A 62167-nucleotide genomic window follows, 5' to 3' on the forward strand; every position below is an offset into this window, starting at 1 on the left:
TGTGTGGGTCCTAACACCCCAGCATATTGATGGGGACTCTGTACTGCTCAGTGAGCACCGTCTTTTGGATAAGACGTTAAACCGAGATCCTGACTCTCTGTGGTCATTAAAAAATCCCAGAATGCCCTTCGAAAAAGAGTAGGGGTTTAACCCTGGCATCCTGGCCAAATTTTTCTACTGGCCTCTGTCCATCATGGCCTCCTAACGATCCCCATATCAAAATTGGCTTCATCACTCCTTTCCACCAATCAGCTGGTGAGTGGTGTGCGGTCTGGCACAATATGGCTTTACTCCCCAATATTGATTTTAAACCCGGAAGATTGAATTAGCTGACAAAAGCTTAAAATTATCCAGTTTTATCTACAATTAAAGCTGACAGGTGCTAACATCGTCTTAAATTGATGGTCAACACACACAAATCTCAAAAATGTACTCCAGGGTTTCTTGAACCTTTAAAGGTGAATATCAATCAGATAGGGGGAGAAAGGAGTCTTTGATGCTGGTCTGCTTTGTAATTTATTACTCTTTTCCTCTTTTTGTTTGTTTGTTGTTATTCTGAATTACCCAGTGGGTTGATTCATTTTTGCTTTATTTTCTATTGATTTAATACTTTGCAACCCTGAATAGAAATCTGCAACTTACCAAGCTATTTCTGGTTGCTGGTCAGAGAAGCAGTTTCTAGGAAAGTTTATCATGTGACTTCCATCCCTACATTCACCTAGGAAACCTGTTGTTAGCACACTAGGTAAGGAGTGGATGCTATTTTTGGACATTTTGTTTAACAGGGAATATACATCATGGCGAGTTGCGCTCCCTCATGTTTAGTAGAGTGGATTAAATAAATGAACAAGCTTATAGATATATTCAGACACGAAAGTCAAACCAAAAACCAAGAACAGAAGTGTGTCAACTTCAACCGCACACCATGATTATGCCAAGTATGACGTGATCCTGGATTATCTATGTTGATCCTGGAACATCTTTTTTTTCTTTCAAAAATGTATTCCATACCTATTCCCTACCCCTAACCCATCCATAACTGTAAATTTTTCCTAAAATCAGAGGGGAATAATTGTTGAATGACAATCATGTAGAAGTGCATAAACCTAACCGTAAACCTAAACTTAACATACAGGTAAACAGTAATTGTGTCCCTAAATTCTGATTGGCTGATTGGAATGTTGGTCCTATTAGTCAGTTGGAACAACAATTGGAAAGTAAGCTGGAAATTACTTTCCAATTGGAAAATAAGTCACTTTCCAAAAACCTTTTCATTCAGTGCTGGTGGAATGATCTTCCCATTGCGACTCGGACTGTGGATACACTGGTATCCTTCAAACGACAAATAAAGACCCATCTCTTCTGAGAACACCTGAATCCTGGTGAATAATACCAAAACAATGCACTTTTTCTCTTTCTCCTTCTCTCTCTCTCTCTCTCTCTCTCTCTCTCTCTCTCTCTCTCACACACACACACACAAAACCTGGTGTTGTTGGTGGTTTTTAAAGATTATTCAGAATGAGTTAGTAAATGATTAATAAACTATTTAAATCAATGTTTATAATTCTTATTATTCAGGCATGAATTAATAGTTAAATTGTATTGTAATAAATGCTTTATTAACTCATCTTCATGCAGATTTGTGACCTAATCTAAAGTGAGGACTATTTATGCTTTATAAATTCCTTATAAATGACAATTAAAGGATCAGTTATGTTCTAAACAGGAAAAAAGAACGTAAACAACTTTATTAATTTCTATTCATTTGAAGATACACAAATGAAACTGTATCAAATGACATGTATACAAAAAGATATACAAAATATTTGCAACCATATCAAAAATTAAATTACTGTACACTTACAGTTACTGTACAATTACAGTTTAAACATCACTCAATAACATTGAAATGTTGCATCATATTATATTGTTTATTATATTGTTGTTTTCAATCCAATTTTTACAGTAATTTAATTTTTTTAGATAAAATTGCAAAGATTATTGTTCATTTAATACTAAGCCTTTAATTATCTTAATAAGGGATTTACCAATCATAAATAATCCTCACTTTAGATTAGGTAACAAGACTGCAAGAAGTTGTGTTAATGAAGCATTAATTAACATATATAGTAACCATTACTATATGCCTGAATAATAAGATATATAAACATTGATTTCAATAGTTTATTAATCATTTACTAACTCACTATGAATGATCTTAAAAACCATCGACTACTCTTAAATACAAATGGTTTGTGATACTTAATTTAGTCATGAAAATCAATCACACACAAATGATAAAAGTACAATTATGAGGCACATTATAAATTTCCTTATAAGTCATATTCATATAATATTCATATTCATATTCATAGTCATATTCATTCATAGTCATATAAGTCAATACAGCATTTGTAACTGCAGTAACAGCTTATTAACGTAGAGGTAATGATTAACAAATATTAATTCACTATATGCTAAAGATTAATAAATGATTCATAGTGTGCAGCTATTATAAAGTGTTAACGATGATTCTTCTTGCGTGTGTTTGTAAATTATATGTCTTGATAGACCCTTTTCACATTTCCGGGTTTCTCAGAAGTGGAAGGCATCATGGTTGGGTAAATTTAGAGTGCAGTGAATGGGAGAGTACAACAAAAAAAATCTTTTTACAATGTTATTTGCTGTAATAATAAAGGAAAAACTTCCCAATGGTATGATCAAGCCTTTCAGAAAAAGAAAAAAAAAAATCTGTGAGACGGAATCCTGAGAAGAGAATAACGTCAAATGTACTGTCCTACTCTATAGATGCTGCATTAGAAACACCTTGCATAAGCGGTAATTCATTTTTGTAATTTGGCGCAAAGATGATATTATACATTTATAAATATGTTTATATAAATGTTCATAAGTTTTTTTAGGATTTAAGATTATGCTAACCGCTAAACGCATCATAACAGTTTTATGACAAGGGTCCATTGTCATTCAATCTGACATTATGATAATTTGCATCTTACAGTGTGACATGTGAATCATGTTCATACAAGCTACAATCATAGGATAATTCAAATTGCACAGTGTGAGGCAGGCTTTATTCCTACGCTAACAGAACAATCTGAATCAAAAAAACTTGCCAGGTACGAACATCGTTTTAAATCAGTTTCAGTTATCAGGTACAGTATCAGTTATTGAATAAGTCAATTGGTTTAATAATCAATATTATGCTGTAATCTATCAGTGATCAATATAGTTGTTTAATGTAGCATGGGGATCAAAAAGTGCTTTTCAAGATGACAATGCAATTATATAAGAGATGCAAAACACCAGTAGTTGAAGGAAGGATAATGAGAGGGTTAAGACGAGTAAACACCTGCATCTGACATAAAGGATCAAAGCATATGAGTTAGCTGTACTCCACCATTATAATAAGAGATTGGGATGACTCAATAGATAATGGATGCAGGTGTTTGGGAACGGTCCAAGAAAAAAGGCCAAGTAAGGCCCCGGTTTGATCTAGTGAATTCTGTCGTATGGTGCTGTAAAATGGGGTGGGATTAAACAAGATGATTAGACATTAAAATATAGACATATTTTAACTTTCTCTACACAGAGGTCATGTTTTCATCCTTTATTGGTCTCATGCAATCACATGATGCAATTTCGCAGAAAATTTCGCCGATTTTATTGGTCAGAGTTCACCAGCTTGAACTTTGCAATGCAGCGATATGTGAAACATTTCGCACGAGCTTGCTTTTCCGGTCTGCAGCATTTGCATGCGTATGAATGAAAGTCTATGGGGCGAAAAGTGCAGTGTGACCGTGGCTTTAGAAATTCGGAATACAAAAATGCTGGGTTCCACACAATCGATTTGAGTTAGGACAGCATGAACGAATTAAGTTATCTTTCTAGTTTTTACAAATTTAAGTGAATTGAACATAAAACAATTACGCTTTCCCAAAAAAGTCAAGAACTGTGTTGTTTCAGCTCAATTTAAATAAGTAATTTGAACAAACAGCAAATGTCATTTTGTGAGAGAACCACTGGTTTGGTCACACGAAATCTCATAAGAAAAAGGGTATAAAAGATGATCTGCAAACAGACCAGATCAGAGGTGATGGTAAAAATTCTTGCAGACCATAGACTGATTTCTTGCGGCCACCATTTCAAAGCCGAAAGCAAGGCTGCAGTGAGAAGAAACCTGGAAGTATCGCCTGGAGACACACAGGAGCAGTGTCAGCGTCTGTGTACCTGGCTGTATCTTATCAGCGAAGAGAAAGTGACATAAATTTATCATTTCACCACCTTCTGAGTGACCCAAAAGTCTATTCTGAATGGATAGTGAAAACAAAAGGCATATCGGACCTCATTTTCAGTTAAGGGAAATGGCACTCGTTACCTAACGTTATTTTTCCCAGACACGCATTTTAGATGTCCTTTATCAAACTGAAGTCATATAGAGTGAAAGAATCAGTTCATTAATTCGTCACAATACTGAATTTCGGTACTGAAATTTTAAAAAACATAAATTTTCCACTAACATTAAAGCACTGTTGAGCGCTTCTTAAACACCGCTGATTTTGCTGATTTGCCATAGTTATCACCATTGCTCAACTGAAATGACTGTGATTGGACGTGAAGGCCCCCTGCTTCACTGCACTTCACCAATGTTTACCGAGTGCATAAATCAATCCACTGATCAATCGACTGATCTTCACGGCTTTTAAACATTCCAGTTTCCACGTATCTGTGTTTGCACTTTATGAAGTGAAGTGAATTGATGACTTTCACGGCCAGTCACAGTCATTTCTGTTGAGTACTGGTGAATACTGTTGAGTACTGGTGTTAACAGTACTTAAATGTTAGTAGGAAATGGACATTTTTTTAATTATAGTACTGGCACAACACTATTACAGACAACACGAGGGTGTGCTACAGGGGACTGCATTGTTTTATCACTCAGCGGGTTACATAGGCTGAAGCAGGGAAGCATCCCAACTGTGTTTACCTGGTGCCATGAACTGAAGCCTAGGAGGACACTAAAGTGTATCATTCTTAAAGAGATTTAATTTGATGCCTAATATGCTTTTAATTGTTTAAATTAAACGTAACTGAATAATATTAAAGTTATGTTTACACCATTTATGTTTTTTGAAATAATGGCAACAGCTGGAGGCTTGTAGTCCACAGCATGTTGTTGCAATGTTTACAGTGCTGATCCTATACTTCTGGGTTTCTTCCCACCGCAGCCTCACTTTCGTTTTTAAAAAGGTGGCAGCATGAAATAAGTGTACTGTCTCTCGCTCTATTGACTCAAAGCTGTTATGATACCTGTACTCTTTGAGAAGATCATTATACAGTAGATCCCACAACAACACAACCTATCAAATATAACTACTTTTCTCAAGAAATTCTTTACGGTAAATGCATCTATCAAAAAAGAGTATGGTTTAAAATGAGACCTTGCTTCCAGCATAAACATAATTCTGACAGCAACCGACCAATCAAAATCAAGTATTTCAAAGAAATACCAGCGAATGCTCACTTCCACAGCTCATTGTGACATTGATTTACTTGATTTCTCTCTCTTTCTCTCTCTATAGTTGTGGTGGTATTAGTGTTTGCCATCTGCTGGGCTCCGTTCCACATCGACCGGCTCTTATGGAGCTTCATCACCAGTTGGACAGACCACATGCATAACATCTTTGAATATGTGCACATAATCTCCGGCGTGCTCTTCTACCTCAGTTCGGCTGTAAACCCCATAATCTACAACCTGCTTTCCAGCCGCTTCCGGGAACGATTTCAAGCGCTGGTGTGCAGTCGCCTGTCAACTAGATCCTCGCGTAATGACTCCATGCCATTTTACATCATACCCAAAGACCCCCCGACTGATTTCAAACGGACTGGATAAGAGCAGGAACACACATGGCCTTTTCCTTTTGTCATTATCAGCAGTGGGAGAGAGGGAATGAATGAATGATATGCTTTGAAGTGAGACAACACACTCGGCGCACTCACACGGCATTGTACTATTCACTCCAAGAATAGAAACAGAAGGTGTAAAGCATGCCTGTAAACACTGAGGTATTGACTGAAACTACATGTTAATGGATAGGTAAATGGGTTTGGATTGATTTGGACTTGGCCTTTGGAAGATGATGATTAAACAGCACGGTCGTGTCATCAAAATATGAAGTATGAATGAAAATGAAATACCATTCTGTAGGAGTGCCTATTAAGCCCATTCATGGTCAATATTGCAGTTCCATTAGTGGAAAAAACAAGCAACAAGGTCATTGAATCATAAATGACAAAATGCTGCTATGCATCCAATTAAAGATGAAACTGGACAATTGTATAAAACACATGCTATGAGGTCTGTATCAAATCTTTTCTATAATTCTGATTGTGTCAAAGGCAAGTCAAGTTCAGCTCCACTATATTCTAATTCTAACACAGGCTCATTCTGAAAGTGTAGCTCTATATATGATTCTGGAGATTGCAAATTATGTAGCCAGAGCTACATATGGCTGCATTTAGTCTTTAAAATGAATGCCACGGGGCGGTATAATGCCAATCCTATTTGGGCTTATCAGCTGACCGCTTAAATGCATGTGGAGGGCTTTTCTGCTGTTACCAGTTTGTCAGGTAGCTCATTACATACATCGGCGGATTTGAGACGCAGAGCAGAGTTGACCATGACGACGGGGTTAGAGTCTGGTAAAGAACGGTTCCAGAATGCAGGTAAGACATAAACAAAAGATAAAAAATAAAATACACACGTAAATAACAGGGTGAGAATGTGGTAAAATCTAAAAACCGGGTAAAATCAGGGGGCTTTTCTTTTATGGATTGCTTTTGAAAACACTGCGGTTGGGTTTAGAGAAGGGTGTGGGTGCTGGTCAATCTATGCTTTTTAAAATACTATTGGGCCCCGTTGACACTGCCAGTTAAATGTGACCCAATTTAGATTTTTTGCACAATTTGCTCCCACCAGATCATTTTAAAGTTGGGTGAACTTTGCATATATCGCAGAGCTAAAAACAAGACGCATGCGCGACATCGTAAATTGTATATCAAGTTTAAACACATTAATTGGATATGGGTCACAATTAAAAAAACATGTAAATGGACCGGCAAAAAAATCAGATATAGGCATCAAATCGGAATTGGCCATCAAGACCTGACTGTCTTGGTTGAGTTTAGGGAAGGGGGAGGGGATCGTTCAGTTGGTCAGTCAGTCAGTCAGTCAGTCAGTCAACAGTGGCCTCTAGTGGATTTATGTGAGAACAACAGGCATGAATGGCACTCGCGAGAGAATTTTGAGGTCTGAAAAAGCATACACAGCCTCTGGCGGATTAACGAAAAAACTAAAACTGCAAAAAAAAATAAATAAATAAAATTAGGTCTTGGGTTATATTTGGCTCTCTCCAGTAATATATATAGGGGTACGTAATCAGAATGAGCCTGGGTTGTCTAATTAGGTTTTATTCATTTAGATGTTGCATTAATGTAGATTACTACGCGGTTACTACAATGTATAATTACACAGTACTTAACTGTAATATGAACTGTACAGTTATGCAGTATGTTACTGTATTTTAAAGCATCATTGTGAAAATTAATGTAGATTCTACAGTAAAAATATGCATACAGTTCTGTAAATACATATATAGTAAGATAAATGATGCTGTAAATGTAAATACAGTAAATAATCTATCTATCTATCTATCTATCTATCTATCTATCTATCTATCTATCTATCTATCTATCTATCTATCTATATATCTATCTATCTATCTATCTATCTATCTATCTATCTATCTATCTATCTATCTATCTATCTATCTATCTACTGTATAATATAATAAGAGGTCGGGATGAGTCAATAGATAATGGATGCAGGTGTTTGGGAAAGGTTCAAGAAAAATGCCATTTCCCAGGATATTTGGGAGAGGTCCAAGTAAGGCCACAGTCACACCAATTCTGACCTACGGTGCTGTAAAATGGGGTGGGATTAAGCAAGATGATGAGACATTAAAAAAGCAAGCGATTGCTCCATATGTAACATTTTTGTACAGAGAAGTCATGTTTTGATCTTTGATTGGATTTCGCAGGTCCGAGTTCACCAAGCTTGAACTTGCAAGGTAGCGATATACGAAATGTTTCGCACAAGTTTATGTTTCTGGTCTGCAGCATTTGTATGCATATGAATGAAAGTCTATGGAGCGAAAAGTGCAGTGTGACATGGGCTTTAGATAGTTGGGGTACAAAAATACATGGTTCCACACAATCGATTTGAGTTAGGACAACAGTTATGCAGTACGTTACTGTATTTTAAAGTTGCATTGTGATAATGCAATTCAGTAAATACATATACAGCAGAATAAATGGCGCTGTAAATGTAAACAGTATTTTTTTACTGTAATTTATTTACAGTAAGTTACTGGCGAACTCCTGCCTGTAAGTTACTGTAGATTTTACAGGACATGGTTTACAGTGTATGTAATCTATCTATCTATCTATCTATCTATCTATCTATCTATCTATCTATCTATCTATCTATCTATCTATCTATCTATCTATCTATCTATCTATCTATCTATAGAAAAAAAAAGAATCTGTGTTATTTAAAATGTCATATGTTATGTATTATATGCCATGTGACAATATCGAAACAAGCGCTGTCAGTCTTGATGGGAACGAGCTGCTCTTTTTATCATTTGAGTCATGAACAAACGGAAAACACACATCATTCCCTTGATTTATTTTTCTCCAGCACTAGAGAGGAAGCAGCACACTTCACACCAGAAGGGAGTCATCAGAAAAACACACAGTACAATAAGTGCAGCACGACTCGTTAATCTCACAGACTATTATGAGAAAAGTGTGTATTTTTATGCCTCAATTAACTGTAGGGGCTTGTAAGGTACGAGAATGTAATGTGCCAGGACAATTCTGGCTTAATTGTTGCAATTACGGACTTTCATTGTTGGTTTAGAAATGTACATGTGCCAAAAGTGCTTTAATAGAATTCTGTATTATGAGAATTAGAATATTTCTAGTAACTGTGGATCGTGACTCTTCTGGCTTTACTTTCAGATGAAGTGAACATTGCTCGTTATTGGTTTCTTTTCCATTCTAGTGACCTTGCCATGTTGACAGTTTAATCTAGCAGCTTCGTCATACTGTGACATAAATATGAGGTGAACGGCTAGCTGTCTTGAGGGAAGATTTTGATAAGTGTAATTTATAGTACATGAGAGAGCGGGGGAGAGAGGGGGACATTAATAAGCTTAGCACCAATCTCATAAATGAAACAAAAATACTTTGCAATTATAACGCATATATGTTGCACTATATATTAAAAAGGTGTCAGTTTCAGAGTGTGTCTTCAAAAATAATCTGTTTTCCTCCTTATAACACAATTAGGAGTTTATTTATACATAAAGTGTTGTGTGTTTGCCTGAATATTGCTGCTGTATTTTTGTTGTAAATAAATGTATTTATTCTGCTGTGCAAACTAAGCCTAAGCAAATAAGGGTGAAACAAATAAACTAATTTGCCTTCTCACATATTTTATTATTTCTTTCTAGGTGTTATTTTTTCACAAATACATTTATAAAGAGGTTAAATATGCTTCACAAAACGAGGGGTATAACTCAAGAATTCTGAAGAAGCAAGATCACATTATGGAATTTTCAACATAGGCTCATTCTGAAAATGTTACCCATATTTTCATTACTGGAGATCACGAATACTGTAGCCAGAAGTATGTATGGGTGCATTTTGTCTTTAAAATGAATGCTACGAGGCGGTATGATGTCATTTTTTTTGCGTTAGCAGCTAACCGCTTACTTCCGTACGCGCCGCTTTCACGCTTTCCACTGGCTCGCTGCATACGTCGGCGGACTTAAGCAGAGCGGAGTTGACTGAGATAACGGGGTTTGAGTCCGAAGAAGAACGGTTCCAGAAAGCAGTTAAGATGTAAAACGAAAGCCAAAAAATAAAATAAATAAGTAAATAACAGGGTGAGAATGTGGTAAAATCTGAAAACATGGCAGCCGCGAGGGCTTTTCTTTTCTGGATTGCTTTTTAAAACATTATTGGTTTGGTTTAGGGAAGTGGGTGGGCATTGGTCATCCATTGCTTTCTAAAACACTGTCGGTTCAGTTTAAGAAAGTGGGTGGGCGTTGGTCAATCATTGCTTTTTAAAACACTGTCGGTTCAGTTGAAGGAAGTGGGTGGGCGTTGGTCAATCATTGCTTTTTGAAACACTGTCGGTTCAGTTTAGGGAAGTGGGTGGGCATTGGTCAATCATTGCTTTTTAAAACACTGTGGGTTCAGTTTAAGGAAGTGGGTGGGCGTTGGTCAATCATTGCTTTTTAAAACACTGTCGGTTCAGTTTAGGGAAGTGGGTGGGCATTGGTCAATCATTGCTTTTTAAAACACTGTCGGTTCAGTTTAGGGAAGTGGGTGGGCATTGGTCAATCATTGCTTTTTAAAACACTGTCGGTTCAGTTTAGGGAAGTGGGTGGGCATTGGTCAATTATTGCTTTTTAAAACACTGTCGGTTCAGTTTAGGGAAGTGGGTGGGCATTGGTCAATCATTGCTTTTTAAAACACTGTCGGTTCAGTTTAGGGAAGTGGGTGGGCATTGGTCAATCATTGCTTTTTAAAACACTGTCGGTTCAGATTAAGGAAGTGGGTGGTTGTTGGTCAATCATTGCTTTTTAAAACACTGTGGGTTCAGTTTAAGGAAGTGGGTGGGCGTTGGTCAATCATTGCTTTTTAAAACACTGTCGGTTCAGTTTAGGGAAGTGGGTGGGCATTGGTCAATTATTGCTTTTTAAAACACTGTCGGTTCAGTTTAGGGAAGTGGGTGGGCATTGGTCAATTATTGCTTTTTAAAACACTGTCGGTTCAGTTTAGGGAAGTGGGTGGGCATTGGTCAATCATTGCTTTTTAAAACACTGTCGGTTCAGTTTAGGGAAGTGGGTGGGCATTGGTCAATCATTGCTTTTTAAAACACTGTCGGTTCAGTTTAGGGAAGTGGGTGGGCATTGGTCAATCATTGCTTTTTAAAACACTGTCGGTTCAGTTTAGGGAAGTGGGTGGGCATTGGTCAATTATTGCTTTTTAAAACACTGTCGGTTCAGTTTAGGGAAGTGGGTGGAGGCTGGTCAATCATTGCTTTTTAAAACACTGTCGGTTCAGTTTAGGGAAGTGGGTGGAGGCTGGTCAATCATTGCTTTTTAAAACACTGTCGGTTCAGTTTAGGGAAGTGGGTGGACGCTGGTCAATCATTTCCTTTTAAAACATTATCGGTCGGTTTTAGGGAAGGAGGCAAGTGGGGGAATCAGTCAGTCGATTAGTCAGTCAGTCGACATCGGCCTCTGGTGGATTTACGTAAGAAGAGCAGGTGCAAATGGCACTTGCAAGAAAAATTTAAGATCTCAAAAAGTGTACACAGCAGCCTCTGGTGGATTCATGAAAACAAAAACTGCAAAAAATGTAGCACCTGGGACGTATTTGGCACTCTCCAGAAATCTTAAACAGATAAACTACACCTGCTTCACATGCAGGAACAATCCTCATTGGTTCTTACAGAAGCTCAGATATACCATGCGACATGCAAGAATGAACCTCATTGGTTCTCACTCATCAAGCAAGCATGCTTGAGCATCCATCAACACATCTTACATGCTGTAAACACTGTTTACTGATCATTTATATGTGTACTGTATATTTTCAGAGGTGGAACAGAAATCTCTTAGATTTGATTAAAAATGTTTCATTTATTTTCAGAAGATTGGAACGACATGAGGGTGAATAAATTAGCACAATAATGTTATTATAATATTAATCAGAAGCGATCAGTGTGGTCACACTAAACTTCCACTCATGCTTCCAAAACACTGGAGACCGAAAACCCAAGAACAAAGTCTAAAAGTCTGAAATTAAAATGCTTAGACACGAGTTGCATAATTTACAATCAATATGACTGTCATACTTGGTCTTTTTGAGGAGTTTCGTTGACCTTTTGATGATTAATATTTCAAGATGTTCATGCTCCCACATAGAACAAGGCGTTATTTACATAAAAGTCTATTTGGTCATAAGAAACTGCATATTCAGTTGCAATGGCACAGAAAATGTAAAAATGACACCATGATTAATGAAAAGATAATATTTTACAGTAATGTTGCATTAGTTAATGATAATATTTACTAACATGAACAATTAATAAACAATACATTTATCTTAGTTAATGAAAAGGCAGTTGTTCATTAACGATGTTAAAGCTACAACTTTGAATTTTAATATTGCATAAGTAAATTTTAAACTACAATTATTGTTATATATTAGTTCATTGTTGTAAATACATTAACTATTGTAAAGTATGTCCAATAAACTTAACCGGGCCTCCATAAAGAGCCTGTTATTTTCATTATGACATATTGCTTCAAAAATTCATTCATTGTGTTAGATCTATACAAATACCACATTCAATATGTTTTTTATACATGTATGTATATAAAAGGAAGAACATTTAAATCTTTATATCAGGGGTGCCCAAACTCGGTCCTGGGTGGCCAGTGTCCTGCAAAGTTTAGTTCCAACCCCAATCAGGCACACCTGGGACAACTAATCAAGTTTTTAGGCTTTCTGGAAACATCCGCGCAGGTGTGTTGAGGCAAGTTAGAGGTAAAATCTGCAGGACACTGGCCCTCCAGGACCGAGTTTGGGCACCCCTGCTTTATATGGACATGAACGTGCAAAAATAGGTTATTCCGAAATGTTCTCACAGGGTAAGCAAGCTATTTTAGGAAAAACAATGTGGTAACCATCATCTGTTATCACTTTCTCGAATATTTCCTACATAAAGTTTGCTCATAAACAAAACTGTATCATCCTCAGTTAGAGAACGTGGGTTTGCGGGATATTCTAACCACATTGTATGTGTTGAGCCCTGGAGCGTCAAATCCTGGAGATACGCCTTTCTTATCAAAGACGTAAAAGTTAAAAAGCTGCCCGTCTTGGGCTTCGAGGGATACAGATGCTGTGTTGACACGTAAAACGCAGGGATACTCCTTTTCAAAAACGACTCTAAATACCCGCTCCACTAGGTAATTCAATTTTATGGTCCGGTAACGCTCCGGGATGAGATCCTCAATTTGAGGTCCAAACTGCTGCATGATCAAGACACCATCTGGTCCTGCTTTAATCTCATAAAACGTGATGTTGCCGTAAGTGTAAAATCCCACATAGGGTGCAGGATCTGGAGGAGGAGTAAGATACCGCTTGGCCTCCCTAAACGCCTTCTCCATTGCAGGAATGATGTAAGAATAAGCCTTCGAAATGATATCCTGGTTCTGTGGCCGAGTTCCCGCCATTAGCACCACCAATCCAAGCTTAAGCCGCGGCACCAGAGAGAACGTAGCGGAGTAGCCGTCCAGATCGCCATCTTTACGTAGCACCTCATATCCCTTCTGTTCGTTGACCTCCCATGGCGTTCCCGTGCGATTGGCAAAGTAGTCTTTGTCACAGCGAAACAGAGGGGTTAGCATGATTTTTAAGGTGTCGGGCTCCAATATTTTGCGATGATACGCTCCCAATAACATCATTGATAATTTTGCCAAGTCAGCGGCAGTCGAATACATCTGTCCTGATGGACGATACCAGCCCAAATCATAAAGGGGTGCTGGTTGGCCACTGGCATACACACCTACAGCCATTTGACTTTGGATGCCAGAGTTAATGTCAAACCCAGTGTCCTCCATTCCCAACCTGCTGAGAATGTTATCCGTAATCCATCTCTGGTAATTGACACCTGCAACCCTCTCAGAAAGGATATGGGCGAGCAAAGAGAAGGCCAGATTGCTGTAGTGGCACCTAATAGAGAAATCGAAGAGAACAGTGTGTTAGGCCTTCTTTCAGGGATCACTTTATTTTGATGGTCCATTTTGCACATTTTGTTGACTGTAAGTTACAATGTAACTACATGGGGACTATTTATTTCTCATTAGAATATTAGCAGACTGTTGGCTTGACATTTGCTGACACTGCTCCACCAACAGACTTTCTCCGTCCTACAAGAAACTTTGCAAGAAACTTTTTGTTAACTTATACTAACCCTAACTCTAATCCCAACCCTCCTAACCTTACAGTCTAATTATGGTCTAAATTAGAATTAGAGTGCTTTCACACTAGCACTTTTGGTTTACACCCGGGTTTGTTTCACGTCAGAGTTTAAAACATTTAGCTAGTGTGAATGATGTCTTCTGAGCTTGGGTGCGCACCCGTCAACTGTACCTGATGAGCTTGTAAGAGTTCTGAGGTATGGTTCGCCTGAACTCTGGTCTGGTTCACATTTGATATAAATCCAGTAGTACCAAATAATGGAAGTAAACCGCCAACTGTACAACAAACTTTAGTTTTCATAACATTCATTCGTGTATGTGTGTGTGTATGTCTGTGTATCACCCAATAGTACCTAGGTGACAAGCAGGACTGACCCAGTGCAAACACATTGATAATGTCTGCTTGTGTCCTCCAAAAATAACTTTTGCAGACATTGTGTTATGTTCTGAAGGTTTTTAATATTTTTGCGGCAGATAGACGCAAGAAGCTCTCTGTTTGTTATTAAAACCAAAAGATTCAGTAAAAGCAGAACGAACGTTATATGCGTACATCTTTTCATTTTGGCGCCTTGGCTTTCGTGGCTGTCACCTAGCAACAGCTGTACACACAACATCAGCTCGATGACGCAAGGGTACCGGGGTTCACAAGGAAAAAAGATGGTGTGAACGCAAACCAGTTGAGAAGGTGGCAAGGGGGAACAATCAAACTTGGGTTTGGACCAGGCAATTGAACCAAGTTTGAAAGCACCCCTACACTAACCCTAATCCCAAACCTTCTAACCTTACAGCCTACTTACATTCTAAAATAGGATGCTTTTACACTAGCACATTTGATTCGCAACCAGGGTAATTTGATGTCAGAGTTTGGTATGTTTAGCTAGTGTGAACGCTATCTTCTGACCTCGGGTGCACACCTGCGAACTGTACCTTAGCCCACCTGAAAGAGGTGGTTTGGGGTAGAGTCCGCACAAACTCTGGTACCGTTTACTTCTGATATGAATGCAATCGTATCAAATAATGGAAGTGAACCACCAACTGTACAATAAACTTTAGTTTTCATAACGTTCATTTGTGTGTTTGCCTGTGTATCATTTACCTTGGCGACGAGCGGGACTGACCCTGTGCAAAATGTCTGCTTTTCTTCTCCAAAAAGGACTTTTGTGGACATTGCGTTATATTCTGAAGGTTTGTAATATTTTTTGCAGCAGACAAGTAGCTCTCTGTATTTTGGGTTTGGTAATAAAACCAAAAGATTCAGTAAAAGCAGAATGACCGTTATGTGCATACTTTTTCCATTTTGGTGCCTTGGCTTTCGTGGCCATCCCCTGGCAATATCGGTACACAGAACAGCAGGTTGATGAGGCAACCGTACCAGGGTACAGAAGGAAAAAAGACAGTGCCAACACAAACCAGTCAAAAAGTTGGCAAGAGGGGACAATTAAACTTGGGTTCGGACCAGGCAATTGAACAAAGTGTGAAAGCACCCTTAGATGGCATATTGTTGCAACTTTTAATCAACAAAACGTGTTAAGAGCCCCATGGGGCATTTAGTTTCCGAATCATGCTGCACAGAGTTGACCATTCACAACAGATCTTATCAGACCAATCATTTGGATTTTGAAATGGATCGCTGAACAAATCATATGGGAGTTGTTGAGATAATTAGGTAAAAATAAATGCATATTAAGACAATTAAAAGTGTTTTTGTCCTTGTATGCATATCAGGCCATTGTTTGGGACCACCAAAATCCAACTATGACCTTCTATAATACATATTAGGGGCACTTTAAAGGGATCATCAAAATAAAATTATAGCCTTCTTTAAGAGTATTAAGTATTAAGAATATTAAGAGACAACAAAAAAGTTAATATCATCATTGTCATGGTCTATAAGCTTTTCATTGGTACATGCATAAAATGAAGTTCATTTAAAGTAGTTGACAAGAACAAATAACCAGCTAAAATTAATTTGGCAGAAACGTACTTGGTCCCCGGATCTGCTACAAGCACATCATCTTGTAGGAGGTTGATTGCAGTCTTGGTCTTGCCTTTCCACAGTAAGTTAGTCCCACGGAGTCTTCGGGGTAGACCTGTGGGAAATCCAGTAGGAGAGTAATGAATAATTGTCTTGTTTTTATGCCCAAAGGAATGTAATTACTCATAAAAAAACTATTTGTTTTAGTCATACAGTATGAACATTTACGGCTTAGGGAAATTCATCTTCTTTTAAACAGGTCAAAACATGCAAACTATGAAAAAAAATTCAGAAAACAAAACTTTCTACATGGAAGTTGCTTGAAAACAGTTTGTCAGGAAATAATGATCTTGATTCTATGATTTATTGATTCCTTGGGTCATTGTGAATGTCCGCATAAACTGTAAAATCTTTTAAGTGGTTTAACATTAACGGCATAAACCTTTATAGAAGGTTGTCATTATTTTGAAAAAAAAAAAACAGTACAAAAGCTAAAACAACTTCTGAAATCTCCTAGAAATGTGTTTCTCTTTGTAATTTAGCTGATATTGAGGATTTTAAACTTGTTATTATGTTTGGCAGACAATTAAAGTGATGGAAAATGGGAAGTAGTTTTTTCTCCTTCAGTCCACCTACAAATCCTTTCAGAGGAGACTGAGTTGCACAGAAATAACTGGACAGATATTTGATATTCATTACTGTTAATGAGAACAAAACAATCATATACGAAATTGCTCTGTTATTGTCTTTTATGTACATTAGATTAGCATCCTAATCAGAGACAAATTTTTGCAACGCTTTCATTATTCAGTTATACAAACTACATGCCAGCTATTTTTTGTGCAGGTGTATTTCTTCTTACAAAGCTCCAAGAACACTTTTATGTCCAAAAAAACTGTATATATCTTCTCCCTGCATCAGGTCCACAAGCATAGAATTTCTTGTAGTAAATCTGATGTGGAAAAACATTGGTACAGTAAACATTGTGGTTTTTACAGTTTTTTTTTCACAAAAAGGTGTTATTGGAGCTCCGTACTACTGAAATGACAAGGTTTTGAAACTGTTATCGGTTCATTTTCTAAACTTTGAACATCTCTGGACTGTTGCTGTCTATGGAGCATAGGAGAGCTCTGAAATTTTATCAAAAAAATATTAATTTGTGTTAAGAAGATGAACGAATGTCTCAGAAGAACTTTTCGTTTAAGGAACAAAAATGGTTTGCCTACGGATAAAAATATTGAATTGTCAGTTATTTAGCTTAAAACTTGTTCTGTTCAGTCAAGATGAGTCAATACGGATGAAGTAAAATAAATGCATACAGGCTCTTCAGGCTGTTATTGAAGGATTGAAGGCGTTTACAGCAAATATTAGCCTCAAAAAGTAGCAGCGCTTGAGTAAGGGCAAAAAGTGCACATTTACTCTTGAGTCCTTAAGGCATAGCATCAAAAATGGCTTGTTTAATTCTGAAACCTACAGTTCTAAAACATATTCTTTAATGCAAATCATAAAGCTGTCCTGGAGGCCCCCAAACACTAGATCATGTATGCCTCGCTTACACTCAGCTTGAATTTCTCACCAATTAGTTTGTCCAAAGCCACACTACTGCCTCAGCCTCCTGTCAGAGGAAATTTAACAACATCAACTGACTTATAACTGATATGATCTTCTTAAAGGGATAGTTCACCCAAAAATCTAAATCACCCACTATTTACTTACCCTTGTGTAGTTTCAAACCTTTATACGTTTCTTTTTTCTGTTGAAAACACAACTGAAGATATTTTGAAGTAAGCTAAAAACCTGTAACTATTGAATTAAACCATAGCAGGCCTTGACATTAACTTTTTTGATCACCAGCCACTGTGGCTAGTAGTTTTCCAATGTTACTAGCCACTCGCCATTTTCACTAGCCACAATTTTGTTGTTGGGAAAATATATTTTATAAATATATAAATTACTTGATTTAAATTATGTTGTGTCCACATGCCTCCTTAACTTTTTTAATTTTATTTCACATGACTTAACTTAACACTAAGGATTTAACCTTTTTTCTCTAGCCACACCAAACAAAAAAATTGTCACATTCACAAACAAGCTAAATATAGCTGTATACATACACTTTTTATTCAACAAAAATATTCTTAAAAAAACAATTGACTTTTAAAAAAATCATTCTCATTATCTAAAACTATACACAGTAGTTTGTCCAGGCTAAAGGTCCTAGATCATTAGGTAACTTTGGAGAAATAGAGGGTTAATCTCCTTTTAAAGCAATGTTATTGTAAAGAATGAAAACTAAACCATACTGACAAAAATAACTGCAAGCAAAAGAAAGTCGGTAAAAAACATTCTTTAAAACATTAGGCCCAGTAATAATCTGTTCAAAGAATGGTAAAAGCGAAAGCGGCAACTGCTGTTGCTTACAAAAAATCTGGAGCTCTTGAAAGCAGCAGGACTGTGGGTGCATAAGCACCACTTTTTTCGAATCTTTTTCAAAGAGAAATGATCGCAGCAGTTGCGTTTCCAGGCACAGTTGTTTTGCGCAAGCAAAAAGGAGCTTTTAAGCTCTCACGCACTTTACATCAGCTCACAACGTCAGTGAGCGAGTATCGCTTGTGTCTCACTGTGCGCCTTATCATCCACTCATTCAGTATTCACTTGTTTTCTTTTGCTCATGTGAAAAGTTGTCTCAGCTCTGGCAGTTTAAAAATTATTTTTAACCAGTCAAAGTGGCTAGTGGGGGTGTCTGTCTAACCCGCCACAGCTGAAATCTATCCGCATTTGGTGGGCTGGCGGGTGTTAATGTGAAGCCCTGTACAGTAGGAAAAACAAATCGTCACCTTGGAATTATAAGGTTCTATCTGCGTTCTGAATGATTTTGAGCTTCAAAGTTTTTGCATTCCATATAGCAAACAGTATGTGTTTAACATTTGTTTCTTAAATAAAAAGTCTTAAAATATAAACAACTTATAAAAATAAATCCCATAATGTAAATAAGTTGTCATTTAATAAGAATATTTCAATAACTAAATTTTGACAAAAATGTCCGATAGAACCTTATAATTCTAAGGTGACGAAATACTATGGAAGTCAGTGGTTGCAGGTTTTCAGCTTTCTTCAAAATAAATTTTTTTGTGTTTAACAGAAGAAAAACTCAAATAGGTTTTAAACAAGTGAAGAAAGAGTAAATGATGACCTACTTTTAATTTCAGTGTGAACTATCCCTGTAAATGTCTTTGTTTTAAGATCAAGTTTCTGTTGTGTGTTCTTGTGTAAAATGTCTCCACTAAAGACAATATAATTCCTGCATCCTGCAAGATTTTAATTGATATTAGCTATCAAATTGTCACCAGCTGGCATTCTCTCAGACAGAATAGCAATCACACACATTTGGTGAAGCTGTATTCTGCTAGTCTCTACAGGAACATTACTTTCATTACTGTGAAATTGCAATAGATGGATTCTGTTTGTAATTCTGAGCTCTTGAGTTGGTTCCACTATATTTCCAAGTTCAACACCAGCAATTGAGGGCAAACAGCAAGCCGTCTTCTGTTCAAAGAAACATTCATTTGACCTGCTGCTATATGGGCGTGCACATGCTGTGAACAAACACTGTTGTTATTCCTTTTTCAGTGATTGTGCAAACATCACATCGCAAGGCTGGAAGCTGCAAACTCACCAGAAAGCTGGCTGGCCATTCTCCTTAATGTCACCGAGGAGGATCGGATTTGAACCTCACCACTGTCAAGGAAGATCAGCCCATCTGTGACGTATTTGAGCTCAGAGTCTCTGCTTTTACCCAGGGGGTTTTTAATGGTGAAGTTATCCACATATTTCTCCAGCGGGTCATCCAGTGAGCCCACCTTGCCATCTTCCCATAATCGATACAGCATCAGGGTGGGAAATATCTTGGATACACTGGCAATCCTATGGAATAGGTGAACACACAAAGGGTTCATTCATTTCCAGTATTCAAAAGCTGCACCAAATATGAGTTTTATTATTTATGACTATAATCAAGCTATGGGAAAAATAACAACAGCTTCCGCAGCAATGAAATTCGGCATTAAAGTTAAATTATTCATTGCAGAAATACATTCGAGAATAAACCTGTTCTGACTTAATGTACGTTTTATTTTTCGTGTGTTTAAATAAAAATGTCAGCATTCGAAATGCTCTTTTATTATATTATGCTCTGTGACTTTGCTTGTTCTGGAAAAGGCTTTTAACAATTCCTGACCTGTTTAGTGGTTTTGCTTTACGTGACACTGATTGTATTGTCAACCCAATGTGCGTCAGAACTTGACACCAAATGTGGCCTTGAGTTGTTTACGAGCTCAATCTCAGCCTTTTGAACTATGAAATGACATATTTAAGAGTGTGCTCTCTTAAATCATATATACTTCTTATCCAGGGGAGTATAAAACACCTCACAGCTCAAAGATGGATTTACAGAATGTTTGAGGTCAATGTCATGAAATGATTCGACAAGCAATTGCAATGGTTTCAAACAGTACCACAGTAACCTAAGATTACTTCACAGGAAGAAGTGGATGGGCTGATGTTTTGAGGATCTGATAAAAGCAACAGCTTCACTCGTCATCTGTATTCATGACCTGACAATGCAACTGCCAACCCTCAGGACCTTTAGAAATAATGTTGGCCCAAACTCACCTCAGCACGACAGACCATGAAGAGATGAATAAAGGGTATGTATAAAAACATATGAAGGAAATTGCTTTTGGTACTGCATGAGGGGAAAAAATGTAGAAGAAATGCAGTTCTTTACTGTTTTATTATTAAACACTGGTTTACTGAACAAATCATGGGACTATTTTTAAATAAATTCATTTAAAATCACAATTGAAGGATACAAATATGCATCTCAGGTAATGCTATAAATTATATAAAAGGAAACCTTATTATTTGCACATTACCATTTTACTAAATTCAATTTAATTCCAATTTATTTTGGTAAGATCTAAAAATTTAGATACAATAATCAATATCCAAATTAAAATGAGCTATGCAAACATGTACACTTACATTAAAACGATCCCAGTTTATTCTTGAAATATTCCCAGCTCTGATTTCTGCGATAAATCTGACATAAGGCTATATCTTAGCTTAAAAAAAGCATGCAGATTCAAATTAAGCCATGAATTATTTATAGACAAAAAAATCCTTAACTGTGCCCAAAGAATTCAATGGATTTTCTGATTTATATGCCCTTTCTAGGCACTTAACGGATACTTTATTCCTCTGGTTGACTTTCACATGCACAAAAAGAACCTGAATTTTATATTTCTTGCTCAAAAGAAAATTAATGTCTGCTATTTTTTGATCTGTTTAACAAGTAGACATGCGTCAGAAAATTAGTTTTGAAATCCATCAGTAAAAATGGTACATCCAGATATGGTAATTGAAACAATAAAAAAGAAGCATGTCCATCACAAACAACATATTTATGTTAATTTGTTTGTATGACTTAAAGGTTTGAGACACCCTCCAGTACTTTTTTGAAATTGTAACAGATTTGTGCGTTGATTGTTAGCATCTGTCAGCTTTAATCGGGGGGAAAACCAGATTATTTTGAACTTTTGTCAGCTAATTTCATCTTCAATCATCAAAATAATTTTTGGGGCTGGATCAAAATCGGTGACGTAGTGTGCATCTGCTAGTGGAGTGATAATGCATCGGTTTCTCATTAGTTTTCCAATCCCATGAGAAGACCCTGCTTCTTAATTAGTCATGAGAGCATGTGCTTTACGAAGGCAAGGCAGACCTGCCAAGCTGTGAGACCCAATGATTGGGTGAGACCGTGTCCGCGCATGGCAAGCAGTATTTAGCTGAAGGGTCGTAACATTATGTGTTTGTTTCCATGATTCACAGGGTTTGTTGCATGTTTTTCCTCGCGATGCTGTCAGGGCTGATACAGCAAAGCTGTTGGTTTGCAGCAAGCATTTATGTTAGGAGAGCTGTACGAGAATTGGAGAATGGCGGACTTTGTCTTTTATCAGTTGAGTTCATTACCATTCAGACACATCACCTGATGTTTAAAATCATACAGATCACCGGCAGGACTAATGCTTGGAATAGATAGGAAAAGATACCTGCTGCACTGCTATCCACTATGTCTGGATTCAGACCTGGGGATTCAGGAGGAGATAAGTCCTCCTCATTTATAATGTTTACATGGTTATCTTTATAATGACATAACAAATTGTGGTTATGTGTATATGAAATTACAAATAACAAATGTGGCAGGGCATTAAATTACTGTTTATCTCTTTGCATTTTTAACTTCATACTATAAAAATAAAATCATGGGTCCCCTTATGTTTTGTGTCTCATTTTGTGAGCCAACTGACAACAGTTGTTTGCTCCCCTCTTTCTCCCCCTGCTCTGCCAGCCACACCCACTCCTCCCTCCCACATGCCCATTATGAAGCATTTTTTAATTATGAAGCATTCTTTAATTTATTAACATGCAATCATAATTCATTTCAATATAACCAGCATATAACCCTGCATGTCCAGTAGTGCAGTGGTTCCCAAACTTTTCAGCCTGTGACCCATAAAATAACAATGCCAGTGCCTTGTGACCCCCAAATTCCTCTTAGGTGGTTAAAAATATGCAAATGTTGCTAATACAACAATAGGCCTATATAAACATGAGCATATTGACAACACAAAAAAGTGCAACAGTCTAACAACCATATCATTTTTATAGTCATTTATTAATTCTTTTAATTGAATATTAACTTCAACTAAAGAGACTGGTGGAAACAATGTTTTCAGCACAAGTCTATTCTTGGTTTAATTTTGGAGACTGCCAATCAGAGATCATTCTCAATGTTCAATTATGGCCTGTATTTATACTTAATGTATTTGATCGCCATAAAAAAGTTTAACCTGGTGCTATAAAAACAATCTGCTGCAGCTGATGTCATTGATGTGTTGTTAATCTAACGTGAACACACCAACCCTATAAAAATAATAATATAAAGGCTTTTCATTTGTATTTTGCTGTTTTTTCTATAAAAACTACTATTTTTATCTTTTTATGGTTAAAATATTATAATTCTAATAGTTTAATAGAATTTATTTGACTTTATTTGTTTGTCTTTGTCCCGTAACCCCCACTTTGGGAACCACTGCAGTAGTGCCATGAATTGCAATAATTATGTTATGCAAATGTATGCTTTTATAGTGTATTAATATTAAGTAATGATATCTATATGATGATTAACGACTAAAAACTATATATATCTGTGATATTTTTATTAAACAAAACATTGATTGAGTTTAATGCTTTCAATTGAATGAGGAAAAAAAGCTTGCTATTGTTGGGAATTGCAACAATATTAAGCTGTGGTGCTTGAAATGACAGATCCGCTCTATAATATAAAATGAGCAAATTAGAAGTGGATATGGGCTGATTAAATCAGGCTAGGGGTATAATTGGCCTCTAAATGTGGAGATGTGTACTTCTTCAATGAGAAAGAGCAAAATAGCTCTTATGTGATGACGCTTGAATGATTGCAACTATATGGGTCCAAATCAAGGACCCTCGAAAGAAGGAGAAAAAGCCACACAGACACTTAATTGACAATTATGATAATGTACACTCACCATGACATATGAGGCTGATTTGTGTACTTTATATAGGAGAGTTTATTCTGTCACTCAGTATAAGTATTATATGTAGGCCCACACGGAACCTGCGCACGCAGAATTCTGCAGATTTTCTGCAGATTTCTTCAGATTTTTAGCCCATCATTAATTCTGTTTAATTACTTAAGTAAATGTGTGTAAATCTATATTTATTCAGGTTTTTTTAACTGAATTACAGTAATATTATTGACTAATATGAAAATGGTCATCTGATTTATGTACAATGCAGTAATATTTTCTGTCTTTTAGTAAATATATTATATGAGAGACTTGCTTTGTTTACAATTGATTCAATAAAGTGAATCTAATTGGATTTGCATTTTAAACATTAAATAAAAGTTTAAAAGATATATTTTTTTTTCACATATTAAAGTTTTACTTATGATACTCCCAAAATATTTCGGCAGAAATCTGCAGATTTTTACCAAAATTCTCTGCAGAAATAGCAAAAAATGTCCGCAGATTCCGTCTGGCCCTAAAGATAACATATATTTGGCTTACCTGTAAATGGTGTATTCATTCGGTGGTGCAGAAGTAGGATCGCTGCCATTTCTCCTCCCAAAGTTCCCTGTCCACAGCACTGTGTCATTGTAAGTAACAATAGCAGACAACGAGGGCAGACTGACAAGGTTGATGTTATTGCGCAGTAGTGCGTCAACCTAAATGAAAGACAAAGAATTATAACAGCAATTAAGTACTTCAAATGCATTTAAAGTCCAAGTGTGATTTATGTAATTTGTTCATTATTAAGAGATTCTAACAGACCCTTTGCTCACCAAGGCTGTACTTAGTCCTTCAAAAAAAAAAAAACTGTAATCTTGTAAAAGGTATATTTTTGGCGATTCTCAAAGTATATCGTATTGGTCAAAATTATTGACTTTTATTTTATGCCAGAAATCATAAAAATGTAAGGTAAAGATCACATCCCGTGAACACATTTAGTCAGTTTCCTTCCAAAAATATTTTTTCTTTCCTTCCTAAAATATATATAAAAACATTTTTGATTAGTACTTTGCATTACTTAATTTTACAACTTTAAATGCAAATTTTTGAGTATTGAGATATTTTGGAGCCCTCAGATTCCAGATTTTCACATAGTCTTACCTTGGCCAAATATTGTATAATAAAAAACTGTACACCAATGGAAAACTAATTTATTCAGCTTTCGTGTGATTTCAAAAATGAACACTTATGACTGGTTTTGTGGTCCAGGGTCACATTTATTTCTCTAAATCTGAGTTTTCTCTCACTGCAGTCTTCAGTCTTACACGATCCTTCTGAAAATCATACTGGTTTGGTAATGAAGTAAATTTTATTTTAATGATAGCTGTGCTGCTTCATATTTTTGTAGAAAATGCAGTGCATTATTATTTCCAGATCATTTCATGAATTTAAAGTTCTGAAGAATTTTATTTATTTAATTTTATTTATTTAAAATAATACTCTAACCTTTGACCAATTTCAATAATTTATGCTGGATATTTTTTGTTTAAACTATATAGTATACTCAGTAAAAACAAGAATAAGGCAGTTTCTATATTGGCTACATCTGAAATCATTAGTCCACTAATATAGTCCACTCAAAGGAGTAAACAAAAACGAGTGCGAGCACTAAGTGAACCTGAAAGGTTTTTTTGTGTGCTTTGCTGGTTGATAAATCCCTCACAGGAATAAAATGTTTAAACTTCCTGATTAGATGCTGTGACAGTTATTTAACCCTAAGCAGTTAACTGTTTATAAGCAATGAAACAAAGTATTTTGATTTCTGTCATGTATGCAAACTGAATTTAACTTGAAATAATTCATTTATGTAGAAAGTTACAGTGATAGTATTCTGCTCTGGGTGTCATTTTGTGGTCGGATGCAGCCATTAGCTGCGTCCGAAATTGCATACTTCCAAACTGTATAGAAAAACAGTATGCAAGCCGAGTAGTATGTCTTAATTCATAGAATTCGAAAAAACAGTAACTACCCGAATCACCTACTATTTCCGGAGAGATTCTGAAGTGTGCATACGATGGATGCTACAGTATGCTATCCCATGATGCACCCCAAGAGAATTAATGAATGGGAGTGAAGAGACCTAACTGATGCAGGAAGGTCACGTGATCATGACAAAAAGGTGGATGTAGTACGTCCGAGTTCCATTCATACTACTCACATTCATACTGTATGTACTTTTTTTACAGTCGAGTAGTAAATTCAAATTCAAATGCAATACCTACTGACTGAGTAGTAGGTGATTTCAGACGCAGCTATTGTTTTCACAGCAGAATTGGCTCAACCTATGGTACTGGTAAGTGGTGGGACCAATAGCAGATAAGAGTTGTGTTGAAGAAACGGTCACATTTTTATGACTCTGTTTGGTGATGCCACTGCCAAACCTCAACTACTAAATACTGAAAGAATTATATATTTATTTAAGGTTATTTTTCTGTTAATAAACTTGCTAAATAACATCATGTCGATCTCAATCGAGGTGGGTAATGTTGATCCTGATGGACTGGTGTTCCTGCAGAGTTTAGCTCCAACCCTGATCAAACACATCTGAAGACTGGAGATAAACTCTGCAGGAAAAGTTGCCCTCAAGGATCAACATTCCATCAATATTATGGTCTAAATATTGTATGACATTCTCCAGTTTTATTGTGTGTATTTCTCTCTCTCTCTGTAGTAAAACCATTGATTACCACATCTCCCATTTTAATTCCATATTCTGCAACAGACGTTTAAGGTGCCACTCTGTCTAATGCTTCCAGGTACAGTAAATAGAATTTTTTACCACCACCTTCATGAGTAGTTAAGGTTTTCACGCTTATAATAGCCACAGGTACAGTTTGTGAAACTGCTTTTTTAACCTGGTACACTCCAGTGAATGGCTTTAAAGTCCAAAGAAACTATTTAAAATGATGACCTGGATAAATAGATTTGAGTAAAAAAACAAATGTAATCCCACAGGGAAATAATTATATAAACAGGACCAACATACATTATTATTATTATTATTTGTAGTGTAATAGTTCATTGTGGTTCAGGGTTCATCTTCACAAATGTACCTTTTCAAGTGCTCCCTTTAAAGTGGGGATGGGATGCTCCAGAGGTGTCGGTTCCGGGAAGCGAGGGCACATTCTCACAGCTTTGGATCTTTCATCTGCATTATCATCTAAAGAATGGGCACAGTGTCATGCACACACACACACACACACACACACACACACACACACACACACATATATATATATATATATATATATATATATATATATATATATATATATATATATATATATATATATATATATATATATATATATATATATATATGTGTGTGTGTGTGTGTGTGTGTTTGTGTGTGTGTGTGTGTGTGTGTGTGTGTGTGTGTGTGTGTGTGTGTGTGTGTGTGTGTGTGTGTGTGTATGTATATATATATAGTGTGGACATTAGGGTGAACAAAGGCAAAGCACATTAAATTCCAAATTGAATAAACACTAAACAGAGAATTCAAATTTCCCATTATGAGCTTTTAAAGGTTTCTACTGTATATTTGGTGTTGGAGGTTTCCTACAAGGTTTTATATACTGTAGCATCAGCTCTTATTTTACAGGGTTTGAAATGATTGTTTCAAGCTCAAAACCCTGCCTTTCTGAGATCTTAGTCTGTTCTGATTGGTCAGATTATATACTGATTACAGCACATCAAGTCATGTCACTGTTATTTCTGTTGTGCTTCAATTCAATTTGTGCCAAAGAGCAAACACAAGCAATCATGTTGTTCTAGTCAGTTCACTGTTGATTCAGTTCAGTTCATTGTTTAGGGATGGGATTCACTATAGTCAACCTTATTATGTAAACTTGCTACAAAACTAGTATGTATGTATGTGTTTGTGCAGGAGGACTGAAATTATTGAAACTTTGCACACTTTTCCCAGGGACAAATCGATTTGTTACACATGAATGTTACTATTCAAAAACAGCACAATAGGGGCACTTTAAATCCTTGGCAGATTAATTTTGAATGTATATACAAATATAAGCACCATTTTAATTTCCATAACTGAATGAACATTAATAGTGCAGGACGCTTTAATTGATACATTTCACCAATGTGCTAAAATCGTGCATGATGTAAATAATCTGGGATGAGCATTTGAAACAAAAAAGTCATCATGCAGGTTGACGAAATGTTGCAAATGTAAAGGAAGCCTTTTTATGGGTGAATTCAGAATTAGTTTTAGTACTGAATCACTAAAGGAATTATTCCAAGAAGGTTATGACCACTTAATTAGTGCTTAATGCAAATAGCTTGCCGTAATTATCCATTTTGCAGGCCAGTTCAGAAGTTGAGGTTGTGCAGAACGAAGCACAATGGAATAATTAATGAGAATAGGCTCATTATAGATTCTGAATAGGGGCTATTATAAACTAAATTGGGAATCTGGGATGCAAGACATGATGGAAAATACAGAATAGGTTATAAATTGATATTAGTTCATTTTTAATGAACCCAAATTAGGATTAATTGTATATTTCTGAATTTCTCAGTTATCTAATCAAATCGAATCACTTTTATTGTCACATCATCAGCAGCACGTGTACTATGATGTGTGAAAAGATTAGGTGCTGGCTCCAGACAGTGCAAAATACAACAACATACTCCCAAAAAACACAACAATATACAATTAGCAATGTTGACAGTAATACATGGAAGACAATGAATAGGTGTACACATAGTCTGACTGTTGGTGGAAAATTATTGTAGGCAAGTACAGATTGGTTAAAGTGCAGTGCATCTTGATGGTATGCAGTGAGGGGTATTGAAAGAGTTTATGTGAGGTGTGTTAAGTGTGTCAATGCTCACTTTAAAATACTTACTTAATGAATAATAATAATCTAATAAATAATACATTTAAAATAAAAATTAAATATATAGATAAATAAATAAATAAACAAATAAGACTTTTAAGCAAAAATCACAAAAAGAATATCCATTTATGATACTGTACTTCACAATGTTGTGATGCTTAATTTAAATCGCTGCATTTGATTGATTGATTGATTGATTGAACAAATATTTTAACAATATGTAAATATGTTATCATTCCTTGACTAAAAGTAGTCATGTCTGCAATGAAAACAATGCCTTATATTAATACCACTGTATTTCTACACTATTATACTTTTTAATCAATAATTTGAATCAGCCTTTATATTAATATTTTATATTTTCCTTTAAAAATAAAAATGATAAGCTAATTTTAAGTTTATCTTTTTAAGTTTAGCTCGGTTGTTTAGGAATGCAAATGGAATTTCAAAATAAAAGATTTTCACCAAATACATTTTTTCAGCTTTAATTAGCAAAAATGTATTAATAATTATTGTTTTTAAATAATTGTTTTGCGTTTTTTACCTTTATTTGATAGAAAACAATGAAGTGGAGACAGAAATGCATGCATGGGGAGAAGAGAGTAGGGAAAAATCCACAAAGGACCTTGAGTCAGGAATCAAACTCATTTTGCCGTGAACACCTTAGTGCTATGTGTCGATGCACTATTGGCAGACATATTTAATAACTCTATTGTTAACAATGATCCTCTTTTTTACACACCGGTGCACATAACATCTGGTTAGACGAATCTGTTGTATAGTAAATTTGGCTCATGATGTAATAGTCTGTTTTATAGATTAAGAAGCTCAAAACTATACATACGGTGTAGCTCCACTGCATCTTCACCTGAAAAAACTCCTCCATCTTTAGCATTTTAAGTCAATCCTCACTCAGAAAAACAGTGGATAAAAGGATCTACTAATCACACCTCATGTAACCTCTAAGACATGCACCTACAGTAAGCACCAATCCAGACATATTTTTGCCATAGCTACAGTATATTGTAGAGGAATCTGTGTGAGAGTGTTTTCTATAGGTACATCATAGCAAATATCTTATTTAAAAGTTTAAATGTGTGACTTAAAGCTTTCACAGCAAGGAGTCTTGCCTGAGCTGCATGGTAATCTGGAAAATCACTCACCTTGCAGTAACTTGGGAAGCTGGTACTGCCAAATGAAGCAAGCGGTCATGATGATGGACAGCAGCAAGAAAAACACCAGGCCCAGTTGGGTCCATTTCACCTTCATCTTGCTGGTCTTGGTTAACCCGTCTAAGGCAAGTGCTGGTGCAGGCTTTATTAAGACAACAGAGTAAAAAATAAATAAATAATACATTACTATCTAATGTATAAACTATCAACTGAAGGATTTTGCCCTTTAGGCTGCCTTTATTTGATTTAAAAGTGTATTTAATTACTGAAGTATTATTTTAACGTGACATATATGTTGTTGTATTTAGATTTACTTTACAATTGAATTTTTTCCTGTGATGTCAATGCTACATTTTTCTTTACATTTCTATTAATCTTTGTAAATCACATGACATGATACATAACATTAAAATGCAAACATTTATTATTATCAAGATATTTTGTGAAAACTGTGATATTTCTACAGGTTTCCTTGTGGAATACAAATGTAATAAGTGTAATTCTGATTTAAAAATTAAAACAATTTCACTTAAAGCATAAATGACAATTAATAAATAACAAAAAGTGCAGTGCTTTCAGCAATGACTATATTCATTTGTAGAAAACACAATATAAATGTTTTAACTAGAGTTATATTATAAATATGAAATTATTATTTTGAGGATTGACACTCATCTCAGCAAAATACATTTCTTGTCATTTTATAAAACCAAAAACATCCCCAAAAACAAAGGTTTTATTTGATGTTATATTAGCAGATATTTCAGACTAAAACAAATATTAATCTTTTACTCAACCATGTTAAAAAGCCAGAGAAACTGGGCATTTTCAGCTGATCTCAAACATTTTCCTTAGCTGTATAATGTGTGTATAAATATGCATTTTAGTAGGTAATCAATACATATAAATTAGCAAATGAAACACTCTGCATGTCTCTGGCCTGAATCCATTTTTCAATGTGTTAGTCATTCAAAATATTAATATGAATGAGTCCAAGAGTAAAAAAAATCCAAGCAATCCAGATTGAACTGACAAAGTTATTCAAGCAGAAGAAATTATGATGGAAATCCTGCAAACAGGAATAAATAACGAATGAACTCACTGTGCATAAATCTCCATTTGTACCTTTTATACAAATCTATTTCAACTTGCTGCGCCAGTCCAAAAGTGTGTCGACTCCATACGGAATTCCTCTTCCTTTAAAACGGGAAACCCCATTACACTGTAATTACAATCAAGGTGCCAGCGGGTAAACACAGAGCTGACTCCTGCCATGGTCACACTGACTGTGGCATAATCCTGGCCTCCAGACTCCCTTTGACAATTCAATTTCCTCTCTCACCACAGCGCAGCGCTCGACCTGACATCATAATCCCAAGATTTACCCCTCTAAACCCCATCAGACCAGGGCGGGTCTTAATCTTAATCCCTGCAAATCAATTCACTTGGCTGCTGTTTCCCGCTTTCAGCACTTGTGTGGCATTCCCTGCTCCAGGCTTCCCACATAGGAAGAATCTAACTTGATTTTTTTAGTTGTGTCTTAAAGTGTACAGATGACAGGACATGTCGGAGTTCATCTTGCAAGTGCATTAAAGTCTATGACATAAACATCAGACGTTACGTCAGAGTTACCCAAAGCACTCTTTTTAAAGAAACACTCCAGTTTTGTTTTTGTTTTTATGGAAAGCGTTTCATTTTACAAGTCACCTCAAAGTGACAGTTGAGTTTTACCAATTTTTTTGCAGTTTTACCATTCATTCAGCCAACCTTCAGGTCTGGCAGAAGCACTTTTAGCTTAGCTTAGCATCAATAATTGAATTAGATTAGACCATTAGCAATTCTTTGATTATTATGAATGACAGTATAGTTCCTAGACATATCAACAAAATAGCTTGAAATAAAAAACGTAAGGGTGAAGCGGTGGCACAGCGGGTCGCCTCACAACAAGAAGGTCGCTGGTTCGAACCTTGGCTGGGTCAGTTGGCATTTCAGTGTGGAGTTTGCATGTTCTCCCCATGTTCGCGTGGGTTTCCTCCGGGTGCTCCAGGTTTCCCACAAGTCCAAAGACATAAGTGTAAGTGTGTGAATGAAGGTTGCGGCTGGAAGTGCATCTGCTGTGTAAAAACATATGCTGGATAAGTTGGCGGTTCATTCCGCTGTGGCGATTCCTGATTAATAAAGAGACTAAGCTGAAAAGAAAAGGAACGAATGAATGAAAAACATAAAAAACTTTTAATTTTCTACACAAAGTAAATACAGTAAAGACAAAGTAAATTTAAATTTCCTACACTTTCTTCTAGTACACAGTAAATACAGAAGTGTCAAGCTTTAAATAAGAAAATTATCATTAATTATTTGGTAAAACTTAACTTGTGACCTGTAAAATAACTTCACAAAATTTCCTGAAAAAGTTGAACATTCCTTTAAAGGGGACATTTTGTTTTATGCCCCTTTTCAGACAACACACAATATATCTCTAGTGTCCGAAAAAAGGACCTAAAAAGTTTCAGCTCAAAATACCAGACAGATTCTGATTTACAGCTTGTCAAATTTGCCCCTATTTTGGTGTAAGCAAAAACATGATATTTTAGTGCATGTCCCTTTAAATGCAAATGAACTGCAGTTTATTTATAGAAGAGGGCTATTCACTGCAAAAATGACCACAGTAAATTTAAAAATTATGTCCAAACTAGAATCAGAAAACGAAGCAGAGAAAAAAGTTTACAACTTCTAGATTAAATCAGTATGATTCTGAATGGTTAGTGTAATTGTTGCAATAATGTAATTGTTGTGGAGTAAAGTTGATTAAACTCATCGACTAGCATGTTAATGCTCTGTTCTGATGTGCAAATAAACGTTAGTACAATTCTCTTATTCTGGTATGCATGTGAGTAAATTACATGCAAAGTAAATTTCAAATGTACAAATAGAAGCAACATGGTGCGAATGGTGAAAATGTGTGACATGTTTGCCATTAATGTGAAGAATTCACCTCAATCGCATTTATAGCTCAAACAACTATGCTTAAACTAAAAATTTGTGTTGTGAGAGGAGAAAAACATCCTGTGAGTAAACTAGAGATATGATCTGGTGTGAATCCAGCATTATATTTACAGAGAAAGTTATTTGACTATACAGTGGATAATAAATTCATTCATTCATTTTCCATTAGCTTAGTCTTTAAATTATCAGGGGTCACCACAGTGCAAAGAACTATTCCGGCATATGTTTTACACAGCAGATACCCTTCCATCCACAACCAAGCCAGCCCCAGGGCTTCCGGTGAATTGTCATTCCATACAAAAAATTTAATGTTTAGAGATCTGATTGTATTAAAAACCAGTGATCTTCACTGCCTAGCTGAGATACGATATAAAGTGAGTATCAGACCAAACAAGAAGCACCATATTAAATCATAATTTTCTGTGCCATGTCATGGCCAAAATGTGAAAGTTTATTTTACCCCAATATTTTCAATGGAGTTTGCATTTAAACGATTTTTCATCTCTTTTTGCGTTTTAACAACCAAATGGAAGCTTAAGTCTATTTAATTGATTATATTTGAATTACATTACAACATTGATGCTGTAAAAGGAACCTTATAAAATTGAAAAGAGTCACATTAACCGTTCACCGGAAGTTCATCATTGGCTGAAAAACACTAGCGGTGTATAAAGCCCATTCACCTATACCGGATGTTTTGGGCTGTAGGGGATACTGGAGCACCCGGAGGAAACCCATGTGAACACTGGGAGAACATGCAAACTCCGCACAGCATAAAATATTGGCATAGGTCTGGTCTCTGAATACAGCCAGAGACAATGCTAAAGGTTTTAGCCACACAGCATGTCAACAAGCACATTCAGAAAGAAAATGTGGAAACATGCATGCCACTTTGATGTCAGCAGTCTATGGACAATCCAACAATAGAACATTTGTAAAGCTGTAATTGTTTTCTGGCGCGACATTGTAAATCTCAAGCTGCTACAGCAAGTAAACAAAACTGGCTGCAGTTCACTCATGGAAAGAGAGATCTATGCTAAATACCGTAGTGTTTTGTAATCGTCTGTGCAGCCAGTGACAGAACAGCATGTTTTGCTCAAAACATTGTTGTGTCGTGGGTGGAAATGTTCAGATTAAAGGGCAGTATTAATATAATTTTATCCCCTTCCTGTCACTAGAGTGAAATCTGAACAGCTCTTTTTACACATGCTTGCATAGAAAGACTTACAAAAAAAAACATACTGGGTTGTCACACTTTCTGAGTTAGTAAATGTACCAGGCACCCGATTATAGCAATTACATATGCAACAAAATCAGCCTTTAAGTTATACTTTAATGTGCAACATTTGGCTCTCAAATTGTCTATTTTTAGTCACTCAGAGCCATCATTTGGCAGCAATTCTCCAACACAAAGCTTATGAGGCCATTAGTAGGTGCTAAATCTACTGCACTCCACTCATACAAGGCGCCTGACATGTGACTCTATAACAGCAGTCTGATTGGAGCAACTGAACTGAAGGTAAAGCTCAACACTGGGATTAACGAAGCAGCAGGGTTTGACAGCGGGATGAAAGAAACCACCATCATTTATAAACACCCAACTGCGAGATTACTGGAGTGTGAATATTAGACTGACATTCTCTACAATGCAAGAAAAATGAGGGCATCATGCCTAATTATATTATATTATATTATATTATATTATATTATATTATATTATATTATATTATATTATATTATATTATATTATATTATATTATATTATATTATATATTTCTTGTAATGTTTCTTAAAAATATTATTAAAAGAATAGAACAAAATCAAAGCTACAAGATGAGAAATGGATTTATTTATTATTTTATTAAATTAATTTTGGGATACTGTGATGAGAAATTTCTCTTAACAATAACAACACAAAGTAATAAAATTATTCACACACTCATACACATATGCACACACATTTATATATTTATATACACACACATGCACACACATATACTAATTCATGGTCATGTAATAATGAATTCTGAGAAAGAAAGAGAGCCTATGCAATTTGATCCCACTTGTGTAACCTGTGCAGAATCAAGCCATGAGTCTGAGTGAATCAAAAATGATTGCTAATGGGATAACAGTGAAGCCTCACACAGACACGCTTACATGGAAATGTAACCACAGATGGTCTCGAACTAAACAATGATGCATCAGCGGATTAGTACATTGCTTGTGACTCAACAAGAGAAGCTATAATCTAATTGTTTAGTCTTTGTGGTTTACATCATTTAAGAAGGATTTTTATTGTATTCAGCCATGCACAGTTTCACTGCAGATCTCTACCATGTTTGTGTTTAAGACTGCATTGACATTACCTGAGGCTGGACTCCATCCACAGACGTCTCCCTCAGGACCACCTTGCTCCCCTTCGCTCCCATCTTTACTCTGGAAAAGCAGAAAATACAAGCAATTCGCTGCTTCAGTCAAATGATGTGGAAAATGAAGCATAGATCTTATATCAGCTCATAGGGAAGCACAACAAGCGCAAGGTTTTTTGTGCAGCTACTGTTTGCTTCACATGATGCTAATGTTTTTTTTTGCATCATCGCATTTCTTCAAAAAGTGCATTAAAACAAAATTCATCCATTCAATGACATGAATACACCACTTTTCAGAAAAAAATGTTATATATTAAATGTTATCTTTTGAAATGAAGCTGTTTTTTATATATTTTTGAAATAAATAAAAATATATACTGTATAGTGTTTCCCAGTACTGGGTTGCAGCTGGAAGGAAGTGCATTCGCTACATAAAACATATGCCAGAATTGTTGTCGGTTCATTCCACTGTAGCGAATATATACAGTATATTCTTTTGGGCGTTTGTCCTTAACAAAGTAACAAACTTTGAGTAACAAACCACCAACAACAAAAGAGAAACAACTAGCAGAAACATGAATGAACCCAGCAGGCAGAAGACGTCAATATGGCATCAGATTGATGATGTACCCCAACGCCGTGGGGATGTTGCAGTTTAGGTAAAAATGAAGATCTGGTTGACATCAGAATCCAATGTCAGACCGACTTCAGTGTCCAACGTCCAACAGATGTTGGAATTTGGTCACTTTCCGAAACACCATAAAAACAACCAAATATTAATGTCTAATGACGTCGTGTGGTCGATATTACTATGATGTCTATCAGACATTGTTTTTTGGTTGCCATACCTGACGATATAAATGTCAGCATTTGACGTCAATATGACGTTGGTTTAAGATGTTGGCTCAAAGTTGGATCTTGGTCATTTTCCAACACAACTTAAAATCAACCAAATATCAGCGTCATTTGACATAATTTTTGGACATCAAAATAACATCCGTAGATGCTGGCCAGACATTGAATTTTGTTTACCTGACGTCATGACCTAAATCTAACCCAATATGAACATCTTTTGACGTTATGTGCCTTCTGGGAATGAATGAATGATAAGGAATGATACTATTAATGACAGCGTATGCTTAAATACATCATTTAAAAAATAACTTTATAAAAACACAGTTAAATTTATGGCAATGAACATTTAGAAAAATAAACAAAAATAATCCACAAAATAAATATATGAAACAAAAGATAATGCAAATGAATGAATGAATGAATGAATGAAATGTCAGGCCAAAGTTTTATGACAAGATAAAGTTAACAAACAAACAAACAAACAAACAAACAAACAAACAAACTTTTTTATGGCAAAGAGAAAAACAACAACTGAATTAGATAAAAATTTATTGAAGAAGATTTATTTGAAGAAGAAAGAAAAAAACGTTTTTATTTAAGTGTATTACAGTTTTTCTCAGTCACTTTGGTGCATTTCTCAGAACACTGTTTACATTTGCACAACAGTTAATGCTTTTCTCAAAACAATCAGTACAAACTGCAAAACCTAGTTAATAACCAGCAAAAGCATATCACTTGCTCAAAATGGATAGCTCATTCCTCAAAAGCAAGTATTGATGTCGATAAAAGTGTCAGTGTCATCAAGATGAAAAGTCCTGACACCATTGTTTATGAGCAAGATAGTCAAATGGCTTTGTCCTGTTTTCATTATGACAGTTTACTCTGTGAACTCTGTACATTTTTTCTAATACAAAAAAGTCAGATTTTGGGGACACTTCCTGAAAATGCTCAAGACAGCACTATATACTATTTGCACAGCCATTTGAAAACTACCGTAAAGTTCATCACAAAGTACATCACTGCATTTAGTGAGGTATCTGAGTACTAGGCACTGAATATGTGTGTTGCACATGTTTACTGCATTTGCTCTTTGCAATTCTAATTTATTCACAGCATTGTGCAAAAGAATAAATACACCCTTATTTACAACAAACATAAACTCCCTTTGGGTTGAGCTGTGCACAACTGTAAACAATATTGCAGTACATATTGGAACTGAACCTACAACATACATAGGTCTGTAAATCATTCATCATATTGTTCAATTTAGAAGACATTTTCAGGAAAAAAAAGATTTTAAAAAAATATGATAAAATTTGCTTGACAGATTTTGACAACTAGTTCAACATTTTTCTATGTAACGACTCAAGTAATGAAATAAGGACTATTAATTTTATATGGAATGACTATTCAGCATTCACAAGTTTTTTTAATTTTGACTGACATGACATAAGCAAATGATAATGTTAGAAAACAGCAGAGAGTTGTATGAAAGCAGTCGATGCATGTCCAAAAGCATTTGCAATTTGCTGTAAGGAATGAGAAACTGCTACTATGATGTGCATAAATGACTAATTGTTTTGAGAAATCCATTAACTGTTGTGCAAATGTAAATAGTGCTGTGAGAAATGCACCAAAGCGACTAAGAAAAACTATAAATGAAAGAAAAGAAATATATTATGCCCACTTTTATGACAAACAAATAAAAATAATAATAATAATAAAAAAACTATGACAAGGCATAGATAAAAGGATTAACAGATTTTTTTACAGTAAGGACAGACAGACATGAAGATACAAACAGACACAGATATACAGGTCTGTGAGACACAGACAGACAGACAGACAGACAGACAGACAGACAGACAGACAGACAGACAGACAGACAGACAGACAGACAGACAGACAGACAGACAGACAGACAGACAGACAGACAGATAGATAGATAGATAGATAGATAGATAGATAGATAGATAGATAGATAGATAGATAGATAGATAGATAGATAAATAGATAAATAGACAAATAGATAAATAGAAACAGAATGAAATACAATAAAATAGATGGGGAGAGTTTTGCAGTTTCCTATAAATAGCCGTCACAACACATGCTCATCACTCTAGTCTCTGTGTTGTTCAACTTTAAGCTTGTCATTCTTCCTGTTTTCAGCAGCTGCCCGAGTGAATAAACTCTTCTCTTATGGGTTCTCAACTGCAGCCTCCCCCGTTAACCCAACATATGAAAGACGTGTGCTACATCTTCTCATTTGTATGTGACTCACACCTTTAAAACCCAGGCAGTCAAACACACATTTGGGCCCTTAAGGACAGGACACGTCATTCTTATTGGCTCTGACCATCTACAAAGCTCAGGGAGAAATAGCACATATCTGATGAGCCTTCACATCCCGAGAGTTATATGTGAATGTCAGCTATTAAGACTCAAGAAAATGTTTCCGTGCAGGCTCCCGGGGGGCTCAATATGCCCACTAAAGACCTGTCCCCTTAGCACATTCATATTCAAATGCAGAGCAAAAACCTGTTGTTCGGCTGATGAGTCACTGTCTTGAGAGCATAGAGTTTTCTTAACATACTTTTCAGTGACACACTATTGTTCACAAGCTGATTCATGCAAAACAACAAGCATCAAAGTGTAGTTAACATTTAATGGTATTTCAAAAACATACAGCTATTAAAACAGGACGTCCTTGTCCATTGTTAGTAACACTGGCATTAAAATAACAGGATTTTATATGCCGATAGTGAATAGATCAGTGCTGTTATAGTCCCTAAGAGCTCATTATCATGGCTGGATAAAGCTCATAAAATGCATTGTCAATGCTGCATGAAAATGTAATTTTTTTATCATAAGAGTTTAATTAAAAACAACACTATAAAATGCTTACAACAGTAGAGGTCCAGTTTAAAGGCCATTACAATGACAATCATTTCCATATTTCATGATAGTGTCTGAAAAGCTGTGCTTATGATAGCCTCTCCATCTTAGCTTGAGTGAAAACACCAAATGTTTAACTGTTTCATTCATTCAATTTCCTTTGGCTTAGTCCCTTTATTTATCAGGGGTCACCACAGTGGAATGAACCACCAACACTCAGCGGATGCCTTTCTAGCTGCAACACAGTACTGGGAAACATCCATACACACTCATTCACACTATGGCCAATTTAGTTTATTCAATTCACCTATAGCGCATGTCTTTGGACTGTGGGGGAAACACCCGGAGGAAACCCACGTGAATTTGGGGAGGACATGCAAAGAACATGCAAACTCTACACAGAAATGCCAACTGACCCAGCCGGGACTCAAACCAGCGACCTTCTTGCTGTGAGGTGACAGTGCTAATCACTGAGCCACCATATCGCAAGCTTAACTGTTTAAAAATATTAAAAGAAATATATTCAGCTTATTCTGCAATGCGCAAGTAGTGATTTCTGGATAATTTACGAAGGAATTGACTAACAAAAGGCAATTCGTCAATCGATTTGCCCTGAAACGAAGTGTGTTTATGACTTGACATGAATAATATATAAAAAAAATAGTTTGCAACATCAATTAGCAGGACTAGCTGTTTTTTACAGCTAAAAATCTATGTAAGTGAATGAGACCAGAAGTCCCCAGCTAATATGGTTCCAATGGATGGACCCACACATACATGAATGAAAAAGTACAATATGATTGGCATATCATACTATCATACTATCATACATATTTTCTCTGTAAACTACTCAGATCAGCTATAATTTGTGAAAATAAGCATGTTAACAATAGAACATACACTCAGAAATAAAGGTACAAATTGGTCACTGGGGTGGTTCCTTTTCAGAAGTTATGTTTTTGCATATTTTAGTGCTTAAAGATACAGTAGGTGATTATCTTCAGGAAAAATTTTTGTTGTGTTGATTGAAAGTCTCTTCACATTCCAATAGTAATGATTAAAGTAAATGATCTAAATGTATTTATAAGTATTTTTATATTCTGGGTAAGGCATAAGGCTAACAAATGTTCATACAATTAAAATTTGTCAGGCCAGCAATTCCCATAATTCTGATTGGCAGCCCAAACTGTTTTGTCAACAAATGTAGATTTGTACATCTGCGCAGCTGTTCACACAGATCCATTTCAGCATGCACGCAGAGAGTGACAATGGTAAAAACAAATGCACAATCAGAACTTTTTAAAATCTTGAATAAATATTGGAGTTACCTTTGCATGCTCGAGAAAGGATGACACCATGGCTGAAGTATTTCTGTTAGACAGGTAATGTTATGTTTTAAAACCCTTTTAGTCACGCAAAGCTTATGTAGATTCTGTTGTTACAAATGGGTTTTATGCACAGAAGTGGTGTTCAGCCACTGAAATCACAAAAATTGATGTGACTTTTTTCAATTTCAGAAGAAAAATTTACAGCATCAATAATGTAGATTTTTATTTAGTTCAACAACAAAACAGAAGTAAACAGCGCCTCTCCGCCTAGCCTGCTTTACTGAGGTGACGTTGGTTTTATATTCACATTGGTTCATTTTTGAACAGTGACAATCTGTGACGCGCTTCCTATATTGTTTACCATGCTACCTTGAATATTCAGTCTGAAATAGCATGTTGGCTCAGTAATAAGCATGCAGTAGTCACTTTAGGACAAAGCGCATGAGAAAATGAGTCCAGCAATCCTTACATGCATGAAATATTGCACATTATGACAAGTTTTGCTTGCTACACAATCGAAAATGTGCTAGATATAATACAGTTTTACGTTCAGAATTGTAGTATTATAAAGTACTAGTTTTCAAACTGGCGAATGACATGATCTAGTGGGTCTCTGTCATCTTTAATGTGTGCGTTCGTGATTTCAGGAGGGATTGTGTATTCAAAGAGATCATGCTAACCGGTTAGCATTTAGGCAGATCACCTACTGCACCTTTAAAAAACCACTCTATGTACTTAAATGTACACTTTAGGTAGTAATATTTAGACTTTGTAACTTTAAGGTACCATTTTTGGTATAGATGCATACCTTTTGAAAAGGTGCAGCCCCAGTGACAGCGCTTGTATCTTTGTTTCTGAGAGTGTATTGTATATTGACACCAACCTGATTTCACCAATAAGGACATGTTCCTGAATATTGTTTTTTGGAATAATTGACAGTTATAGTTGGATTTAGGGGTAGGGAATAGGTATGGATTACATTTTCGAACAAAAATTATGTTCCAGGATCAACATAGATGTTAATCCAGGATCGCATTGTACTTGGCAAATTCATGTCATGCATATATTGTGTAAACCACAATCCAATGCAACATTTCAAAAGCATAATTCAATAACTTTTGCGTTGTAATATGGTGGGTGAACACTTAATTTCGACATAATTTGCTTTGTACCATGTAGTACTTATAAAACGGCATAATGTGCAGTATTCAGGATCTAATAGTCTTGTATTTCAGTCCTAGAGTAACATTGCCTTCCATATTTGAGCAATTAGAATTTTGCAAGTGCATTTATTTAATAGTCTATGCAGAGCGGAGCTTTAGTGATTATGTGATTTGCTGTCCATGTTCCTTCTTTCCACACAAAATAAAGCAGATGATATGACAGTCTCACAGTGACTGATAATTTGAGCACCAGGGAAAGCCTGTGTCTGCGACATATGAAAAAAAATGGAATATGAACTCACCTCTTATGATTTTTTCATAAATAACCAGCTCTTTGGCACTGCCCCTGCAGGCTGGCTCACAGTATTGTATTAACACATTCAAAGAGCAAACCAGCTTAATATATACAGCAGTGGCTCATATAAAAGGCCATCTGCAAGCTTCCAGCTCCAGACAAACTCCCTCGTGGCACACAAACAGAATCCAAATGCATAAACCATATAATGTTTTTATGAGCAAAAATGTCTCATATTTCTACTTGGAAAAAAGAAAACATCATCTGCTTTATGAAAAAGTCATGCAAAAGTAAAGCATTTTCCATAAGTGCAATACTCTGGTGCAAAATCCATCCAGTTATGAAGCATTCTATATGAATCTGGGGTATTAGTGAGATTAAATGGACTTTGCTTTCCCCTGGCTTCAGTAATGCTAGTCCATTTTCTCTCTGCATTATGTTGTGTCCTTTCATTTTAAACTGAGAAAGTCACATTTTTAGTCACATTTTAGTATCATTTTCCACTGTAGGAAATACTTGCAATTGAAAACAGCAGTTAAGTTCAGTACACTGCATTGGCATTCACATGTAGGCTACAATATGACTGATATCCACGCACAATTTCTTCTAATATAAACGCATAAATCAAAAATACAAGAAACACATCTATTTTAACATGAACTTACCTGTAAGTTTGGTTTAGGAACGCTTTTCTTTGTTGATGGTTGAAAGAGTATTCACTCACTGCACGCTCTTTCGTGTTCGGCTAGCTTACTGTGAAGTCACGACAGATGTTGGTATCATGGCCATGGATAAATCCAGCTTGCATCAGACCCAAGATTCTGGATTATCTGCCATCTGCAACATCTGTCAACATTGGAGAATAGGCAGAGTGATGATTGAGCACTGGTGTTACACAGGAATGTCACTATTTGGCCTAAGAGACAAGGGAGCTTTTTTTAGTAGCCAGGCTTTTGTAATTAAAAATGCCATAAACATATTGCAAATATGAAACCAAGATGCAAGACATTTGTATCTAAAGCAATGACACTATATTTACAACATAAGCTTCTGCATATTTTATGAAAGTACATTGTTATACCTTTATAAAATCTGCATTTAATTTTTGTATATAAAACCTTACACCTTTTATAAAGTAACCCTTTAAAGGTCCCATAAAATTTTAAATAAAGTTTTTTAGATATAAAGTGTGCACCAAAACAGTGAAAAAATTTGCATTTAGAAGATATAAACATGTAAGGCTTGTAGTTTGTCAATAATTATTTTCATATCACCTCATACTTCAGTTTTCTATCAAGTCATAACCAATTAAATGCTTTCTAGTCTCTGACATGCCCCCGCTCCCTTCAGAATGCTTCACATTTGATGAACTTGGGCTCAATCAGTAATAAACCTAAAACACTATTGGCTATTTTTTTAAAAAGGGGACGAGCTACACTTTGTCCCTCCCTCTCTTCGTGTTTCAGTTGAGATTGCGTCAAACATTGAATAAAAATGCACATTTCAAAGCACTTCATGGGACATTTAAGGCCAAATAAAGGAAATGTATATAACAAACTGAATGGGAAACAATACGTTACCATTATGGTCTGAATGTAAATGTCTTATGGCAACACTTAGTTTTGTTAAAAAACAGAACAGGTTGAAAGGATAGTTCACTTACCCGTCATACATAAATTCACCCTTGACTTGTTGACTTATGATAAGAATGTCAATGAAAGAAGACACAGTGCATCACTTTTCCACATTTTTTGTTACAGCCTTATTCCAAAATGGATTAAATTCATTTATTTCCTCATAATTCTACACACAATACCCCATAATGACAATGTGAAAAAAGATTTCAAGCCTCAAGTCTTTTTGAATATGATGCCAAAAGCTTGGCACACCTGTCTTTGGGAATTTTTTGCCCATAGATCTTTGCAATACCACTTAAGCTCTATCAGGGTGGATGGGAAGGGACAGTGTATAGCCATTTTCAGATCTCTTTAGAGATGTTGAATAGTATTTAGGTCTGGGTTCTGGCTGGGCCACTCAAGGACATTTACCGAGTTGTTGTGAAGCCACTTCATTGTTATTTTCACGGTGTGCTTAGGGTCATTGTCCTGCTGGAAGATGAACCGTCACCCCAGTCTGAGGTCAAGGGCACTCTGAAGCAGGTTTTCATTCAGGATGTCTCTGTACATTGCTGCATTCATCTTTTCCTCTATCCTGACTAGTCTTCCAGTTCCTGCTGCTGAAAAGCATCCCCACAGCATGATGCTGGCACCATCATGCTTCACTGTAGGGATGGTATTAGCCTGGTGATTTTCACATTGTCATTATGGGGTACTGTGTGTAGAATTTTGAGGAAATAAATTTATTTAATCCATTTCAAAATAAGGCTGTAACATAAAAAATGTGGAAAAAGTGAAGCACTTTGAATACTTTCCAGATGCACTGTATATTGAAAGATGTTGACAACTGTGTTAAACCATGACATCCATAGTAGGGAAAAACAAACAAAAGTCAATGGTTACTGGTTTCCAGCATTCTTCAAAGTATCTTCTATTGTGTTCAAAAGACCAAAAACCTGTTTTGGAACGAGTCAAGGATAAGTGAACTATCCTTTTAAGGCTTACATTTTTTTTCTGCTACAAACCACTATATTGAATATGTAAATTAATCTTTACTTTAGCTTCCGATAACATTGCAAACATTATCTTGCCTAATGTTTCATGTCTTGTTTCCAGTGCAAGGTTTATCGGTGGATATCTGTTCGAACAAAATCTGAGAAAGATCAAGTTAGTTTAACACACAAAAAACTATTTTCATTCCCATCTGATATTTGTTCTTGTTTTATGCATGAACTAGATTTAAGGATATGTAGTTATTTTTACTTTCAATTTGTTTTATTTTTTGCAAAGCATTTAATGCCATTACTATATGAATTTAAGACCTTCTCTTTTGATTTAAGACTCTGTAAGGCCTTACTTTGTGAAAGGGTGACTTTTAAAACCAATTTAAGACTTACAGGAGCAGTGAACTTTCCTGCCTTCCTTGATTGCTCAAATTCCTGTGGGAATGACTGGATGATTTCTGTAGTACTTGCATTTTTCTGCAGAATACAAATGAAGATATTTTGAGAAGTGCATAGGGATATAGGAAAACAACATTAGGTGCTGCAATACAACAATAAAATAAAATAGGCCAGCAGAAAATGGAAAAAGGGTTATATTTCAGAGCTCCATGAGTGGCAATTTCTGAGACAGAACAAAAGTGTGTGTGTAGAAGCCGAAGTTTTGATAAATATACCTGTTTGCGATCTAACTAGTGAGTCATGCTGATAATAGCCCCTAAAGGTTATACAGTGACATCTGTAGATATACTACTGTTATTCAATCTGACAAGAGCAATTCGACTGATTATACAACGAAGACCTAACCCAGGTAGCAAAGAATTCTAGCCCAGATTTGGCATAAATCTGTCACTGCAGGCATTCATCTGGCACTGGCATAAAGCATGTGGGCCAAACATGGCCCTGGTTTGGCAGAGGTGGTACCATCTTAAAAGCGGCACACAATACTTGGGCCAGATGTAAAATGTAGTATTTGGCCCAGATGTTAATAATTGATATGTGGGCCTATCTTGACCCACATTTAAAATTATTATTATTATTTTTTTAAATAAAGAAAAAAAATTCTGCCGATCAGGTCGCTTCAAGAAAAAGCATACCCATAGCATGCCTAAAGCGCAATGATTCATGGGTTTATCAGTTCATTGCAGTCATGACACACCAACATATCTGGCCCAGGTCAGGCTCAGTTATGGGTTATTAACTTGGCTGAGACTTGGCCCATGGTCTATGTTTTGCCCTTGTCTGGAAGCCAGACTTGGTCCAGTCATGTACCATAATTCACTGCAGCATGTGGGTCAAGCAAAAGCTGATTGTTTGGGCCAGAGGTATTTTGCTATGTGGGAAGCAAGTAGGGCCAAACTCTAATTCATTCAATCTAAAAACTACAAGTATGCTTTTACTTTCAAAGGGAACAATCTTCATCCAAAGATATGCCACCAAACCATGCAAAATAAAATAAATGCTTTCTTTTCTTTGTAAGGACAAAAAAAAAATAATAATAACGACAATCAAATCCCCGTTAAAGTGAATCCCATAATGTGTGATGATTTTTTTTCATAGCACAAGAGGCCTCCAAAAGCATTTAACCTCCTGCCTTCTAAACACTTGATCCACGGCAATACATTTAACAAGACATTCAAGTTCCCTTAAGGATTTCCCCCAGTCACGAATCACTTTAACCTTCTGTTATTATAGACAAACAGATCACCTAAACAGTGGTTTTGATGCATTGATTCAAAGGCGATCGGGGATACACAGGATGGAAAATGAATTTCTACTTTGTGATATTACAAATTGGAAAAAGCAATATGTCAGCTGGTATCAAGACAATAACCATGTGCACTATCCAATGGGGTGTCACATAGTTGCTCCTGCATCCTCATCACTGTTCAATTCAATCATGATTTTCATCCCTCATTCACATGGATGGTTTTAGGCATTCCCATGATTGTCCCCATTGATTTAATCATCTAGGCAGGGATGCACTGTTGAAAACAAATAAGAGACTCCTGGTGAATGATTTAACCGTCTGCTGTTCACTCTGGGCTTTATTTTCCTCTCCCAACTGATTTTTCAGGTGGACAGAGATGAAAACCGATCATGATGAATACAACATGCTTGTGTGTGGAAAGAAATAAACAGCAATCAATTTTTAAACACAAAGATGGTGAGCTGGTCTCTTTGTTCAAAAGTATTGATAGCTATGATGTGTGAAAGCACCATTCAAGACCAAAGACAGCCAGTTACAAATAACTAAAGACACAATTCACTAATGGTCTTGTTTTGTTGACACATCCAATGATTTTTCACTGTCAAATTCTGTTTAATGTTAAAATTGGAAACATGAAAGAACAATTAGGTAATTCACAGCCTTGTGGTTAAATACACAAATTGTGACCAGAGTTTGAATCCCACCTCACAGTCCTTTGATGATCCTTTTCCTTTCTCCAAATAGTTCACACTTGTCCTCCGAATGATTGGCAGTGAATAGTATGCAAACATCCTCTGAGTGACTGGTATTAAACTTTTACAGCAATTGTTATGCGGATGTCCAATGAGTGACAGCAGACATTTTGCAGAGGTCCAATGAGTGACTGGCCGCAAATGTTATAAATTGGACAAAATAGGGACATCCTCTGAGTGATGAATGTAAACATTATGCAGATTTCCTTCACGTGACAGAGGCAAACGCTGTGAAGCGGATGAAATGTGAACATCCTCCAAGTGACCAGTAGCGAATATCAGATGTGTGCCACAATTTAACATTTCTTTAATGCCTGTTTGTGAGAAACATACTTTTTAAAGTTTAAGGGGTTATTGGCTGATGCAAAAATCATACACACATGCTTTTGCTTCAGGATTTTTAGAAAGATGCAGAGACTGGTGAAAAGCTATCATACCTTAGCATAAAGAACAGGCTCCTAAAGAGGCAATGGGGGGTTGTCAGATTTAACGAACCAATGAGGGGGAAAAGAAAGGAACTGAACAAAAGCTCTAAATGCCACAATGCAATATTCAGATGATATTCTACAGTATAAAATATAAAAACATAATATAAAGTCTAGTTTTAATGGTTGAAACATGCTAGCATTGCATAAATCTGTCCATACACGATGAAGCTGAAGAGAAGACAAAACATTTAAGGCTATACAAGGGTTGTGTCTAGTTGTCATGCAATTGGTCCACATTTTACAGCCTCTCCTGAATGTAGAGAGTACAGAGATTACAGGCTAGTCTCGGCCTCAGACAGCACACCCGCTGATCACCTATAGCCCTTTAAATGACCGCCTGATTCTTGAACGTAAAAATGGCTCCCATCTGAGAGCCATTGTGTTCAATGTAGTTTTTTCCCCCCCACTAACTCCTTTACATCTTATAGAGTGTCTTTGCTGGAGTCGCCTTTGCCTTGCTCACTGAGAGCTTTAAGGCTTAAATGCTTGATTTTCTGTAAAGCTGCTTTGAAATGACATGGATTGTGAAAAAAGCACTAGGCCAAAAACACTACGTGGCTTGCTCTTTTTTAATTATTTATATTTGGCTGACTAGCAATCCCACTTGGAGTTTAGCCTACTAGCTTTGCATACTATTAACTGATCAGCCTACTAAAGACATCAAAGTGTCTTGAGCATCATCATGTATGCCACATTTGACTGCTCGTGACACGTAAATGCTTTTGACATTTTGATGGTAACCATCATCACAGTAAAAATCAGTTTTCGAAGATGGCACAACAAACAGAGATTTTAAATACTGCAAAAGTGGTAGAACGGTTCATGTGTCAATGAGTAAATATTTTAATAAGCATCAGAAACATTAAAAATCGCTAGTATTTCATTTTACATCTATCTATCTATCTATCTATCTATCTATCTATCTATCTATCTATCTATCTATCTATCTATCTATCTATCTATCTATCTATCTATCTATCTATCTATCTATCTATCTATCTATCTATCTCAACTGCTGGGTTGAAGTCTGTCTGTCTGTCTGTCTGTCCGTCCGTCCGTCCGTCCGTCCGTCCGTCCGTCCGTCCGTCCGTCCGTCCGTCCGTCCGTCCGTCCGTCCGTCCGTCCGTCCGTCCGTCCGTCCGTCCGTCCATCCATCCATCCATCCATCCATCCATCCATTATACTATAATAAATCATGATCATTATCATTGTATGTATATTGTCTCAAATTGTAATATATTGTACAGTAGCACAATCAATAAATAAATAACTACATTTTAGTGTTAATTATTTAGGTTAGGTTTATGACAGTAAACTGTTGGCAGAACCAGATAGAATCATAGGTGCCAAATTTACAATTGACCAACTTTATACTACTCTAGCAAATAAATAAATAAGAAAGTACCAAGTAACAAATTTAGCAATTTTTAACTTTAATTTTGCTACACTTAGCAACTTTTAAAAGTGACTCAAATAAAAAATAGAAATATTGACTTCAGGTTTAACTTAGTGCAAACAGCCAGGCACATAAGATGCAGCAGCAGCCAAAAGTATGTTCCTGCACATCCGTAGAGGCTGGAACGCATATCTAGGACAGCATTTCTAAGACCCTCAGTATTTTTAGGACCCTATTATTCCTGATCTGTCCAGTGTGGGGTGGTTGGGTTTAGGCATAGGGCCATAAAAAGGGGTCCACAAAATGCGTTCTTGAATCTGCAGCCTGTCCAGTTGTGCATGAACACCAGCAACATTTTTTTGCTGATCCCTTGTCATTAACATGTATAACTGTTGTTCATTTAGGTAGCATTAACTGCCAATAAAATGCTATAATTGAACACATTTCAAATAGTGTTTTTGCTGTCAATTTAATAAAGCTGATTAATTATTTTGTATGTTACATAAAGATGCAGTTTTGAGTGGCAATTGCGTGATGACGTCATCACACAATTACGTTCCATTTCCGCCTTTATCACCTTACCCTGAAAATTTGTTGACAACAGTGGAGGTGATGGCGTGGCGCCATCTTTTCCACAATATTTGATACGAATTTGTCGTAGCAAACTCTTAATAAATGTTAAGCTAAATTCAGTTGTACAAAGTTCAAAGTGAATGAGACCATGTCAGTCATGTGTACAGACAAATCTCCTGGATTTACAGGCCTAGCCTACTCCACCCTACTGAAACAAGTGCTTTTGTAAAGCGTCATAAAGCAAAACGTGACATACTGTACCTGGAGAAAACTCACATGGCCTACCTAACACCAGAACTTCATTTACGTAAGTAGCCTACCACTTACAAAGAGACAGAAGTATTTTTTACACTGCAAGTCTATATAATATGTAATATAAGTAAGGTACTTACTGCATTTTGGCAGGCAGATATTCTCCATAGGTTTTACAACGAAAATTAAACCTATTAAAATTCCTGGTAGTCAGTAGGGATTATGTATTTTAAAGTCTCCAGCAGGAAATATTTAGGAAGTAAGACTGAGTATTACCTAAGACCTGCACAATTCGAACCAGGAGTGAAATCCACTTGTTCAGGGCATATATAAATTACAAGTAGCAGTAATTTGCGTGTTACTTGTAAAAAAAAGTGATCTACTGTGTAACCAGCAGATGGCGGACAGAACACATTTATTGTACTACAAAATGGTGTCTGAATGCAAAATCTGGTTATGTGCTGCCTCCTAGAGGAAAGAATCAGCATCACCCTTCAACAAGACGGTTCTTTTGGGCCATTTTTAACTTGCTTTGACGCACCCAAATTACCTCTAATGTAACATTTTTATCCCATTCTTCCTAAAATTGCATTAAATTGCCTTAAAATTATATTAAAAAAATTGGTCTCCACCTTCATGCAATTTGTGGTTTCACAGGATCTAAGAGAAAATACACCTGTGTTTGGGAGTATCTCTTTTTAATGTCAAAGTCCAAGGAAATTCAGTAATGTGAAAACCTGAAAAATGCAACCAAAATGAAAAATATGGGTCAAGGTAAAGATTAATAGATTTCTCAAAGTTCAGTGAGTGTGTGAATATGCAGAGAGGTAAAAATGGCTTTCATCTAAAACTGGCAGCTCATCTAAAACTCTAAACTTCAAGGGAAATATTATCGTAAAATGTGGTCAACGGCTTTAAAAATACAAATGCTACATTTTAAATTAAATTATTATTATTATTATTGTTATTATTATTATTATTTACATTGAAAACATCACTAAAATCTTTCTAAAATGTCACATTAGAGTAACAACTAGAGTAATTGCTGTTGAAAATTCTGCTTTTCATCATAAGAACAAAATTACGTTTTAAGATCAAATTAATATTTTTTAGCAGATTTTACCTTTTAGAATTAATAAACTGAATGTTAGTGTACTTAAATTGTGCAGTTGTAAATAATAATATTAATCTTTAAGGTTTAATTCACAGTATAAAGCAGATGTCATGTGAGGAAAATACATAATTAACGAATAGTCCTTGAATAAGCAGCCACTGGTCGGAAACTGAATTGGACAATACATGCCCTAAAGTGACCAGACAAAGTCTAGACGATAATTCAACATGACATGTTTGACTTGGATCGCCCAAAAACATTTTGTTGCAATAAAAACAGAGAAATACATGACTCATTGATGTCAGACTATAAAATGCAAAGTATCCCTAAATGATATTCCATAAACAGAAAATATAGTGTATAACAGTATATAATTTTTGTTATCTGAGGGAAGTACGCCATCATATGCAATGGGCAAGACAAAAATAAATGCATTCTGTCGTTGTCTGTGAAGATTTCCAGTCATTGGGGTTATCGCAGGATGTCTCCTAGTATTTATTTTCCAGTGTTTTTGGAGAGCAGTCTGGGTGGATTTGAACATCCCTGAGGGTGACCTGCCCACCAGAGAATGCATGCCGAGTCAGCCTCTTCTCAAATGAGCTCCGTGTGGTTTTCCACCAATGTCACTGCGCCAGTCAACAAAAATGCATGCCTGACATTTTCCCCTTTGGTCCAGAAGAACTTGGTGTTCGGATGAAAACAGCGTTGGCTGCTTCGCACTGCCTTACAGCCATGTTTCAGATGTTTAACTTGGCATTTGTGCACCAAGACTTGGCCACACTTGTCATCTGCTGTGGTGCACACAATTTTCTTTTCCATCCATGATCAAATATTTACTGTTAAGATGAATTTTTAAACCTCAAAGAATACTTAACATGGACAGCTTTTAAAGGTGTTCTCCATTTGTGCACGAACACAGACACTGAACATGGAAAATGAAAACAGTGTCATGTTAGTGGCGCTTTCTTTTGGGGGGTTACTTTGTATGAATTTTTCCACACAATTCCATTAATTTAACAGAATGGTTTTTACAAATTTAAGTAAATTGAACATAAAACAATGAGTGGCATGGTGGCTCAGTGGTTAGCATTGTCATCTTATAGCAAGAAGATCACTGGTTTGAGTGCCAGTTGGCATTTCTGTGTGGAGTTTGTATGTTCTCCCTGTGTTCACGTGGGTTTGTTCTGGGTGCTCTGTTTTCCCCCACAGTCTAGACATGTGAATTGAATAAACTAAATTGTCCATAGTGTAAGAGTGTGCATGTGATTGGGTGTGTTTCCCAATAATGGGTTGCGGCTGTGGTGACCTCTGAAATAGAGAATAAGCCAAAGGAAAATGAATGAATGAACATAAAACAATAAAGTTGGCCTAAAAATCCTTAAGAATTGTTAAATTCTTAACATTTAAATTCTTGAAGAATTGGTTCAACTCGTATTAAATAATATGAACAAGCAGCAAAAGTATATTTTTCGAGTGTATTCTCATTCAGCAGTGAGGGTTTGTTTAGGACTGCACTGTAAAAAATATGTGCTGCCTTAAATTTTTTGTTTTTCTGTCACCTCAACTTACATCTATCAAACTGACTTAAAATATTAGGTTAAACTTAAGTATAACTTGAAAGAATTGTTGAAACCTGATTAACTTATTAAAATAAGTTAAAGCAACATAAAAATCTTTGTTGTTGAATTTTAGTCATTACATTTGTCACAGTGTGGCCTTTATACTTGATTTTTAGTAAGAATTTAACCAAAAAATTTAAATGCCACCTCATATAATTATGTTATGTTTTAGGATGTTAGTTTTAATTAAAGATGTCCTGGTTATTTTATGTTATGTTAGTTGTGAACGGGATGGAAATAATCACATTTACTCAGTGTCTACACTTTCAAAGTATATGTTGATATATGAAGATATTTGACTACAGTTTAGTGTTTGGTTTTTTTTTTTGAGTGTTTTTTTCTGCTCAGGGCTGGTACTTTGTGGACAAACTGCTCCAATGTGCAGTTTAAACTGGTTTTAAAAATCTGTTATAATGGGCTACACACATACTGTGCTGGCATGTTTCTAGCATGTCCTGGGAAATCTTTTATAGCAAAGTATTTAAAAAAGCATTATTAATGCGTGAAATATAAAATAAATAATTTAATTAATAAAAAGGATGAAAATAATGGATTTTTATTAAGATAAACACAAATTGGTACATTAATTAAATTACATTTACATTCTATTAAAACATTAAAAACAATAACGATAAATTTAAATTGGGTTAACATGTCACTGTAAAAATTGTATGATCAATTACTCATGGCAGCATTTGTTTTTAGGTCATTGTAACTTATTAAACTAAGTTAATTATGTTCTAACTTAATTTAAGTTTCGCAAGCAGTTTTAAGTCAGTTTAACATATAAGCTTAATGGACTCATAAGTTTAATTTGATTCAGCTGCAAAATTTAAGGAAACTAGGTTTTTTTAACAGTGTAGAAATAATTAAAACTAAGAAAAAATATTTACAAATGACATTGAAATGAACAATATAAATTTTGTTAAAATAAGAACATCTGTATAGCTTTGTTTCACAGTTGTGTTCTGTTAATTTACATTTTTAAAGTGTATTATATTTTTTAAGTGTAGTTATTTTATTTTATTTTTTAAATGTATTGCCAATGCTACGAAATTTCGTTCTTTGTGTATCGGAATGACAATAAAGTACTTGGATATTATACGCATAAAAAATTGACTTTTGCTGCTTGTTCAAACTACATATTTAAAATGAGTTGAAACAAGACAATTTTTACCTTTTTGGAGGGACAACTTAATTGTTTTATGTTCAAACCACTTAAATGTATAAAAATGATTAAGTTAACCTAATCGATATATGTTGGGACAACATGAAGGAGTTGTGTGGAACTCAGCATTTTACAATGTTGAATTTCTTTTTGTCCCAGCTTTGACAACGTTTGATGGTAAAAATGTAGCAAAGATGATTCTTTGGATTTACTAAAAAAATTTAAGTAGTAAAAAATAAATTTGGGCTGAGTTTAAACAAAGTCATTTGAACATTGCTAAATTTAATTTGTTTGTATAAATTCAACACAAATAAACTGTTTGCAACTATTTTGCAGACAATTTTTTTCAGTGTATAAATTAAGTACTAGCAGCTCATTTTGGGGTTTTTGTACTATAAATTATATGAACAACTTGGACAATATATAATTCAGTCAAATAAATGTTAGTAGAAGTAAAGTTTTTCAGCATTAGAGTTTACTCAAACATTGTTTACTGTTTGCTCAAACTTCTTACTTAAAATAAGCTGAAACAGCAATTTTTTTTAGGTTTTTGGAGGCACAACTTAATAATTTTATGTTGAATCCGCTTAAATTGTAAAAACTAATAAGTTAACTTAATTCCTTCATGTTGCCCCAACACAAATCGATTGTGTGGAACCCAACATTTTTTTATTGCGTTGTCAGAGCAAAGATAAAAGTTCCAATTTGCAATTAAAAATCATAAATAAAATTAAACACCCATTATTTATTTAACAATGTAAATAAACTTGTAAATTAATCATTTAAAAGAAAGTAATGTCATTTAACAGAAACTAAAGACATTGACATTTTGTACTGCTATTGTTTGTAGCACATTTTCACACCAAATATGCCATCACTTTAGATTTCTTCAATCATCTGAGCCCATTGTAGTTTCATGCGAGTGTTTCGGTGTTGTGTGAGAATGGCCAAACATTGGACGCAATCCTTTTCAGAGCCACCGAAGCAGAAGAAAACACTCAAAACACCATTGCCACTTGTCTCTCAATAGTGCACAATGTTTTCACCCATGCTGGCCCCCTGCCTCATGCCCCAGTGGGCTGTTGTGAATGCTGGGTTTGTCGCCCGCAGTGTCTGCTGTCTGCTGCCACAGACTCTGAAATAATGAGAGGACCTCTGCCTCGCGCTTTTCCTTCTCTGGGCAAACACAACCGAGCACCTTTGCTTTTCGGAGTGTTCCTCACGCTGATTGCCTACACCTCCTGTTTTCATCCAGTTGTCTTGACCTTCAACCCGTTTTCAGCCCTCTGTCAGGGGTATGACGTTTTTGACACAACATGCCCTGTAGGAGCCCACAAAAACAGCATGACCCGATATGTCTATGTCACCAAGACCGCTCTGAATGTGTGGAGGGTCCTATGAAACCAGTTTAATTTATTCCTGAGTTCAGTTTTTTACACTTTTGTTTTTGGGATTCAGTTTTTCTTATTTAAGAACTCTATTTTAATAGTTAAAATGCATTTTAGTCATCAAAAAACATGTAGAATTATTTGAAAAATCTTTAAACATGTCAAAATGTATGGTTTAATACATTTAAATTCTTCCATAGGAACTTCCATTCAAAATACCTGAAACAAATTACTTCAGATGATAAAACTGCATAGCAATGCATACATATAATTATTGAAATCTAAATGAGAGGTATGACTTTAGGTTTTCTTTCATCAGTCATTATATAAACATTACACTTGGTGTTTTAATGTGACGTTAATATCACAAGACAATCTGTGGCCACCAAAGCTCATTTGAGCTTACTGTTTGCTTCCTCTATAGATATTCTGTTGTGTTCAGTTGCAAGAGCAACAAATCATAATAACTTGGCTTCTAATTGATCATTTGGAAAAGTGGCAGAAGGTCGATTTTTCATCTGCTGAACTGCATCCCAATCAGCACAAATACTGCAGAAGACCTGTTGAAACCCACATGGACCCAAGATTCTCACAGAAATCAGTCAAGTTTGGTGAAGGAAAAATCATGATTTGGGGTTACATTCAGTATGGGGGCGTGCAAGAGATCTGCAGAGCAGATGGCAAAATCAACAGCTTGAGGGATCAAGACATTTGTGCTTCCCATTACATAACAAACCACAGGAGAGGGCAATTTCTTCAGCAGGGTAGCGCTCCTGCTCATACTTCAGCCTCTACATCAAAGTTCCTGAAAGCAAAGAAGGTCAAGGTGCTCCAGGATTCACCAGCCTAGTCACCAGACATGATCAATATTGAGCATGTCTGGGGTAAGATGGAGGAGGCATTGAAGATGAATCCAAAGAATATTTGTGAACTCTGGGAGTCCTGCAAGAACGCTTTCTTTGCCATTCCAGATGACTTTATTAGTAAGTTATTTGAGTCAGTGCAGAGATGTTTGGATGCAGTTGTTCAAGCTCATAGGAGTCATACACAATATTCTTTTTTTTTTCACTGCACAATGACTTTATATTCTATACTGTACATTATTTCTGTTAAGTGACAAGACTTTTGTCTAAGCACAGTCAGACCTTACTGTCCCAATTAAATAATTAAACTTCAGAGCATGATCATATTTTATTTTGGTAAAATAAGCGTAATCTAGAGGCCTTTGCCTTTCATATAAGCCACTTCTGATACCAAATGATCAACTAGAAGTCAAGTTATTATTTGTTGTTTTTAAAAGTTGGATAGGCGACAAGACTTTTGTCAGGTAGTGTAAATGTCTATAGTTTTGCTGAGGAAAGACTTTTGTCTTTGTCGTTGTTCATGGTCTGGTGAAAGTACACTGAAAAAAATTATTCAAAGATGATTCCTTGGATTTACTAAATTTTTTACGTTAAGTGGTTGTAAATAATTTATTTAAGCTGAATTTAAACAAACAAATTAAGTTCAACATTGCTCAGTTTAATTTGTTTGTTTAAATTCAACCCAAATAAATTGTGTGCAACAGTTTTGCATGCAACACTTTTTTCAGTGTACTTTGAAAATTCTTATAAGTTGCCTTTTAATATTTGAAGGATGAAATGTCAACAAAATAATTGTCCATAAATTAATACATAAATTTGCATTTTTCCAGTATTTTGTGATTTATTTATTATTTTTCTGCTTTTATTTATGCTTTTGAATTGCATTATAGGACCTTGATCTTTCTTTCAACTGCTTTCAACCTTAAAAAGTTTGAAAAAGCAGCTTTTATTAAAACTTTTAATAAAGTGATATATTGTTTGTTTTGGTGTGCTATGTTAACAAAAAAAAAAAAAAACAACAACAAAAAAACAAAACAAGGAAAGACCAATACATTAATATTATTTAAAAACTTGCTAAAATGTAAGGTTATAAAGTCTTATGATCTCAGGAACAAATGTGAATTTATATCTATTAGAAGAGCATTTAATGCTTTTAAACCTTCTTCCAGGGGGCAACAGTACAAAAAAAGGTTTCAGAGGATGAGAATCATCTCCTGTCACACTTAGAATTTTCCGTTTCATTTGCTGTGCATGCATTTCTGCTAGACTCCGCAGAGGCAAACCAATAATCTTGGAGCAAGTCTTGACTAAGCTTTGAAGGCAATTTTTGTCTCTAATGGAAAGTGAAAGCTTAATATGCTCTCAATATAGCTAGTATAAAAAGTTCTCAGTTAGAACTTCATTGTACCCATATAAAAAACTCCCATAATTAATGTAAAGCATCGAAGGACACAAGAAAAAGGTGGATAAAATGTAGAGCAATTTAGAGCAAAAAACATTTTTTTTGACATGTTGTCCTGAAGATGCTGTGAATTTCCATGTTTAAGTTACATGAAATGACAGACTTTTTTTCTTCACACAGACACCCCCACCCCCCATGATTGTAAAGCGATTTAGGCTTACGTAAACTCACATACATTTTTACAAAAATCTCAGATGAGCTTTTAAAAAAGTAAATTTGTTCTCATATGTTTAGATGGCAAAGACTGACAACACTATGAACGCTGGGGCATGAAGTAAACCAAAATGCATTATTCAATCAATCATTATTCAAAGAATTTTTATTATTAATGAAAATAATATTTAAAAAGTCTCTTACAGTTTGATATTCACAGACAACTTGTCGCTATTTGATAAGATGAATAACAATACTTTTTTACTAATTTATTAGTCCAAAATACAATACAATACTAATTTATTAGTCCAAAATTTGCCAAACTACAGGACATTCTGTTTATACATCTGAATTCTTTGACTGACCACATTTTGTTTGTCACTGGGAAATCATAGAGCCTTTTGTGTGTGCATGTGTTTGTGTGTGCTTTTTTGAGAGCCAGAGAGAATTGCAAGGTCTGTGCATGTGTTTTTGTGTAACTTCCATCATAGTATTTGTATGGCGTACAATGGGCTGGAAATTCCATCTGTTGTGAGTGCCTCTTCAGGCTTCATGCCTATTTCAGTGCTGACGCTTGTGCAGATCCATTTACTGATTTTACTCCGAGTGTCCTCTCATCTAAGCCCTTTCATATACACACATAGGGTAGAGCCATGGTGAAAAGAAATAGTAAGGAAAATCGACTTACTGACAATTTATGTAAATTTACTCCATTTTGGGGGTTGGAACTATAAAAACTACAATTGTTTTTATTACTTGAAATAACATGGATAAGTAGGTAATAAGTAGGTAAATAAATTTGGTTGCCAAGAAAATATTTTACATTTTTATTATTAACTTAGAATCTTAAATTAATAAGTCTATAACAGAAAACTGTTAAACCTGTAAAACTAAACCTAAAAAAAATTTAATAAGTAAATGTTTATATATATATATATATATATATATATACACACACACACACACACACACACACACACACACACACACACACACACACAGTTGAAGTCAGAATTCTTCTGGAGAAGAAAAATCTTCTATTTGTTTTATTTTGGCTAGAATAAAAGCAGTTTTACATTTTTTAAAAAAACATTTTACGGTCAAAATTATTAGCCCCTTTAAGCTTTTTTTCGATAGTCTACAGAACAAACCATCATTATACAATAGCTTGCCTAATTACCCTAATCTGCCTAGTTAACCTAATTAACCTAGTTAAGCCTTCAAATGTTATATATAAATATATAAGGAAACTATTAAAACTAAGAAAATGAAATGGTTTCTAAACTATAAAAAACACAAATTATTAAATAAATGAAGTTGTTATAATGATTATTATTATTACATTTGAAGTATTTATGTTTTTATGTATGCTAAACATAAAATAAAATAAACGTTTATTATGTAATTGTATTAATTTCAACAGGATTTGATGTCATTAGATTTGTAACAAATTTAACAAATAATCAAAATACCAATGTAAACGTCAAATGTACTGTCAATGACTCTGTTGACAAATAAAACAGTTAAAATTAACATACACTGATAATAGCTTTATTTGAATCCATTTATTATTATTATTATTATTATTATTATTATTATTATTAATATTATTAGTATTATTAGTATTATTAGTATTATTATTAGCAGTAGTAGTAATAGAAATAAAATTAGATTTTTTTCATGAGATTGATGCCAGTAATATTTATTTATTTTTTATTATAATTTTTTAAGTTCATTGTCATTATTGTATGTTGTTTATTTTTACAGGTTTTCTGTTAGACCCTTTTTTGTTTTGGACATCTTTCATCTTTTTAGAGATTAATTAATGAGATTAATAGCTGTAGTTGACTAATCTAATTAAAAGAGATTAAGAGATTAATGACTTTGTTGAGTTGCTTATTGACACTTTTTGGACAATTCCTGTTATTTCATCTTTAAAATGATTTAATACTAATTGAATATTTTGACTGAATAGACTTTCAGAATATTTTTCAGGCTTTGGCATATAAGTAATGTAACTTAAAAAAGGATTATACAAATTAATTACATAATTGAAACTTATTCTTAATACGATCAGACCTTTAATAGTGAAAACTTAATCTACTGTAACTAATGCAAGTGTACCCATGTACTGGATTCTGAAGGTCAGGAAGTTCTTTCGCAGAGTTAGAGCGAATTCTTTAACAAAATATAACACAAACTGAACTATTTTCTGACTTGAGACAACTTGTACACTTAAGGCAAGATACTGCAGGCAAAAACAATTTAGCATTTGTGCTTTTTGCCTCTAATGTAAAAAAAAACCTTCAAAAACATTCAAAATTGTAGGTGTTTCTTTATGAATACAAACAATTTATCAGTATAAAGCTGTTTTCTAAAGATGACTTGTTTTTTTCCTCCAGTGCTGCACTAAAAATAATTATTGGATTATGAATTAAACAAAAAATTAAATGGATTGACTAGTTTAAGGTAAGTGGCTGCAAACTATTTATATGGGCTGAATTTAAACAAACAAATTACATTTTGTAATGTTCAACTTAATTTGTTTGTTTAAATTCAGTTCTCATAAATTGTTTGCAACCTCTTTTTTTGTGTGTGAGCCATAAATATCCATTTTAGCAGCACTTTCAGTACATAGACCAAACTTCATAACTTTATTCATAACTGGATACTGGACGTTTTTAAAATATGGAGATGTTCATGCGTTATATGCCTGATTATATGTAGAACATTTAATTTACAATCTATTCACATAATTATAAAACAAGATTCCCAAAATTGTGTGCAAAATCCTTATAATGAAATAACGAATCTGTTTTAGAAGTATATGCAAATATTTGCATTTTTCATTTAAGTAATGCATCCTTTCCATATCGAAACAAAACATTTTAGAAAACCTGTATTACAAAAAGGCCTGCTATTCTTAATATAATCATTAAACTAAGGAAATATGGTGATTTAAATAATTCATTTTTTTACCCAATTCAACTGTATTGACTTGACTTAAATAATGAATAATACCTTACAAATGTATCAAATTAAACTCGAGGCATTGGCTTTGAAAAGCAGTTTTACTGTTGTGTAATGCATGTACAGTTGAAGTCAGAATTATTAGCCCTTTTTCAAATATTTCCCAAATGATGTTTAACAGAGCAAGGACTTTCACAGTATTTCCTATAATATTTTTTCTTCTGGAGAAAGTCTTTTTTGCTTTTTAATGTTTAAAGCCATTTTAAGATCAATATTATCAGGCCCCTTATTATTATTTTTATATTATTATTTTTTTATTGTCTACAGAACACCCCTGTTATACAATAACTTGCCTAGTTAACCTAATTAACCTAGTTAAGCTTTTAAATGTCACTTTAAGCTGTATAGAAGTGTCTTGAAAATCATCTAGTAAAATCATATGTACTGTCATTATGGCAATAGATAAAAGAAATCAGTTATTGGAAATGAGTTATTAAAAATATTATCTTTAGAAATGTGTCTTTAAAAATCTTCTCTCTGTTAATTAGAAAATGGGGAAAAATATACAGGGGGGCTAATAATTCAGGAGGGCTAATAACTCTGACTTCAACTGTAATTTATGGGCTCTTTCCGCCAGTTTTTTTTAGACCGCAGAACCAGCCAGAGAAGCTAGAGGGAGTAAGAGAATGGACTGGGGTGAACTAATATTGTAGTGAAGGGCAGCTCTCACCCGTCACTGACCCTGAATCGCACCCGTTATCCCGTCTGGCTTTTGGCCAGCAGGAGGGCATCATCAGCCTTGTCTCCTCTTTTGGAGAGAACAATGATATTGCCTACAGCAGATATTACAGTTACATACATGCACTCACGTACAGGCGTGCAAGCATGCATACTGTAGCAGAAGCCCGGATATTCCCTAATGCACACTTGCTCTCATTTTTTATCCATGCACATTTGCATCAGTGCACACGGTCATGGAAGCATATTTATGTTTATGTTCACGCACTTTGATTAAATGCATCTGGCGCAGCTTTTTTTCCCTCGCTAATGGTCAGCTTGTCTAATTGAAGTGGACGGAAATGATAGACATTAAGAATTTGAGCATAGATTCAAAGGGAATCATGGTAGAGCTTTTCAAAGCTAAGTGAGTGTGAACCAAAACATGGCCGGGGTGAATTGGTTCATCTCTGTTTCATATTTATGAAAGTCTTTGAAATGACAAGTCTCGGTTTTTCAAAAATGTTTTGAAGCAAAGGCCCATAAACCCGTAAAGCAGTTTTGAATAAGTATTGGTACTTTATTTTTATGGGCATTGTTAATGCCATTAATTATTATTGTCAGTAATAGTATTAATAGTTTTTAATAAAAAGTTAAAGGTAAAATGTATTTATTTTAGGAATAAATGTATTATTAGATTATTAAGGAATAAAGGAAAAAGGAATATACAATAGTCAACATTAGAAGTGAATTAAAAATGTTTTTTAAAATTGTCCTAGGACAAGAATGGGTGTTGTTCAGTAGTTTTTCTTTAAGATTAGTTTTTGGCATTATGCCTTTATTTGACAGGACAGTAGAATGACAGGAAGTTAAGTGAAAGTGATAAGGGGATTGGGTCGGGACATGTCCACGAGCTGGGATTCGATCTCAGGACGCCTGAAGCACTGTTGTGCTGTATGTCAGCACACTAACCACTGGGCTATCGTGCAGACATTGTTCAATAGTTTTGGGAAAACATTCCATTACTGTATATAATACAAATCATACTGTATATAATATATAAAAAAAATGTAATACATTTTATAGTTTTTTTTTTTTATTCATAAACACTATACATGTGTGTGTGTGTGTGTGTGTGTGTGTGTATATATATATATATATATATATATATATATATATATATATATATA

At 35.2% G+C, this 62167-nt stretch overlaps 2 protein-coding genes across 2 annotated transcripts in view; one reads left to right on the top strand and one right to left on the bottom strand.

The window, feature by feature from the left end:
• Positions 1-6079, top strand: part of nmur3 (neuromedin U receptor 3) — a 14488-nt gene extending 8409 nt beyond the window's left edge. Inside the window, exon 2 of the mRNA XM_056468419.1 lies at positions 5601-6079. Coding sequence (XP_056324394.1) covers positions 5601-5911 — 311 coding nt within the window. The 3' untranslated portion in view covers positions 5912-6079. The remainder of the gene's footprint in view (positions 1-5600) is intronic.
• Positions 6080-12847: 6768 nt separating this feature from the next.
• lactbl1b (lactamase, beta-like 1b) lies at positions 12848-42542 on the bottom strand. The gene is given in 8 exon segments (XM_056468541.1): positions 12848-13896; positions 16129-16234; positions 19796-20043; positions 24294-24451; positions 26849-26955; positions 29818-29968; positions 35196-35265; positions 42400-42542. Coding segments are annotated over 8 exon segments (1962 nt in total). The 3' UTR covers positions 12848-12917.
• Between the last annotated feature and the right edge of the window lie 19625 nt (positions 42543-62167).

This window comes from Danio aesculapii, chromosome 11 (assembly GCF_903798145.1).
Source record: "Danio aesculapii chromosome 11, fDanAes4.1, whole genome shotgun sequence".
NCBI classification, from domain to species: Eukaryota; Metazoa; Chordata; class Actinopteri; order Cypriniformes; family Danionidae; genus Danio; species Danio aesculapii.